The sequence below is a fragment of the Heterodontus francisci genome, chromosome 39 (genome assembly GCF_036365525.1).
Source record: "Heterodontus francisci isolate sHetFra1 chromosome 39, sHetFra1.hap1, whole genome shotgun sequence".
Lineage (NCBI taxonomy): Eukaryota > Metazoa > Chordata > Chondrichthyes > Heterodontiformes > Heterodontidae > Heterodontus > Heterodontus francisci.
In genome coordinates, this window is record NC_090409.1 from 16,089,804 (window position 1) to 16,161,892 (window position 72,089).

General features: G+C 42.9%; 1 protein-coding gene and 1 pseudogene across 1 annotated transcript; both read left to right on the forward strand.

Moving 5' to 3' along the window:
• Positions 1-12,031: 12,031 nt before the first annotated feature.
• LOC137352814 (probable G-protein coupled receptor 139) lies at positions 12,032-13,926 on the forward strand (annotated as a pseudogene).
• A 23,594-nt stretch (positions 13,927-37,520) lies between these two features.
• LOC137352815 (probable G-protein coupled receptor 139) lies at positions 37,521-40,325 on the forward strand. The gene is made up of 2 exons (XM_068018669.1): positions 37,521-37,587; positions 39,415-40,325. The coding sequence occupies exons 1-2, from the start codon at positions 37,521-37,523 to the stop codon at positions 40,323-40,325; spliced, it is 978 nt and encodes a 325-aa protein (XP_067874770.1).
• The last annotated feature ends 31,764 nt before the right edge of the window (positions 40,326-72,089 follow it).

Genomic DNA, 72,089 nt, shown 5'->3' on the forward strand with positions numbered 1-72,089 from the left:
CTGCTCCACACCCCACTTACTAACAGTAGCTCCTCTAGACCTCAACTAAAGTCTTCAGATCCTCTCCACTCAACCTAAAATCTTCAGGTATTCTTCAGCCCAACTGATATCTTTGGGTATTCAAGCTCAGTGCCCCCATTATCCGGAATCATGGTCTCATTATCCATCGTCACTTCCCCAGAATAAGTGTGTTCGGCCATATTATTAAGTTTAGGTTCCGATTGTCTGGTGTTAAGGTCACATTTCCTACATCAAGGCCACATTATAAAGGTTCATGGCCACATTATCAGAGTCCATTGACCCATTTTCTCTGGTCATGGCTCCATTCTCTCGAGTTAATGATCATGGTCAGATATGTAGGAGTCACTTTCCCATAAACAGGGCCATTGTTGCAGTTTCCCAGACAAGCTCTAGTACCTTGGGTAATGGCCCCATTATCGAGGGTCACAGTGCAATTACTCGCAGTCACAAAGCCATTATGTGCGTTCATGACCCCATTATTTGGGTTCAGCATCCCATTGCCCATTGTGATAACCCCATTTGCTGAGATCACAGTACACTGGTCACGAGTGCAGCAGCATTATACAGGGTCATCTCATTTTGAGGCTTTACAACTCCAATATCCAGGCTCATGATCCCATTCCAAATATCCCACTACCTTTATGTGTGGTAACCTCCCTATTATTCGCTGTTACTGTTCATTTAAAGCGATACATGTTCTCATTATCTGGTGCCATGTCCCTGTTTTCTGGGGTCATAGTTCAATTACACTGGCATGACCTCAGCCCCGACATTGGATGGCCATTGAAGGAAATAAACATGCAGAGTTAGGGTGACAGAGCGGGCAGTGGAACTGACTGGCGAGCTCCATGGAAACCCATGGACTCGATGGATTGAATGATCTCCTTTTGTGCTGTAAATAACTCTATCACTCTATGCAAATGAGGTACAAACCTTGACCAAGTTAATATGACACAGAGGGTGAGAGGCTTTAGTCATGCACGCAGACCAGAGAAAGTGTGAAATAGCTGGAGAAATGTTTCCCGACATCTTAGCGAATCGCTGATGATAATAGAAACCTTTAATGTCATCGTTGAAAGAATGAAGATGTGGAGAAAAGTAGTGTCCAAACATTCTGATGGGACATTTTCTCCTAAATATGATTTTATTTTACAGGAACATAACCATGTGCCTTTCAGGGGAAATTCCACAGCATTGATAGCTGAAGGCAAATTTCTCTTCGGAATTCCACTTGGGAACTTCTCGAACTTCATTTTTTTTTCTACCGCAGCCATACATGAAAGTTAAACTGGGCATTTGGCCTAAGTAATCGGTGCTGGCATTTATTGCAGCAAGAATATATAGTTCGAAACATATTTAGTGATTACTTTCACAGATCCTGCATTTTCTGTTCTCCACCAAGTGATCTGAGTTTGAGTTTCAATGTATTTTCTCTCTCAAACACTATCCCACAAGTAAACACCACAGCTGCACAACTATCTGTTCAATGAATTTTCTGCTGTTCTTGGCTCATGACCCGTAACCCTGGGTCCATGTTCCCTGATAATCAGAAAGTTGTCACTGAAAATGTAGCCATGATCACAGATAATGGAGCCGTCAACCTGGTGAATGCTTCCTTAATGATGCACAATGAGTCTATGACCTCGAATAATGATGCCATGACCCCTAGTAATGGGGCCGGTATCCAGATAATGGGGCTTTAACCCCGATAATGGGGTCGTTACATGGAAGAAGGAAACTTGATGCCAGAATGTTGACCAAGACAATGGAAATCTGACCCAATACAAAGGGGCAATGATTGCCGATGCTGGGCCTGTGAACCCTGTTACGAACGCTGGGCTTTGGAGTATGCTTATGATTAAAACACCACTGTACAAGAGTGACGAGTTGCATCTAAACTGGAGGGGCACAAATATCCTCGCTGTCAGGGTTGCAAGCATCACTCGGGAGGGTTTAACCTAGTATGGCCGGGGTGGGTGGAACCAGAGCAGTAGGTCAGTAGGTGAAATAACTGAGGGGGAACTAGTGAATAAAGCCAGTAAGACTGAGAGGAAGAGCAATCAGGGAGATGTTGCTGAGCACAGCGGGACTGGTGGTCTGAAGTGCATTTGTTTCAATGCGAGAAGTATAACAGGTAAGACAGATAAGCTTAGAGCTTTGATTAGTACTTGGAACTATGATGTTGTTGCTATTACAAAGACTTGGTTGAGGAAAGGACAGGATTGGCAGCTAAACGTTCCGGGATTTCGATGCTTCAGGCAAGATAGGGGGATGTAAAAGGTGTGGGGGTGTTGCATTACAGGTTAAAGAGAATATCGTAGCTGTACTGCGGGAGGACACCTCGGAGGTCTCATGCAGTGAGGCAATATAGATAAAGCTCAGGAATAGGAAAGTAACAGTCACAATGTTTGGGGTTTCCTAAAGGCCTCCGAAAAGCCAGCAGGAGATAGAGGAGCAAATATGTAGACAGATTTTGGAAAGATGCAAAAGCAACAGGTTGTTGTGGTGGGTGATTTTAACTTCCCCTGGGACTCATTTAGTGCCAGAGGTTTGGATGGGGCAGAATTTGTAAGAAGCATCCAGGAGGGCTTCTTGAAGTAATATGTCGATAATGCAACTAGGGATGGGGCCGTACTGGACTTGGTATTGGGTAATGAGTCCGGCCAGGTGGTCGATGTTTTAGTAGGAGAGCATTTCGAGAACAGTGACAATAATTCCAAAAGTTTTTTATGGTGCCTGTGGATAAGGATAAGAGCAGTCCTCGGGTGAAGGTGCTAACTTGGGGGAAGGTTAATTATAACAATATCAGGCAGGAACTGAAGAATTTAGATTGGGGGCGGCTGTTTGAGGGTAAATCAACATCTGACATGTGGAAGTCTTTCAAACGTCAGTTGATTAGAATCCAGAACAGGCATGATCCTGTGAGGATAAAGGATAAGTTTGGCAAGTTGTGAGAACATTGAGCCTGGTCATTAAGAAAAAATGAAGCATTAGTCAGGGCTAGAAGGCTAGGAAAAGACGAAGCCCTTGAGGAATATAAAGAAAGTTGGAAGGAACTTTAGCAAGGAGTCAGGAGGGCTAAAAGGGGTCATGAAAAGTCATTGGCAAACAGGATTAAGGAGAATTCCAAGACTTTTTATACATATATAAAGAGCCAGAGGGTTGCCGGGGAAAGGGTTGGCCCATTCAAGGACAGAGGAGGGAATCTATGCGTGGAGCCAGAGGAAATGGGCGAGGTACTAAATGAGTACTTTGCATCAGTATTCACCAAAGAGAAGGACTTGGTGGATGATGAGTCTAGGGGAGGGACTGTAGATAGTCTGGGTCATGTCGTTATCAAAAAGGAGGATGTGTTGCGTGTCTTGAAAATCATTAAAGTACATTAGTCCCCAGGCCCTGATGGGATCTACCCCAGAATACTGAGGGAGGCAAAGGAAGGAAATTGCTGCTGCCTTGACAGATATGTTTGTTTCCTCATCGGCTTCAGGTGAGGTCCCAGAGGACAGGAGAACAGCCAATGTTGTTCCTTTGTATAAGATGGGTTGCAAGGATAATCCAGGAAATTACAGGCCAGTGAACCTTACATCAGTGGGAGGGAAATTATTGGAGAGGGTTATTCGGGACAGGATTTACACCCATTTGGGAACAAATGTACTCATTAGCGAGAGGCAGCATGGTTTTGTGAAGGGAAGGTCGTGTCTCACTATCCTGATCGAGTTTTTTGAGGAAGTGACGAAGATAATTGATGAAGGAAGGGCAGTGGATGTTGTCTACATGGACCTCAGTAAAGCCTTTGACAAGGTCCCTCATGGCAGACTGGTAAAAAAAAGGTGAATTCACACGGGATCAAATGTGAGCTGGCAAGATGGATACAGAACTGGCTCGGTCACAGAAGACGGGAGGTATCAGTGGATGGGTGCTTTTCTGAATGGAGGGATGTGACTAGTGGTGTTCCACAGGGATCAGTGCTGGGCCCTTTGCTGTTTGTAGTATATATAAATGATTTGGAGGAAAATGTAGCTGGTCTGATTAGTAAGTTTGCGGACGACACAAAGGTTGGTGGAGTTGCGGATAGTGATGAGGATTGTCAGAGGATACAGCAGGATATAGATCGGTTGGAGTGGTCCTAAAGGAAGGGTGCTAAATTGGGGGAAGGTCAACTATACCAAAAATTCGGCAGGAGCTGGGGAATGCAGATTGGGAGCAGCTGTTGAAGGTAAATCCACTTTTGATATGTGGGAGGCTTTTAAAAAGAGGTTGATTAGCATGTAGGAGAGACATGTTCCTGTGAAACTGAGGGGGAAAAATGGCAAGATTAGGGAACCATGGATGACAGGTGAAATTGTGAGACTAGCTAAGAGGAAAAAGGAAGCACACATAAGGTCTAGGCGGCTGAAGAAAGACGAAGCTTTGAAAGAGTATCGGGATTGTAGGCGCAATCTGAAACAAGGAATTAAGAGGGCTAAAAGGGGTCATGAAATATCTTTAGCAAACAGGGTTAAAGAAAATCCCAAAGCCTTTTATTCATATATAAGGAGCAAGAGGGTAACTAGAGAAAGGATTGGCCCACTCAAGGACAAAGGAGGAAAGTTATGCGTGGAGTCAGAGAAAATGGGTGAGATTCTAAACGAGTACTTTGCATCGGTATTCACCGAGGAGAGGGACATGACGGATGTTGAGGTTAGGGACAGATGTTTGATTACTCTAGGTCAAGTCGGCATAAGGAGGGAGGAAGTGTTGGGTATTCTAAAAGGCATTAAGTGGACAAGTCCCCAGGTCCGGATGGGATCTATCCCAGGTTACTGTGGGAAGTGAGAGAGGAATATCTTTGCAACATCCTTAAACACGGGTGAGGTCCCGGAGGACTGGAGAATTGCTAATGTTGTCCCCTTGCATAAGAAGGGTAGCAGGGAAAATCCATGTAATTATAGACCGGTGAGCCTGACGTCAGTGGTAGGGAAGCTGCTGGAGAAAATACTGAGGGATAGGATCTATTCCCATCCGGAAGAAAATGGGCTTATCAGTGATAGGCAACATGGTTTTGTGCAGGGAAGGTCATGTCTTACCAACTTAATAGAATTCTTTGAGGAAGTGACAAAGTTGATTGATGAGGGAAGGGCTGTAGATGTCATATACATGGACTTCAGTAAGGCGTTTGATAAGATTCCCCATGTTAGGCTGATGGAGAAAGTGAAGGCGCATGGGGTCCAAGGTGTACTAGCTAGATGGATAAAGAACTGGCTGGGCAACAGGAGACAGAGAGTAGCAGTGGAAGGGAGTTTCTCAAAATGGAGACGTGTGACCAGTGGTGTTCCACAGGGATCCGTGCTGGGACCACTGTTGTTTGTGATATACATAAATGATTTGGAGGAAAGTATAGGTGGTCTGATTAGCAAGTTTGCAGACGGCACTAAGATTGGTGGAGTAGCAGATAGTGAAGGGGACTGTCAGAGAATACAGCAGAATATAGATAGACTGGAGAGTTGGGCAGAGAAATTGCAGATGGAGTTCAATCAGGGCAAATGCGAGGTGATGCATTTTGGAAGATCCAATTCAAGAGTGAACTATACAGTAAATGGAAAAGTCCTGGGGAAAATTGATGTCCAGAGAGATTTGGGTGTTCAGGTCCATTGTTCCCTGAAGGTGGCAACGCAGGTCAATAGAGTGGTCAAGAAGGCATACGGCATGCTTTCCTTCATCGGACGGGGTATTGAGTACAAGAGTTGGCAGGTCATGTTACAGTTGTATAGGACTTTGGTTCGGCCACATTTGGAATACTGCGTGCAGTTCTGGTCGCCACATTACCAAAAGGATGTGGATGCTTTGGAGAGGGTGCAGAGGAGGTTCACCAGGATGTTGCCTGGTATGGAGGGCGCTAGCTATGAAGAGAGGTTGAGTAGATTAGGATTATTTTCATTAGAAAGACGGAGATTGAGGGGGGACCTGATTGAGGTGCACAAAATCATGAGAGGTATAGACAGGGTGGATAGCAAGAAGCTTTTTCCCAGAGTGGGGGATTCAATTACAAGGGGACACGAGTTCAAAGTGAAAGGGGAAAAGTTTGGGGGGATATGCGTGGAAAGTTCTTTACGCAGAGGGTGGTGGGTGCATGGAACGCATTACCCACAGAGGTGGTAGACGCGGGCACGATAGCTTCTTTTAAGATGTATCTAGACAGATACATGAATGGGCAGGAAGTAAAGAGATACAGACCCTTAGAAAATAGGCGACAGGTTTAGATAGAGGATTTGGATCGGCGTTGGCTTGGAGGGCCGAAGGGCCTGTTCCTGTGCTGTAATTTTCTTTGTTCTTTGTTCTTTGTTTGGAGACTTGGGCAGAGAAATGGAAGATGGAGTTTAGTCCGTACAAATGTGAGGTAATGCATTTTGGAATGTCTAATACAGGTGGGAAGTATACAGTAAATGGCAGAACCCTTAGGAGTACAGAGAGGCAGAGAGATCTGTACGTCCAGATCCACAGGTCACTGAAAGTGGCAACGCAGGTGGCTAAGGTTGTCAAGAATGCATGCGTCATGCTTGCCTGCATTGGTCGGGACATAGCATATAAAACCTGGCAAGTCATGCTGCAGCAGTAAAGGACGTTAGTTAGGCCACACTTGGAATGTTGCGTACAATTCTGGTCGCCACACTACCAGTAGGATGTGGAGGCTTTGGAGAGGGTACAGAAGAGGTTTACCAGGATGTTGCCTTGTCTGGAGTGTATTAGCTATGAGGAGAGGTTGGATAAACTCGGATTGTTTTCACTGGAACGACGGAGGTGGAGGGTCGACCTGATAGAGGTTTACAAAGTTATGAGCAGCATGGACAGAGTGGATAGTCAGAAGCTTTTGTTGCCAGTGTGGAAGAGTCAGTTACTCGTGGACATAGGTTTAAGGTGCGAGAGGGGAAAGTTTAGAGGCGGTGTGCAGGGCAAGTTTTGTGCACAGATGGTGATAAGTGCCTGGAACTTGCTGCCGGGGGAGGTGGTGGAAGCAGGGACGATAGCAACGTTTAAGTGACATCTTGACAAATACATTAATAGGATGTGAATAGAGGGATAGAGACCCCGTATGTGTGAAGGTTTTAGTTTAGACAGGCAGCATAATCGGCACAGGCTTGGAGGGCTGGATGGCCTGTTCCTGTGCTGTATTGTTCTTTGTTCTTTGATATTTAATGAAATGCAAAATGAATATTCGGAGGAGACATGTGACCTCAAACCAATTCTGACTGGAGATAAATCAGGGATCTTGGTTACCATGAGAACAAGAAACCCAGATCAAAGACATTTTTGAATGTAGTGTGCAAGTTTGCAACACCTAAAGGACAATACAATTCGGACTCACAGAACGTAAACATGGAGCCAGAGGTTCCAAAATGCAGATTCGAGCTGCAATGTTTAACACCTGGAAACAGAGAGCGGTTTGTGTTATTTTGCTGTGCTGAGAATTTTGGATTCTGAGAATTGTAAAATACAAGTCACTGTTGACTTTTAATCTGAAGAAAATCGACTGGTTTTCCTGGGTCTGGGGACTGAGATAAAGAAACAAAGAGCAGCATCTGGTGAAGAACTGGAAGAGTGAGTGAGTGATAGCGACAGAGAGAGAGAGAGAGAGAGAGAAAGAGATAGAGAGAGAGGGAGGGAGAGATAAGCCAGTAAGCTGTCTTGAGGAAACAGCTTCTCTCAGATTACTGAGTAAAAGGATGCTAAGATTTGTGACCAGATCGACGGCTCGACTTCGCAAAGGAGAAAAGACCAACAGAGTCACCAGAGATTGTTTTAATACCGGAAGTCAAGTCCACTGTATCTCTTGGCCAAAAGCTTCTATCTGTTTCCCGAAGACCTTGTACCATTTGTTCATGAGAAGGATTGTTCCTTGTCTGAATTATCTAAGCCTGCCATAATTTTGTACATTTCATTAACTTTCCCCTCAATCTCCTTTGTTCTAAGGAGAATAACTCCTGCTTTTTAAATCTAACCTTCTAACTAAAACACTCCATCCCGAGAACTATTCTGTTAAATCTCCTCTGGACCCTACCCAGGACTCTCACATCCTTCCTAAAGTGTGGTGACCAGAACTGGACGCAATAAACCAGTTGGGGTCCAACCAGAGATTTATAAAAGGTTCAGCATATCCTCCATGATTTTGTAATCAATTCCTCGATTTATGAATGCCAAGATCCACTATGTTTTACCAACCACTCTCTCAGTATGTCCTGCCGTCTTCAAAGATCGATGCACTTGCATCTCCAGTCCCCTCTGTTCCTGCACACTCCATAGAACTGTGCCTTTAAGTATATATTATCTTTCCCTATTCCTTCTGCCAATGTTTATAACCTCACACTTGCCTGTATTCATTCCCACCTGGTAGCTCTCTGCCCACTCTGCTAGCCTATCTATGCCCTGCTGCAGGCTGTTCATATTATCTTCTCTGTTTGCCTCACCTCTAAATTTGGTGTCATCAGCAAATTTTTAGAATCTACTCTGTATTCCAAGATACACACACTTTATATTTATAATTCCATTTCTCCAGTCTGAAAAGCAAATATCTACCAAGACTCACCGCTTTCTGTCCTTAAGTCATTTTTGTTTCTCCAAATGGAATCTCACCTTTCTATTCCAAGAGCCTTAAAATTCTTAACGAGCCTTTTATGTGATACTTTATCAAATGCTTTTTTTGAAAACAGTTGAAACAACATCGACCACATTCCCATCATCAAACTTCTCGGTTACTTCTTCAAAAATTCCAATACATTAATCAAGCATGGTCTGCCCTTTCCAAATCTGTGCTGCGTGTCCTAAATTAACTCGAACCTCTCTGAGTGTCTGTTGATATTTTCCCAGATTACTGCTTCTGTAACCCTTCCTGCAACTCATGTTAAACTAACTGGCTTGTGGTTGCTTGGCCTGTCCATGCGCACTCTCCTGAATAAAAGTGCCACATTTACCACTCGCCAATCCTCCCCCATATCCAGGGAGGAATGAAATATTGATGAAAAGCCTTCCATTATCTCCATCCTTACTTCCTTTAGCAACCTGGATGCAGGCCATTCAGAAGAGGTACATTATCTACCCAAAGCATAGCCAGCTTTTTTAGAACCCCACACCTCAAATATTATTCTCTCCATTGCCTCTGCTCTTTCTGATTCTACTGATAGTTTGTCAACCTCCATTTCATTAGTGAACACTAGGCAGGGTGATCTCCAATTGTTTTCAAACATTGTCCACATCCCAAAGGAACCAAACCAATATCTCACAAGCAAAATCCAAAACAGCAAGTCAGAATCTCCTGATCCTCATAGACCTTGACATATCTCATCTCCATAAACCTCTTTCCCATGCCACCAAGCTTTATTTTATTATTGGGCTTAAGAAATCTGATTTCCTGTAAAGTTTGTTTTGAAACAAGACCTTAAGTGCCCTTCCGACGACCTCTTTTAAACATCAAAGTCCAACATCAATTTCAGTTCTCCAATGAATCCATCTCCTCAATTCTAACACCACAAATCCTCAAAATATATTAAACAATCAAATAGCAGCAGCATCATAACACAAGTCAGGAAGCGCATGGAATACTCTGCACTTGCCTGGATGAGTGCTGCTCCAACTACACTCAAGGAGCATGGTACAATTCACAACAAAGTACCCCATCCACCACCTTCAACATTCATTCGCACCACCACATATGCATAGTGACAGCAGTGTGCGCAATTCATAAAATGCCCTGCAGCAAATACTCCATTAAATGCACATTTAAAACCCTGACCTGTATTACCTAGAAGGTCCAGGGTAGCAGATGCATGGGAACACTCCAATCCACTAGCATCCTGACTTGGAAATTTATCATGGTTGCCTCATTGACTCTGGGTCAAAATCCTGGAACTAACGTCCGAACATTACTGTGATACAGCTACAGAACATAGGCTGCAACATTTTAAAAAGGCCCCTCACCAGAACCATCTCACGGGCAATTAGGTATAAGCAATGTTTGTTGTTCAAGCAGCAGTGCTCACAGCCCAAGAACGAATAAAACAACAACAGCGAAAAAAAAAGACATACTTCCAGTGGTTTGTGTGTCCAGGACGAGGGGATATAAACTACAAATTCGAGCCAGATATTTCAGGAGTGAAGTTAGGAAACACTTTTAAACGTAAAGGATGATAGAAGTTCAGAACTCTCCTCCTGAAATCACAGTTGATATTTGGTCACATTTTAAATGTGTTTTAAATCTTACATCAATGGACTTCTGTTAACCATCAGTGTTAGGGATATAAGGGAAAGGGTATAGAAGTGGTGTTCTGTCACAGATCAGCCATAACCACACTGAATGATGAAATAGGCTTGGGGAGCTGGTGGTGTGGTGGTGGTAAATGGTGTGCCTTTGATTTCATGTTTCTGGCACTGTTTCGTGCCAAATTAGTTTGTGAAACTTTATTTGACAGAGGAACTGTATTGGTTTTATTTTATTTATTTAGAGATACAGCACTGAAACGGACCCTTCAGCCCACCGAGTCTGTGCCGACCATCAACCACCCATTTATATTAATACTACACTAATCCTATATTCCTACCACATCCCCGCCTGCCCCTCTTCTCTTACCACCTACCTATGCAAGGGGCAATTTATAATGGCCAATTTATCTGTTAACCTGCAAGTATTTTGGTGGTGGGAGGAGACCGGTCTACCCAACGAAAACACACGCAGCCACAGGGAGAACTTGCAAACTTCACACAGGCAGTACCCAGATTTGAACCAATGTCGCTGGAGCTGTGAGGCTGCGGTGCTAACCACTGCGCCACTGTGCCGTCAGCACAGGCGGTGTAGGATTGTAGGGCGGTGTTCGTTTGAGGTACTTGATTTCATTGTGTGGCTGTGTTAGTTTGAGTTGCTTTGTTATATTGAAGTGCTGTATCAGATTGAGGTTGCGTAGATTTGAGGTGCTGAATCAATTTAAGATCACCTACTAGTTTGAGGTTCCAGAGTAGAGTCATTAGGCATAACTGCACAGAAGGAGGCCATTCGGCTCATTACGCCCATGCCAGCTAACTGTAGAGTAATCTAATCAAGTCTATTCCCCACTCTACCCCGGTCGGCCTGAAAGCTTTCTTTCTCATCCTTCTTCGTTTTGAAATCATTCATTGTTTCAGCTTCCATCACCCTCCGAGGCAGTGAGTTTCAGCACTCGCTGCAATTATTTTCCTCATATCCTCCTACATCTCTTGCCTAAAATCTTATATCTGTGCCCCCCAGTCCTTATACAATCAGATATTGGGAACAACATTTCTGTCTAACATATCAAAAACTGTCATCATCCTGTGCACCTCCATCAAATTTCCCCTCTATCTCCTTTGTTCTAAGGACAACAGGCCCAGCTTGTCCAACCTAACCTTGTAATAAAAATTCCTCAACCCTGAACCAATCTGGTAAATCTCCTCTGTACCCTCTCCAGGACCCTCATATCCGCCTCAAAGTGCGATGATTCGACCTGGATGCAATTCTTGAGTTGTGGCTTAACCAGCAACTTATAAATGTTCAGCTAAAGCTTTCTACTGTTGTACTCGAACTTCTATCGATGAAGCACAGAATTCCATCGTCTTTCGTAACTATTCCATCAATAATTCCTGTCACCTTCAGAGGTCTGTGCATATGAACTCCAAGATCTGATTTCATTAAAACGGATGTCTTTCCGTTATAACATAATTTGAGGAGCTACATTTATTTAATTTTGCTATCGAGAAGAATGTATGTCGCACTGTTTTGGGTAATGTTTGGTCTCAGGCTATTCTTTTGCGTTTACAAATTTAATCTGAGCATTAAATATCACCCATCATAACAGCGACATAACTTGCCTGTCCCAATTGGTTTGCTGATATTTAAAAAGATGTTGCAATTTCATTGTCCCTACGGAGACTTGACAGGGGATAAATTAAAGGTTCTGGGATTGTATTAACGTAAAATTTAATTCAAAGAGATTGCCTGCTGCACGAGAGGACAGATCGCTTCTGAGAAAAAATGCTCAGAATATTTGTCATTATCGATAAAATATATTACATGATGACTGCTGTCATTGGTGTTCCTGGTACGTACCAGTACATTTGAAGATGTGTTAATCCCTATGGTAGCTGGTCTCTGTTTTTTCTCTGTGACTGATAATGTGTAGTGTTCAGTGTTATATGGGAAGCCAATCAGTACTGGCCAATGGAATGGGTAGGCAAGTGGCAGATGACATTTGATGCAGAGAAGTGAGAAGTAATTCATTTTGGTAGAAAGGCCATGGAGTGTCAATATAAAATAAAGGGTGCACTTATAAAGAGGGTGCAGGAGCAGAGGAACTTGGGTTTATCTGCGCATAAGGCACTGAAGGTAGCAGGACAAGTTAAGAGAGTGCGTAATAAAGCTTCATAGGCTTTATTAATAGCGACATAGAGTCCAAGAGCAAGGAGGTTATATTAAATCTGTGTACAACATTGGTTTAGCTTCAACTGGAGTAATGTGTCCAGTTCTGGGGCCGCATTTTAGGAAGGTTGTGAAGGCATTGGAGAGAGTGCAGAGAATATTTACAATAACGGTTCCTGGACAGAGGAACTTCACTTAAGAAGATACATTGCACAGTTTGGGGCTATGTTCCTTGGAGAAGAGACGGCTGAGAGGAGATTTAATAGTGGGATTCAAAATGATGCAGGGTCTGGACGGAGCAGGTAGGGAAAAGTTGTTTACATTCGTGAATCCAGATGCCAGAATTCCTGAGAGCGGTGATATCGCCCTACCAATGTAAAAGCCGTTATCAGGTTAAATCAAACGCTGCAAGCTTCAACAAAATATTTAAATTTCCAGCTCGCCTCCCTGGAGGTGTTTGGCTGTCCACCCCTTGTCCCACCTCTGTTAAACATGGCAGTGGGTGGGTTGGGATCAGATTGAAATTTTTGAAATGTTAACTACTGACCTCACCTCAGCCCACTTGTTATTGTGTGCTAAAATACAGCCCTTTCTGTCTGGGCTCAGACACGCAGAATTTTTGATCAGTAATTTCCTTTCACTTTCAGTTAATGTAGTGGCGATTGCAATCCTGTCCCGGGGAAAGTGTGGACTCTCCACCTGCACTACTCGCTACCTGGTGGCCATTGCAACGGCAGATTTACTGTTCATTATCATTGATGTCATACTGTATCAGATGAAATTGTATTATTTCCAGGGATCTTTCCTTCATATCACCCCTGTGTGCATTGTTAACAGTTACCTGCTTTATGTAGCTTCAGACTGTTCTGTCTGGTTCACTGTCACTTTCTCCTTTGATTGATTTGTGGCCATTTGCTACCAGAAGCTGAAAACGATATATTGCACCAAGAACACGGCAGCTGTGATTCTAGCAACAACCTGCATTCTGTTCTGTTTGAAAAACATACATTACTCTTTACTTTACATTAGAAGGTGAAGTGGTAATCGACAATGTGCCTTGGTCCTGTAATATGAAGCCAAGCTATTATAGTGAGGTCGGATGGGTGGTCTTTGACTGGTTTGATAAGGCATTTACACCACTGCTCCCATTCGCTTTAATTCTGTTTCTAAACTCCCTGACAGTCAGATACATTTTAGTGGCCAATCAAATCCGTAAGGGACTGAGGGGTCAGAGCAAGGAACAGAAGCACAGTGACCCAGAGATGGAGAGCAGAAGGAGGTCTGTGATATTGCTCTTCACCATATCCGGAAGCTGCATACTTCTGTGGTCACCAGATGTTATAAATTACTTATATTATAACATTGCAGGAATAGATCCAAACTATTACAACAATTCTTGGCATATCTTTGAAAGAATCGGATATATGCTCCTGAGTTTAAGTTGCTGCACAAACACATTTATTTATGGGGTGACTCAGTCCAAATTCAGAGAACAATTCAAGAGTGCATAAAATATCCGGTAACATCAATTATTCAACTCATTAAAAAGCGGCACTATTGATAACCACCCAGAGGAAGCTCCCAGATCCTCCAGTTCATCAATGCAACATTTAGAACCAGACTTCCCGTACGTGAATTATACCAAGACTATCTGCTCCATCTTAAGAATCAAGCAGTAGGGAGGCAAAGCATTAATTTTGATTGACAGTTCGAAAAATTTCCTTTGACACAGGAACATTAGTTTTCCATCAACTCTTCTGTAAAGAATCGATTAAGCTATTTCTAGCAGTAGGTCGTTTGCCACTTTCACAGAAAGAGCCTCGTCAATAACTTGGCAGGCAGAGCTGAGTTGCCCTTTAGAGGATTGCATTATATAGAATATAAATCCCAGAGGCAGCTCGTTCGCCCCAACTCCTCTGTGCTGGTGTTTATACAACACAGGACATTCCTCCCATTTGATCTGCCTCAGCTCAGCATTCCAGAATATATTTCTATTCCCTTTTCTCTCATGTACTCGTTTAGTTTCCCTTCGAAAGCACCTAAACTATTTTTGTCATACACTTTAGTGACAAATCCCACATTCTAGCCACTCTGTGGGTAAAGAGGTTTCTCCATATTTTCCTGCTGAAATTATTGCTGGCTATCTTGTATTTATATTGCTTAGTTTTGATTTCTACAGCAAGTGAAATAATTCTCCACATATCTATCCTGTCAAATCCATCCACAATGTTAAAGACATCTATCCATCCTCCCTTAAGTCTTCTATCTTTTACAGAATCTCTCTGTTGTGGTACCATACAATAATCATTGTGAGCATGATGTCGTTTTCTGCAACCTCCTCCACACACTTGGTTCCCTAATTACACAATGCAACCCTCTCCCTGGCAACTGCCTGAGGCTAATGCAGACTGCTTACAGTATTGGTGCGGTATTTGAGTGTGACATGAGGTTCACACCACAAATCCATTTCATCACCAAGACTGTTCGCTTCCAATTCTGTATTATTGCCTGTGTTCACCTCATCCCAGCTCATTCGCTGCTGAAACTTGTATTCATGCATTTGTAACATCTAAACTTGACCATTCCAATGCACTTCTGGCCGCCTTCCCACGTCTTCCACCTCCATAAGTTTGAGCACATCCAAATCGCTGCCTTTTGTGTCCTACCTTGCAACAAACTCCATTCGCCATCTCTCCTATGATACAGTGTCTCTTGGAGCAGCAACATCTCAGTATTAAGAATCACATACTTGTCATCAAATTGCTTCTTGGCCTCGTCCAGATATCTGCTGTCCTGCAGCTCTGCACCCATGCACGTCCCCAAATTGGATCAGTCCACAATTTGTGGCTATGATCTTCCTATGGCCCGAAGTTCTGGAGTATTCCCACCTATTCATCCCACAAGAAAGCTGATTGCCGTTCTACCTCTCTTTCTGTCTTCCTTCAAGATACTTTACAAAAACGTGTTTTGATCATATTACCTGAAATCTCTCTGCATGGTTCAGAATAACATTTAAGTTGGTAACGCTCCTGTCATGTGCCTTGGGCCGTTCATTTAAGTTAACGGAGCTATATAAGTCGATGTTCATTTTCCTACTCTAAATATAATTTGCACTTTCCTCGTTGCTTTTCTGTCCATTTTATTATATGAAGAGCAAGACTATGCATCGTATTCTACGTTTGGCCTGAACGGGGACCTGTACAGGTTTAACTTAACTTCTACTGCTTATGAATGTTATACCCCTACAAATAAATCCCAATGCTTTGTTTACGTGTTTAGTTGCTTCACTGATCTGTGCATTTAATGATTTGATCACCTGCACCCTTGATCGCTTTGATCCTTTAGTCCATTCACTTCCCTCTTGACTGAGGAAAGGGTCATTTCGGATAAAACAGAAGAGAAGGAGACTATTCCGTCTATTGTGTCTGTGCCAGCACTTTGGTAGAGCTATCCAAATAGTCCCACTCCTCTGCTCGCTCCCTTCATTTCGTTTTCCTTTCACGTGTTTATCACATTGCCTTTAGACTATTCGTACTGAATCCGCATCCACTCGTGCTTCAAACAGCGTATTCCAGATCACAACAGATCTTTGTGTAAAAATATGTTTCTCAAATCGACTCTGCTTTTTTTGCCAATAAACTAAAATCTATTTGCTATGTTTGCTGAAACATAGTTTCCCTGATATACTCCATCAAAACATTCATGATTTTGGGCACCTCCATCAAATCTTCCCTTAACGCTTTCTAGTCTGAAAAGAGTGAATCCAGATGCTCCTGCATCCTGGACCCCATTTTAGCAAACCTGGGCAAACTCGACAAGACATTAGCATCCTTCCCAAAGTGTGGTACCAGTACTTGAGCACAGAACGCCATTTGAAGCCGAAGCAATGATTTAGAACATAGAACATCGAACATAGAACAGTACAGCACAGTACAGGCCCTTCGGCCCACGATGTTGAGCCGAACCTTTTACCTACTCTAAGATCACACTAACTACCTACCCTTCATTCTACTCTCATCCATGTACCTATCCAAGAGTCGCTTAAATGCACCTAATGTATCTGCTTCAACTACCACCGCTGGCAGCGCATTCCACGCACAAACCACTCTCTGTGTAAAGAACCTTCCTCTGTCATCTTCCCGAAACCTTCCTCCAATCACCTTAAAATTGTGCCCCCTGGTGATAGCCCTTTCCTCCCTGGGAAAAGGTCTCTGGCTATCCACTCCATCTATGCCTCTCTTCATCTTGTACCTCTCTATCAAGTCACCTCTCATCCTTCTTTGCTCCAATGAGAAAAGCCCTAACTCCCTCAATCTTTCTTCGGCGTACATGCCCTCCAAACCAGGCAGCATCCTGGCAAATCTCCTCTTCACCCTCTCTAAATCTTCCACATCCTTCCTGTAATGAGGCGACCAGAACTGAACACAATATTCCAAGTGTGGTCGAACCAGAGCATAACCTTGCAGCTCTTTAACTCAATCCCCCTGTTAATGAAAGCCAACACACCACACGCCTTCTTAACAACCCTATCAACTTGGATGGCAACTTTGAGCGATCTATGGACATGGACCCCACGATCCCTCTGTTCCTCCACATTACCAAGAATCCTGTTTTTAAGCCTGTATTCCGCATTCAAATTCGACCTTCCAAAATGAATCACTTCACACTTTTCCACATTGAACTCCATCTGCCACTTCTCAGCCCAGCTCTGCATCCTTTCAATGTCCTGTTGCAACCTCCAACAGCCTTCCACACTATGCACAACTCCAGCAACCTTCGTGTCATCGGCAAACTTGCTAACCCAGCCTTCCACTTCCTCATCCAAGTCATTTATAAAAATCACAAAGAGCAGAGGTCTCAGAACAGATCCTTGTGGAACACCACTGGTCACCGAGCTCCATGTTGAATACATTCCATCTGCTACCACCCTCTGACTTCTATGGGCCAGCCAATTTTGTATCCAGACAGCCGACTTTCCCTGAATCCCATGCCTCCTTACTTTCTGAATGAGCCTACCTTGGGGAACCTTATCAAACGCCTTGCTAAAATCCACATACAGCACATCCACTGCTCTTCCTTCATCAATGTGTTTTGTCACATCTTCAAAGAATTCAATAAGGCTTGTGAGGCATGACCTGCCCCTTACAAAGCCATGCTGACTGTCTCTAATCAAACCATGCTTTTGCAAATAATCATAAATCCTGTCTCTCAGAATCCACTCCAATAATTTGCCCACTAATAACATAAGACTGACTGGTCTATAATTCCCAGGGTTATCCCTATTCCCTTTGTTGAACAAGGGAACAACATTTGCCACCCTCCAATCATCCGGCCCTACTCCAGTGGACAGTGAAGACGCAAAGATCATCGCCAAAGGCGCAGCAATCTCTTCCCTCGCTTCCCGTAATATTCTTGGGTATATCCCGTCTGGCCCCGGGGACTAATCTGTCCTCATATCATTCAAAATTTCCGGCACATCCTCCCTCTTCACCTCAACCTGTTCGAGCATATCAGCCTGTTCCACGCTGTCCTCACAAACGACCAGGTCCCTCTCACTAGTGAATACTGAAGCAAAGTATTCATTTAGGACCTCCCCTACCTCCTCCGACTCCAGGCACAAGTTCCCTCCACTATCCCTGATCGGCCCTACCCTCACTCTGGCCATCCTCTTGTTCCTCACATAAGTGTAGAACGCCTTTGGAGTTTCCTTAATCCTACCCGCCAAGACATTTTGATGTCCCATTCTAGCTCTCCTAAGTCAACTCTTCAGTTCCTTCCTGGCTACCTTGTAACCCTCTAGAGCCCTGTCTGATCCTTGCTTCCTCAACCTTAAGTAAGCTTCCTTCTTCCTCTTGACAAGCTGTTCCACATCTCTTGTCATCCAAGGTTCCTTCATCCTCCCATCCCTTCCCTGCCTTATCGGGACAAACCTATCCAGCAGTCGCAGCAAGTGCTCCCTAAACAACCTCCACATTTCTGTCGTGCATTTCCCTGAGAACATCTGTTAACAATTTATGCTCCCCAGTTCCTGACTAATAGCATTGTAATTCCCCCTCCCCCAATTAAATATTTTCCAATCCCGTCTGCTCCTGTCCCTCTCCATGATTATAGTAAAGGTCAGGGAGTTGTGATCACTATCACCGATATGCTCTCCCACCGATAGATCTGCCACCTGGCCTGGTTCGTTGCCAAGCACCAAGTCCAACATAGTCTCCCCTCTAGTCGGCCTATCTACATATTGAGTCAGGAAACCTTCCTGGACACACCTGACAAAAACTGCTCCATCCAAACTATTTGCACTAAGGAGGTTCCAATCAATATTAGCGAAGTTGAAATCACCCGTGACAACAACCCTGTTACTTCTGCACCTTTCCAAAATCTGCCTCCCAATCTGTTGCTATTGGGGGGCTCTATAGAAAACTCCCAACAAAGTGACTGCTCCTTTCCACCCATAATGAGTCAGTAGACAAACCCTCCTCGTCGACCTCCCTTTCTGCAGCTGTGATACTATCCCTGATTAGCAATGCCACTCCCCGATCTCTTTTACCTCCCTCCCTATTCTATTTGAAACATCTAAACCCCGGAACATCCAACATCCATTCCTGCTCCTGTGGCATCCAGGTCTCCATAATGGCCACAACATCGCAGCTCCAAGTACTGATCCATGCTTTAAGTTCATTACCCTTATTCCTGACACGTCTTGCGTTAAAATAGACACACTTCAACCCATCATACTGGCTGAAACTTTGCCTTGTCAACTGTCTCACCTTCCTCACAGACTCTCTGCACCCGGTATCTGCCTGTTCAACAGCTCCCCCATCCACTGATCCGTCGCTCCGGTTCCCATCCCCCTGCCAAACTAGTTTAAGCCCTCCCGAAGAGCTCTAACAAACCTCCCGCCCAGGATATTGGTGCCCGTCCAGTTCAGATGCAACCCGTCCTTCTTGTGCAGGTCCCACCTTCCCCAGAATGTATCCCAATGATCTACATATCTGAATCCCTCCCTCCTGCACCATTTATGTAGCTACGTGTTCAGCTGCACTCGCTCCCTGTTTCTAGACTCACTAGCACGTGGCACCGGTAACAATCCTGAGAATACTACTTGCTCGTCCTGCCTCTTAGCTTCCACCCTAACTCCCTATATTCGCTTTTCAGGTCCTCATCCCTTTTCCTAGCTATGTCATTGGTACCGATAGGGACCACGACCTCTGGCTGCTCCCCCTCCCCCTTAAGAATCCTGTAGACTCGATCTGAGACTTCCCTGACCCTGACACCCGGGAGGCAACATCCCATCCGGGAGTCTCGTTCGATACCACAGAATCTCCTGTCTGTTCCTCTAACCACTGAATCTCCTATCACTGTCGCTCTCCTATTCTCCCCCCTTCCCTTCTGAGCTACTGGTGCATAACGGCACAGGAGGAGGCGGTTCCGACCGCGGTGTGCATGCTGGCTCTCTGTAGAGTAAGCCGATCAGTCCCATTTCCTGATTCTAACCCTGTAGCCTTGCAACTTTATTTCCCTCAAGTGTTCATCCAATTTCCTTTTGGAATCATTCATCGTTTATGTTTCCACAGCACTCGCAAGCAGCAAGCTCCAGGTCATTGCTCATGCGGCATAAAACAAATCTTCCTCACAAGCCCCTGAACCTCTTGCCCAAAACCTTAAATCTGTGTCCCCCCAGTCCTTGCACCATCAACTGATAGGAACAACTTTCTGTTGTGTACCCTATTTAAACCTATCATACTCTTGGACAGCTCTATCAAATCTCACCTCAATTTCCATTGCTCCAAGGAGAGAGAGAGAGAGAAAAAAAAACAGCTCCTCTAGACTAACTTCGTAGCTAAAATTTCTCATCCCTGGAAACATTCTGGGAAATCACCTCTGCACCCTCTCAAGGGCCCACACACCCTTCCTAAATTGTGGAGACAAGTCATAGAGTCATCGCGTTATACAGCACAGAAACAGGCCCTTTGGCCCATCGTGCCTGTGCCGGCCATCAAGCACCTAACTATTCTAGTCCCATTTTGCAGCATTTGGCCCGTAGCCTTGGATGCTATGGCGTTTCAAGTACTCATCTAAATACTTTTTAAATGTTGTGAGCGTTCGTCCCTCTACGATCCCTTCAGTTAGTGTTTTCCAGATTCCAACCACCCTCTGGGTGAAGATTTTTTTTCCCTCAAATCCCCTCTAAACATCCTACCCCGACTTAAAATCTGTGCCCCTGGTTATTGACCCCGCCGCTAAGGGAAAATTAATCTTCTTATCTCACCTCTCAATGCCCCTCATAATTTTGTTCCCCTCCGCCCGCCCCCCACACTCTTATCCGTCTCTGTTCTCAGGAAAACAACCATAGCCTTTTCAACCTTTCTTCATAGCTGTAATGTTCCAGCCCAGGCATCATCCTGGTGAAGATTCTTTGCACTCTCTCCATTGCAATCACATCCTTCCTATAATGTGGTGCCCAGACCTGCACGGTACTCCAGCTGTGGCCTAACTAGCGTTTTATACAGCTCCATCATAAGCTCCCTCCTCTTATATTCTATGCCTCGTCTAATAAAGGCTTCTACATGCTTTTTTGATCAAGGTCCATTGCTGAATGGGCTTTCAGCTGTGGTTCTGGTCATTTTGTTTCATTTGTTTTCACTCATGTCTGCAATAATCACCAGAAAACCCCTTAGTTATCAGTCAGGAACTTCTCCCTGTTTCAAGTCCAGTCCCTATCTATTTACCTATGATTCCTCCTATAATAACCATTTTTGTTTCACTATGTTTTGTTTAACTGCAACAGTAGTAGACTCGCCAACTTTAAGGGCCTTTAAGTGGTCATTGGATAGACATGGCTTGGCCATGTGAGCTGCATGGAAGATGGCAGGATCCCCAAAGACACATTGTACAGCGAGCTCGCCACTGGTATCAGACCCACCGGCCGTCCATGTCTCCGTTATAAAGACGTCTGCAAACGTGACATGAAATCGTGTGACATTGATCACAAGTCGTGGGAGTCAGTTGCCAGCATTCGCCAGAGCTGGCGGGCAGCCATAAAGACAGGGCTAAATTGTGGCGAGTCGGAGAGACTTAGTAGTTGGCAGGAAAAAAGACAGAGGCGCAAGGGGAGAGCCAACTGTGCAACAGCCCCAACAAACAAATTTCTCTGCAGCACCTGTGGAAGAGCCTGTCACTCCAGAATTGGCCTTTATAGCCACTCCAGGCGCTGCTTCACAAACCACTGACCACCTCCAGGCGCGTATCCATTGTCTCTCGAGATAAGGAGGCCCAAAGAAAGAAAAGAACGAACGGATAGACATATAGATGAAAATGGAATTGTGTAGGTCAGATGGTTTCACAGATCGGCGCAACATCGATGGCAGAAGGGCCTGTACTGCGCTGTAATGTTTTATGTTCTATGTTCTATATATCATTTAGGAAAGATTGAATCTAGTGGCCAGGTCTATAAATTGTAGATGAAAATATTTCTATCTTTGTCCCATGACTTTAAATCCATGGCAGCTATCGAGTTAACATTATGTCCCAATCAAAGGCTGATAATAGGACATGGCAGTGTTCTTCAATATTTTTCACAGATTTCACACTTATCAATAATCTCTTCAATTAGCCTCATATACACTTTATAAATACATTTGTATCTGTTATCAGAATTAATACATTTTGAAATGTTGAATGAACAAATTAGCTCACTTTGTTTTTTGTGCTTGTTTCTTCTGAGCTGATGTCATTAATAAATGTCTAACAATGCGATAATTTGATTAAGGGGATATAATAATGTCTGACTAGGTAACCTGCAGACCAACTGCATTTCCAATAAATAATTGTCCTTTTAATGTTCCATGTCATGTTTCATCTGCCTTTTGAGAGAAGGTTTATTCATGAGAATAATTATCCAAATATAGACTGCATTTCTATATATAGACCAGCTATTTTACATTGGATTGCTAATCTCCATATTGTCCTCAATGTACTGTCAACGCCACCCATAAAACATGGTGAAATTTTGTATTCCTTAACCTTGCAACAATGCTCACTGCTTAGTGAATCAGGATAACATGTTAAACGAATGGCCCCACATTACATTCGAATTATAAACAGTAATAAATAATTAAAGGCTCTGTCAAAATTAGATTCATCCCAGACTCAAATCCTTCGTGTTCAGTATAATTTTTTGAATTCATTATTATCTTCACCCCGTTCCACTGAATTCTCTTTTCAAATGTCATTTAACTTCGCACAGTAGGACACTTGATACTTCAAATTGCACGCAGAAAACCTAATATGGGCATTCCTATGATACTTATTTATATTCTGTGTCTTCCAACTCTGTTCTCTGCTCTGATAGCCGAATCTGCAAGAGGTGCTGACATCCTCATTCTTCCTGTGTGCAATATTTCTGGTGTATTGGTGCCTGTGCCCGTTGTCTGGAATCTTTTGAAATCTGGAGTCTTCTATTCTTTCTGTCACCACTTGTTCTGTGAAAGAAGTGAATGATTCACCTGGATTTTTTAAGGTTGCCGCCATTTTATCCGAAATATCTTCTTCTCTGAAAACATATAACCACTTCTTATAGGAAGGAACAACGCCAAGGCCATATCATTTTCTCTTTGTTAGGGTGTTACCTGTGTCCGCAGGTTCATTTCATTCCCACACTTATAATTTTTGATCACGTCGCGTATTACCCAAAAGGATCCAGGAGTGACAAAACAGTTGTATTTAGGAGTGACAGTTAAAATACAAACCATAATTCGGATGGACATAGTGTCATTCATTTAGATATCTCTTGTATTTATGTTATGTTGTAAGGTATTTTTTAACATCTCTTGTTTATTAGTAAAATACAACCAGTTGTGGTGCGGACCAGGATGTGGAGCTCACCGCATGGTAGGAACAGACAGTGCAGAGGACATTGGGATGACAGGAGATTAATTCTTACCAAAGACATCACCGCGAGGCTCAAATGGGACTTTAAACTAAATGAAAAAAAACAAAGCACGTTTAGTTGAATATGCACACGCACACACAGAGCCGTGTCAGAACGTGTCTTTAAAACAATAGCCAGATTGTTACAACATCAGAAACTCTGCCAACAATTACTCTTGTAGACAATAGCCTCTTTGAATTTGTATGAATGGTTTTCCTCCAGCGTTAACCAGATACAGATATCACCTCCATGGGGGGCATCCACCTAATAACCCCCACATCGCTGACTGCAGGAAATAACCATCTGCCCGTAGTCTTGTCGGGACTGATAAGGCACTGACTCCCAATTGGATGATCCAATTAGAGACCTTACCTGATATTTGAAGGGACAAGGATATCAAATGGTTCAAAGCCACAGCCAACCGTGTGACTTGGTCATTTGAAAAGGTCATGTGGAAGAATTCATTCAGCGGACCGATTACCCAGGAACGAGCTCCTGTACGTGGGTTTAACTAAGAAAATGGTGCTGTAAGAATTGCTGAGTCAGTTTGTAAAGGTTTTCTTTCGAAAGTATGAATTGCATCCAGAGTTTGCTTCAAGTCAGAGATACTTTATCCAGGGTGCTGACCTGAGATGGAAGTCAAACTCCCTGTTTAGTTTAGAGATACAGCACTGAAACAGGCCCTTCGGCCCACCGAGTCTGTGCCGACCATCAACCACCCATTTATACTAATCCTACATTAAACCCATATTCCTACCACATACCCAGAATTGAACCCGGGTCGCTGGAGCTGTGAGGTTGCGCCACTGTGCCGCCCCTCATGATTCTTACAGATTCTGGCAACCATAAGCTGTGGCTCAGTGGGTAGCAATCTTGCCTGACTTATGAAATTGTGGGGTCAGGACAGAACTCGAAATCTAGGTGGATGCCACCCATCAGAAAATCAGAACAGGCCAGCGTGACTCAGAAAAGAAAACCTGTGTTAAATTTGTGAGCCTCGCTTTCTGGAATGTTTGATGCAGTGAAATTTTGCCCTTGTGGATGACTGTTATTTGAATAGAGACTTTAACAACTTATTGCAACATGAAGGTAACATGCATACTGAGTGTAGTAACATTTGCAGCGTCGCATCACATAATATACTTTGCTGGGTGTGGAATCAGGGTTTTATATTTTCAAAACAGTGAGGTAAACTCGAACTCCTTTCGACACTAACATCAGTGTTTTTAATCAGCCCTGGCGGAAAGTAAACCGAAGACCTTCAAGCAGCAATCACTGTCTGATTTGATCAGTTGTTATGGATTAACTGATTACAGTGTTTAAAGTGTACAGAATATGCCATTAAATAGCGGAATACGGGTTTGTTACAAGCCTACATAAGGAAGTGCATCCACTGCAGTTGTGATGTCACCAAAAGCAGCAAACAGAAAATGGCTAACTGATGTATGTGGAGTTTTACTGAGGTTCCGAGGGAGGAGGGACAGAAGGTGAACGCACGCACACTTACACACACACGCACACACACTTAACGGGCGGCACAGTGGCGCAGTGGTTGGCACCGCACAGCTCCAGCGACCCGGGTTCAATTCTGGGTACTGCCTGTGTGGGGTTTGCAAGTTCTCCGTGTGTCTGCGTGGGTTTTCTCCGGGTGCTCCGGTTTCTTCCCACAAGCCAATTGCAGTTTGGTAGGTAAATTGGCCAATTGAAATTGCCCCTAGTATAGGTAGGTGGTAGGGAAATATAGGGCCAGGTGGGGATGTGGCAGGAATATGGGATTAGTGTGGGATTAGTATAAATGGGTGGCTGATGGTCGGCACAGACTCGGTGGGCCAAAGGGCCTGTTTCAGTGCTGTATCTCGAAACTGAACCAAACACACACATACAGACACACGCACATACAGACACACACACACAGAAACAGAGGGACCAAGGGATAGTCAGAGACAGAGGCCATGAAAAAATTGCACCGATGTGCTCCAAGTCCCAATGGGGGCTCTAAATCTCGAACTTCTTCTTCCCTACTCGTCGAGAAATTTCAAACAAACGGCTGGGAACTTGAAAAAAATCCAGTAGGGTAAGAGTCGTACGGCCATGTCCTGGAATTTGACCAGATAGCCGGGCTTCTCTGTTTGGACGATGGGGAAAGTCTGAATGTTCCTTTTTGCCATGGCATCCTTTAGTTTTACAGCCCTGCTAAATGATTCAAAGACAGAGCAAGGGACATGAGATCAGATAAAAACCTGAGCGACAGCAACCAAAGGTCTGACTAGAGTGGACCCATTTAAGTTGTTAGACCATACACACCAGAAACCCGTAGAGACACCAGCGATGTTTACCTGCAGGCTTTAGGCAGTGTATGATCAGACCCACGGCAGCGCCGCTCTCGGTTGACCACACTTAGGCTGACGCCTTGAGTCACTGGTTGCCGACCCTTACAGTCAACACTGTATCCGATCTGTAGGTAGCGTTTGGGGACTATGACCCAGATGCAGATAAGATGGATGGAGGAATCCTGAGGAAAATTAACTTTAGATTTGAAAGGAGATAGCTAGAAAAGGTGAGTAAATGGGAAACCCCTAAGTAAAAGCATAAACTACATGAGATAAAAGGGAACACCCAAAAACATTCTCATCAAGATGGAAGCGAGTAAATTTCAGCCCCTGGGTGTTATCAGTATGGGAGGAGCAAAACCCAATGGATAAAGTGCCCAGAATAGGATTCTGTGATGACATGGAAAAGTGACCAGCAGCTCGAGAAAGGAGGCAACAAGAGAGAAATATGAGCTCAGTGAGCAATGATATTGGCACCCTTAGGGAACGGGAAATGAAGTTGCTGGGGCTGTGCGCAGCTCGAGAAGTTGTGTCCACTCAAGTACGATGAATACAGGAGACCCTGTGTGGACTTGTGGGTGGAGGAGAAGGAGCGTTGTTATCTTGTAGTTAGGGGAGATTCCCACACAGTTATCCACGCTTCTTTCCAACTCAATGGAGAATTCAGTGGAGATCCCTACACATTAGAGAGTTACAAGAGTGAATCAGAGACTGGGGCAGTACCAGACCATTAGAGGTCAAGCTCGGACCTCTGATCACCAAACGGACCTGCATTCTGACCAAGTGGGCAAAGACAAGATTAGAAGTTTTGGGAGCAGACTGGGTGCTCTGCCACCAGGAGGCTGTAAATATGGGAATATTTGCTTGGGGAAAGGGTAGGAGGAGAAGTCAGAGTTGTGGTTTTCCTAGGGTGAACGCAGAAATGGCGACCCATTGCCTCATTGAGATCATAAGACCCCGACGCCCAGACACAGCATGCCCCTGCTGACGATTAAGATTTAATTCGGGAACAGAGTTTTCCTTTGCTACCCATAAGCTTGACTGTGAGAGGGTGTCCAGGTTGGAGGTACAGGTAGATGGGGAAGAGATGGTGCGACCCCAGAAACATTACACCCTTCTGGACGAGGCTTAGGACGACCTAGAGAAAGCAGAGAGGTCCCGAGTGGGACAGGGAGATTTCTGGCCCATAGATCCCCATGTCAATTCCTCCAGATGACCCGTGAGGAAAGCAGAAGGGTCTTGCAGGATGAGAGAGGCCAATGGGTCTTGAATAAAAAAATATCCTGGCTTATGCCTCCATGGTTGCCACAGTGGTAGACTGGATAGCTGCTGTCCCAACCCTAAACATTCAGTATTAGTTAACCGGATAGGAGGAGATTATATTTGAGAATTCTTGAGGTCCTCTTCTGCCTCATCTTCTGTATCACTTTGATCCTTCCCTGATCTTGAGATTTGACACACCAGGGTTTGCCCTCCTCTTCTCAGTGATGAAACTGTTGCAACATATTGATGTGACACAGCCGATTATTTTTCCACTGATCTGGGTCTCAATAAAATAATTTACTTTGCCAATTATTTTGACCACGTTATACCCTCTCAAGGCAGTAATACCAAGACCACATCCCCTGGTTTAAATGTTCTGGTCTTGGAATGCGTTTCCACCCATTACTTTTTTTTTGCGGGGGAGGGAAGTTTTATGGTGCTCCTGAGCTCCCTTTCAGGTTCTCGTGAGCCGTTCTCACAACATAATCTAGCACAAGATTCATACCTCCGTTCCAGAAACTTTCTTTAATTCGTTTTTGAGGACCTCTTATCTCATGTCTGTAAACTAATTCAAAATGGCAAAGACCAGTAGACTCATTCGGCAAATCCCTCGTGGAAAACAAAATAAATTGTAGCCATTTATCCCAATCACAGGGATATTCATTGCAGTATGCCCGGCTTACCGTTTTGACGGTCTGATGGTACCTTTGTAAATCCCCTTGTGTCTGTGGATGGTACGCTTAAGTTTAGAAAACTTTAACTGTGTTGTACGCTGATTATTGATACCCTCCTGGAAAGCTTTAGACATACAATTGATATTTTGAACTGACTGGATGTCAATCATTAATCCATATCTTGTGAAGAAATGGCTTAACTTCTCCTCAACTTCCTTAGTGGAAGTTTTTCCCAAGGGAATGGCCTCTGGAAACTGAGTAGTAATACCCATGCAAATGAGTATATATTGGTGTCCCACTTTTGTTTTCGGTAAAGGTCCAACGCAGTCTACCAACACCCCCTAACTGGCTCGCCAAAAACTGGTGTGGGAATTAAAGCTGCCTGTTTTATGGCAGGTTGCAGTTTTTCAACAATCTGGCACATATGGCAAGTTTTTGAAATAATGCACCACGTCTTTGGAAAGGCCTGGCTCGCAAAACTGTCGACCTATACGTTATGGAGTCTTAGAGATCCCCACATATCCCATTATAGTAATTTCATGGGCTATCCTTAATATTCCCCAGCGATACATTGGCAGTACTGGTATCTGGTGAAGCACCATCCATTGTTCATCCACAGGTCTGTGGGGAGGTTCTCCACTTCCTCATCAGAATCCCATTTTTAATACAGCAGGCTTCTGCAACTCCCTGTGCAACAGCTTCTGTTGGAGCCGATTGTGTCACGTTATTTAACTCTGGATCTGCATGCTAAGCAGAGATCAAAGGTAATATTTACTGAACGTTTCCTTCAGATTATCTAAGTTGACATAGAAAGTTTCAGATATTGAGCAATCTGACTGCGCTACTAAATGTTCCTCTGACAATAGAAGTTTGTCCAGCCATTGCTCGGGTCACTACGCATGTAAGAAAAATTCCTGGATTTTGTTTTTCCTGCAACGGTTCTGTCTCTTTGCCTTCACTTGGTCTTACCTTGACTACTGGAGAAGCCACTACCTTTGCTCCAGCCAAATCTTTCCCCAGGAGTAGGTCAACTCCGTCTACAAACGCAACATGGACAACTCCTCCAATTATTGTTAGACATTAGGTCACGCTCCAGGTGCACCTCATACAAAGGTACTGGTATGCATTCCTGGCCTCTGCCATTCACTAAAACCTTGGAATTCAATGCGCCCTCTGCTGGAAAAAATTGCCATTCACCAGAAAAATAGTTTGGGTGGCTTCGAGATCCACAAGTATAACTATAGGTTTACCCACCTCATTTGAGTGATCAGGAGTTACTTTTCCTGTTGACAAGAGTTCCCAATAACTCTCAGACATGTTGGTCACCCACCCCACACTCACAGCGGCCATTTCATCTGTCTGGCTATCTTTTCAAAAGAAATGAAAAATGCCTTTAAGTCTGTTTGCACAAACGTCGGCGGAGTTTGCACAAAGTTAAACCGTTCTCCAATGCGTCCTGACTGGATTCAGATCTTTCCTCACCAGGGATTTCCCTGACATCAAGGCTACCTTTCTGTCTCAGTTCTATCTTTTGTTTCGTTAATTCGAATTCCCTTCCTTCTCTATCTCTGTTTTTTTCTTTTCTCTTACTCTTTCTGCCACTCTGCCTGCTCCCTTTGAAATTGCAGCACAGGTTTTTCCATTGTCACTTATTTTTCCTGTTCAAGCTCCACCTGCTTCATCGCCAACTAAATCCGAGCTAATTCAACTGAATTATCTTCTGTCTTGCCTTTCCCTGAGCTATTACCTCAATCGTGTCTGTTTTCTTAGCACCTGGTTTTAAATCTTGCGCCAACATTTCTGCCAATCCCTATAGATAGCCCTGGTTAAGTTTGTCAAATCACTCAAGCATAAATCCACCTTCCCCGGCAACTGACAATGACATTCCAGTTGTGTAAACTTTACTGTTATGAACAAGAAGCCTAGCATTAACTTTTCATCATCTCACTTATTAATCCCCACTTACAATTGTACATCGGTGGCATTGGGTTATCAAGCATCGAGCCCCCAATTAAATGTTTCGACCGAGGCAGATGCAGTATAATGTGGATAAATGTGAGGTTATCCACTTTGGTAGAAAAACAGGAAGGCAGATTATTATATGAATGGCTATAAACTGAGAGAGGGGAATATACAGTGAGACCTGAGTGTTCTCGTACACCAGTCGCTGAAGGTAAGCATGTTGGTGCAACAGGCAGTACAAAAGGCAAATGGTACGTTGGCCTTCATAGCGAGAGGATTCGAGTACAGGAGCATGGATGTCTTGCTGCAATTATACAGTGCCTTGGTGAGGCAACACCTGGAATATTGTGTGCAATTTTGGTCTCCTTATCTGAGGAAGGATGTTCTTGCAATAGAGGGAGTGCAACGAAGGTTTACCAGACTGATTCCTCGGATGGTGGGACTGACATATGAGGAGATATAGTGTCGGTTAGGTTTATATCCGCTGAAGTTCAGAAGAGTGAGGGGAGAATCTCATAGAAACCTATAAAATTCGAAAAGGACCTGACAGGGTAGATTCAGGAAGGATGTTCCCGGTGGTGGGGGAGTCCAGAACCAGGGGCCGTGGTCTCTGGATTCGGGGTAAACCTTTCAGGACTGAGATAAGGAGTAATGTCTTCACCCAGAGAGTGGTGAGCCTGTGAAATTCGCTACCACAGGAAGCAGTTGAGGCCAAAACATTGTATGTTTTCAAGGTGTTAGAAATAGCACTTGGGTCTAAAGTGATCAAAGGGTATGTGGCGAAAGCGGGAACAGGTTACTGAGTTGGATGATCAGCAATGATCATAATGAATGGCGAAGAAGTCTCGAAGGGCCGAATGGCCTACTCCAGCTCCTATTTTCTATGTTTCTATGTTACTACGAGGCAGGAGGAGTGCACTGTCTTTCCCAGTTCCACATTTCCAGTAACAAAGAAAATCATTAACACGTGTATTGAAATATTAAATCTGCCTTTTTAGATACCCCACATGCAACCTCTGTCACACACACTGAAAAAATAAGGCAATGCTCCCTGCAGATTATTTCTGGAAAAAAGACAAAATTATGCAAGTTTTGAAGTGATAGAGGTGTTTTATACCCCCTTCTAAGGTCGAAAGAGACCTGGCAAAACAACAGCATGTTGTGGATAGACTTAATTGAGATAAAGGCAAGGACACGTTTTTTTATGTTCTCAGGTAAACCATTTTCTGAAACTCTGGCAACAATTAACAGTCTAAAATATTTACTACCCATATTAGAGACTGGATGGCAGATTGCTGACTAATTTCTTTTGCAGCTTTAGGTCTTCAAGTTTCCCTTGTTGGTCTCTGTCTGTCTCTCTCGACACTCTGCAATACAGTCGCAAATATGAGACTCTTTTTATTCTGGCAGATCCGCATTTAACCCTCCCCTGTCCCAATCAGTGATTCGTCTTGCATTAAAGGATGCCTTTCTTAACCAACAAAGGATCGTTTTGTGATGGTTGCTAACCTTTCGGATTTGTGAAAGTAGTTTTCCTTTGTGTTAATGACTTTATCTTAATGCGTTTACATTTTGAGGATGCCTTTCTCACAACGAAACAAATCTATGCAGAAGCTGTTTTCACTGCCTGCTCTCAAGGTCTCACCCTTTTGCTGCAATTAAGCATTTCAAAACTTGACATAATCACCCAGAAATCCTCTGCACTGACTTCTTGTTCATATTGTGACATATTTCCCAGGTTTTTCCACTTTACCACACGACAAGGAAGGTTTCTAATTGAGCTAAATTTTGGTTTATGATGATAAGTCATTTGGTAGTTTATAAAATAGCTGGATTTTAATAATTATTACCCTGATTAGTAACTTTCAGTAACCTAATAAACTTTCAAATACTTTGGCCAAATATTTGCTCGTTCTTCAGGACAATAAGAGAAGATATGGAAGGATGCCAGCTTCCCCTTTTCATCTGGCATCCGGGTATGTGAAGACGGGTCACTAGAATCTGTTCATTCTGAAGATGTCAAGAAATAGTCTGGTTGGCTTTTCAGGAGAAATTTAGCATCGGGATTTCAGTTATCACACTCGGGATTTGCATGTTCTTTTCAAAGAGGTAGGGAAAGCGATGAGCTGGGAGTTTCTCGATTGGCAGAGAATCTTTAACTGCTTTCCATAACCTTATGTGTCCTTCCGACGACCTCTTTTAAAAAACAAAGTCCAACATCGATGGAATTACTTCAGTTCTCCAATGAATCCATCTCCACAATTTAAACACCACGAATCCTCAAAAAATATTTAAAAATAAACAAATAGACTCACCTTCAGAACACAAGTCAGGAGTCTCATGGAACACTCTGCAATTGGCTTGATGAGTGCAGCTCCAACTACCGTCAAGGAGCATGATACTTTCCATGAAAAAGAATCCCATCCACCACCGCCAACATTCACTCACTGCACCACTTACTCATCATGACAGCAACGTGTACCATTTACAAAATGCCCTGTAGCCAATGCTCCTTTAACAGCACATTCCAATCCGTGAGCTGTACCACCTGGAAGGTCAAAGGCAGCAGATGCAAAGGGAACACCGCCTCCTGAAAGTTTCCCTCTAAGCCACACAGTATCCTGACTTGGAAAGATATCATGGTTACCGCATTGACTCTGGGTAAAAATCCTGGAACTCCGCCCCTAACATCACTGTGGGTATAGCTACACAGCATGAGCTGCAGCATTTTAAAAAGGCCCCTCACCGGAATCTGCTCACAGTCGATTAGGGATAAGCAATATGTGCTGTTCTTGCCAGCGGTGCTCACATCCTAGGAACGAATAAAACAACAAAAAGAAAAAAAAGAAAAAAAAACTTCCGGTGGTTTGTGTATCCAGGATGGGGCGATACAAATTATAAATTAGAGCCAGACCTTTCAGGAGTGAAGTTAGGAAATACTCAAAATGTAAAGGATGATGAAAGTTTAGAACACTCTTCCTGAAATGACTGTTGGTACTTGGTCACTCTTTAAATGTGTTTTTAAATATTAAATCGATGGACTTCTGTTAACCATCAGTGTTACAGATATTGCGCAAAGGTGGAAAGATGGAGTTCTGTCACAGATCAGACATGACCACATTGAATATTCGAACAGGGTTTGGGGGATAGTGGATTGGTGGTGGTCAATGGTGTGCCTTTGATTCCATGCTGTGACACTCTTCCGTGCCACATTTGTCAGTGTTGCTTTGTTTGAGTGAGGAACTGCATTGGTTTGGAATGGAGAAGAGGTTTGTGGGGCGGTGTTAGTTTAAAGTACTTTTATTACGTTGTGTGGCTGCATTGAAATAAAAACAAGAAATGCTGGAAATACGCAGCATGTCTGCAGCATCTGTGGAGAGAGAAGCAGAGTTAACGTTTCAGGTCAATGACCCTTCTTCAGCACTGGAAAATATTAGAAATGTAAAAGGTTATAAGCAAGTAAAGTGGGGGTGGGGCAAGAGATAAAAAAAGAGAAAGTGTAGATAGGACAAGGTCACAGGATAGCTGACCAGAAGGTCATGGAGCAAAGATATGTTATTGGTGAGTTGAAAGACAAAACATTAGTATAGATAGGGAATTCACGGACTGAAAATTGAGCAGCCGTAAGTACAAACATGAAAAAAAAACAGTGGGTAAGCAAACTGAACAAACTAAGAGGAAATAAAATAAACGCAAAAGAATATCTATTAAAAAAGAAAAAGTGAAAAATAACTAAAAAATAAAAGTAAATTGGGGGGCCCATCATGCTTTGAAATTATTGAACTCAATATTCAGTCCGGCAGGTCGGAATGTCCCTAATCGGTAAATGAGATGCTGTTCCTCGGGCTTGTGTTAATGTTCACTGGAACACTGCATTAATCCCAGGACAGAGATGTGAGAATGACAGCAGAGGGGAGTGTTGAAATGGCAAGCAACCAGAAGCTCGGGGTCCTGCTTGCGGGCTGAGTGGAGGTGTTCCACAAAGTGGTAACCCAATCTGCGTTTGGACTCTCCAATGTAGAGGAGACCACATTGTGATCAGCTAATACAGTATACTACATTGAAAGAAGTACAAGTAAATCGCTGCTTCACTTGAAAGGACTGTTTGGGGCCAGGGATAGTGAAAAGAGAAGAGGTAAATGGGCAGGTATTACACCTCCTGCGATTGCAGGGGAAGGTTCCGTGGGAAGGGTATAAGGTGGTGGGTGCAATGGAGGAGTAGACCAGGGTGTCACGGAGGGAAAGATCCCTTGGGAATGCTGACATGGGAAGGGAGGGGAAGATGCGTTTGGTAGTGGCATCACGCTGGACGTTGCAGAACTGGCGGAGAATAATCCTTTGGATATGGAAGCTGATGGGGTGCAAAGTGAGGACAAGGGCATCCCTGTCACTGTTCTGGTGGGAGGGGCAGGGGTGAGGGTAGAGGTGCGGCAATTGGGCCGGACACGGTTGAGGGCCATGCCAACCACAGTTTGGGGGGTGGGGTGTGGGGTGAGGGTGGGATGGGGAGTGGAAATCTCGGTTGAGAAAAAAGGAAGACATATCAGAAGCACTGTCATGGAAGGTAGCAGCATCAGTGGAGATGCGTCGGCGATGGAAAAACTGGGAGAATGTAATGGAGTCCATACAGGAGGCAGGGTGTGAAGAAGTGTAGTCGAGGTAGCTGTGGGAGTCGGTGGGTTTATAGATATTAGTAGACAGCTTATGCCCAAAGATGGAGACAGAGAAGTCGAGGGAGGGAAGAGAAGTGTCGGAGATGAATCATGTAAAGGTGAGAGAAGGGTGGAAATTGGAAGCACAGTTGGTAAAGTTTTCCAGTTCGGGGCAGGAGCAAGAAACGGCACCGATACAGTCATCAATGTACCAGAAAAAAGAGTTGGGGGAGGGGGCCTATGTATGACTGGAACAAAGAATGTTCGACACACCCCACAAAAAGACAGGCTTAACTAGGAGCCATTTGGGTACCCATAGCAACATATTTTACTTGAAGGAAGTGAGTGGAGTTGAAGGGGAAGTTGTTCAATGTGAGAACAAGTTCAACCAGTCGGAGGAGGGTGGTGGTGGATGGGGACAGGTTGGGCCTTTGTTCAAGGAAGAAGCGGAGAGCCCTCAAACCGTCCTGGTGAGGCATGGAGGTGCACAGAGATTGGACGTCCATGGTGAAGAGGAGATGGTTGGGGCCAGGAAATTGGAAATTGTCAAAATGATGTAGGGTGTCAGAGGAGTCGTGGATGAAGGTGGGAAGAGACTTGACCAGCGGAAAAAAGATAGCGTCCAGATAGGAAGTGTTAGCGGGAACGAATCGAGAAGAATCACTCGACGCTCAGGTCTGCTCCAATGTCGAACAGTTTATTGAGTTACACCAGTGGGGAGCAGGTCACTGGGCTGTCCAGATGCCTCTCCACCGAACAAAGGAAAATCATCAATACTTATAAATTTAAACAGTTACTCAGCCCATCCTGGCTGGACTTGGTCCAATCACAACGATTATAGATCACATACATTGATTATTAGAGACAATAGAAGGGGTTACTAAGCATGGAGGGACTGCACAACCGGCCCATAGACAGACAGGGGATTACTCATGATGTTTTCCATTCCCTCTAATCCATTGTCCTTGGTTCACATGTACGCATACCTTCTAATCTTGACCTCATTACAGGCTGGTACCTTTGTCAGCATTCCACAAGGACATCTGCTTTTAATTTAACGAGTTTTTGTTTGAATTTATGTTACTCAGCTCCTGTGTGGTATCTGGTCAAGTTGGCTAAGCCCCATGATGCCTTGCAACCTCTTCATTGTTCAATAAGATTATATGTTACTGGTTACTCAAATGAAATTTAAACAGTATGACATTTACTGCAGGGGCCTCTGCGCTTGGGAATACCCTACAACAGAAGAAATAAGTTCAGTGGGGCAGGAGAACGCTGAAGCAATGAGTCTGCTGGGAAAGACCTATTTGTGGATTTTGGGAAGGGGGTAGAAGCGAGCTGTCTAGGGATGCGGGATTATCAGATTGGAAGCTGGAAGGGAAGATCTCCAGAGGAGATGAGGTCAGTGAGAGTCCTGTGGACAGTAGCTTGATGTTCGGTGGTGGGGTCATGGTCCAGATGGAGGTAGGAAGAAGTGTCTGAGAGTTGGCGCATCAACCTCTGCAAGGTAGAGTTCAGTACACTATACAACAACAGCACCACCTTTGTCTGCAGGTTTAATGATAATGTCGGGGTTAGACCTGTGAGAACACAGTGCCTCAAGTTCAGAGAGGGACAGGTTAGATTGAATGAGGGCGGCAAAGAAATTGAGATGACCAATGTCTTTCTGACAGTTTCCAATGAAAAGATCAAGAGGGGGTAAGAGGTCAGGGGGAGGGTTCCAGGTAGAGGGAGAATGCTGGAAGTGAATGAATGAATCTACTGATTGGGGGAATGACTCCTGGTCAAAGAAGTGAGCCCAGAGGCGGAAACGATGGAAGCAGAACTCAACGTCATGCCGAACGCGAAATTCATTGAGGTGGGGGCGTAAAGGGATAAAACTGAGACCTTTGCTGAGTACAGAACGTCCAGCTTCAGAGAGGGGGAGGTCAGAGTGTATCGCGAATACACGGCAAGGGGTCAGATCTGAAGGGGTGTGGTCGGAGGGAAGTGAAGGGGAAGAAGGATCTGGAGGGTCATTAGTCCCCATCGGCTGCTGGAGCTTGCGTTCATTGACACCTGAAAGGAAGAAAACAAAGTTTTTTGTTAATGCGTCAGATGAGACAAAGGATCAAATGAAATTGTGTCTGTACTTGCTTGATTTGCCTTGTTAGATTCAAGTGCTGTATCAGATTGAGGTTGTATAGGTTTACGGTGCTGAATTAAATCAAGGCCATGCACTAGCGTAAGGTTCTATAGTAGTTAGCGAGGCATAGCTGCACAGAAGAAGGCCATTCGGCCCCTTAATCTATACCATCTCTCTGTACAGTAATCTAATCAATCCTATTACCACGCTATATCCCCGTAGCGCTGCAAGTTTTACGTTGCCTCAATTGCTCATCCAATTTCCTTTCAAATCATTCACTGCTTCTGCTTCCATCACTCTCAGAGGTTGTGAGTTCCAGGTCATCAGACCTCTCTGCAAATTTCTTTCCTCACATCCTCCTACATGTCTTTCCCAAAACCTTAAATCTGTGCCCCCTTGTCTGCATACCATCAGATATTGGGAACAACTTTTCTGTCTAACACATCAGAAACTATCATCACCTTGTGCACCTCGATCAAATCTCCCCTCGATCTCCTTTGTTCTAAGGAGAACGGCCCCAGCTTGTCCAACCTAACCTTGCAATTAAAATCCTTTGTCACTGGAACTATTCTAATACATCTCTTCTGCATCCTCTCATGGACCCTCACATCCTCCGCAAAGTGTGGTGATCAGACCTGGACACGATTCTCTAGTTTTGGCGGAACCACAGCATTATAAATGTTCAACAAAACTTCCCTTCTGTTGTGCTCAATCTCTATTTATGAAGCCCAAGATTCCATATACATTGTTAATTACTCCATCAATAAGCCTTGCCGCCTTCGAAGGTCTGTGCTCGATGATCTGATTTCATTGAAGAGAATGTCTCAATATTCACATTTCTGTGATAACATAATTTGAGATGCTGTATTTATTTAATTCGACAATCGAGAGGTACACATGTTGCACTGTTTTGGACAATGGTTTGGCCTCAGTCAGCGTTGTTGTGTTTTCAAATGTAATCTCAGCATTACACATCATCGATCACAACAAGGACATAACGTGGCTGTCGTAATTTGTTTCCTGAAATTTAAAACGATGTTGCAATTTCACTGTCCCTACGGAGATCTGACAGGGCATAAATTAAAGGTGCTGTTGATCCATTGTCGCAGAGTTTAATTCAAAGAGATTGCCTGCTGCATGAGGAGACAGATCGCTCCTTACAAAAAAAAATGCTTGAAATATTCATCACTATCGATAAAATATATTATATGGCTATTGCAGTCATTGGTGTTCCTGGTAAGTAACAATAGTATCTGAGGTTGTGTTGGACTCAATGGTAGATGATCCCTGGGTTTTTCTTGGGACTGACAATGTGTAGTCCTCACTGGGACGATCTGGACAGCCAATCAGTGATGTTACTGGAATCTGCAGACAAGTGGCAGATGAATTTTAATGCAAGTAAGAGTGAAGTAATTCATTTTGGTCGGAAGAACATGGAGAGACTGTATAAAATAAAGAGTCCAATTCTAAAGGGGGTGCAGGAGCAGAGGGAACTGGGCATATCTGCACATAAGGCAGTGAAGGTGGCAGGGCAAGTTGAGAGACTGGTTAATAAAGCATAAAGCGTCCAAGGTTTTATTAATTGTGACACAAATTGCAAGAGCAAGGAGCTTATGTTAAACTTGTGGACAATATTGGTTCAGCTTCAAGTGGGGCAATGTGTCCATTTCTGGGTGCTGCATTTTAGAAAGGTTGTGAAGGCATTGGCGAGAGTGAAGAAAAGATTCACGAGAATGGTTTCAGGGATGAGGAACCTCTCTGAATATTACATATTGGACTAGTTGGAGCTATTTGTCTTGGAGAAGAGAAGGTTGGGAGGAGAGTTAATAGAGGTACACAAAATAAGCAGGTTCTAGACAGAGAAGATAGGGGAAAAAGCTGCTCTCATTCGTGAAAGGATAAGGAACAAGGCAACAGAGTTAAGGTCATTGGAAAAAGAAGCAGGCATGAAGAAAAACATTTTAACACAATGAATCATTAGGGTCCGGAATACACCGCCTGAATGTTTGGTGGACGCAGGTCGAATCGACACATTCTAAAGGGATTTAGCTATTATCTTAAAATGAAAAATATGCATTGTTACGGGACGAAGGCTGTGAATAGCACTTAGCGAAATTTTCATTCGGAGAGCTGGTGCAGACATGGTGGGCCTAATGGCCTCCTTCTGTGTTGTGACAATTCCATGATGCTGTGAGCTTGCACCATCCACCTTATTTGACAGTTTCATTCCTGCCTTCACAGCGTTCACAGGTGGCCAGTTTCCCTTCACAGTTACAGGATCGTAAGTACTGAGGACACCCATTTGTACTTTATTAACTCCGTTTTTTTCACCCAGTTTTCCCGCTGGAACACGTCTCTCCTTCACCAGTTTTGAACTGGAAACCGCATCCGTGCAGTTCCCTGCTCCTGCTGTGCAATTTCCCTGTTGGAATTTACAGGTTTGTGAATCTCGTGTTTCAACATTGGGATATCCCTATACTCAGGTGCTGCCACTCGGGCAGTCTGCATGGGTCCGAGCTATGATGAATTTTCATGCAATAGAATCACAGAATGGGGATAGTGGGGGAAATGGTCCAGAGGTAGAGAACCAGCCATGATCTGTTTAAATGGCAGAGCAGGCTCGACGGGCTTACTCCTGCTCCTATATACTTTTTCTCTGCGTTCCTCCCAACCTACCTTCTGCCAGGATTTTGTTATCTTCACCCAGCATCTCGCTTGATTGTCTTTCATTTTCGTGCACCACACCCGTGCAAGCGCTTCCAAAATGCCATAGTTATTTTCAGCTCAGAATTCCCCTCAATGATGTTTGTTCTGGCCTCCCGACAGCTGCCAGCATTCCGATGAGAGCAGTGATAACCATCCTGCCACAGCTGTTCGCTCCTTGTCCCACCTCTGTTAATCTTGGCAATGCCTGTGTTGGGAGCCGATACAAAATTTGAAAATGTCAACTACTGATCTTATCTCAATCCAACTATTATTATGTGTTAATATATAGCCCTTACTGTCTGGGCTCAGACATGGAGTATTTTCCATCAGTAATTTTCAACTTCTTTCCACTTACAGTTAATGTAGTGGCGATTGCAATCCTGTCCCGGGGAAAATGCGGACTCTCCACCTGCACCACTCGCTACCTGGTGGCCATGGCAACGGCAGATCTACTCTTCATTATCACTGATGTCATACTCTTTCAGATGAAATTGTATTATTTCCAGGGATCTTTCCTGCATATCACCCCTGTGTGCATTATTAACAGTTACCTGCTTTATGTAGCTTCAGACTGTTCTGTCTGGTTCACTGTCACTTTCTCCGCTGATCGATTTGTGGCCATTTGTCACCAGAAGCTGAAACTGAAATATTGCACCGAGAAAACTGCAGCTGTGATTCTAGCAACAACCTGCATTCTGTTCTGTTTGAAAAACATACCTCTTTATTTTAGGTATGAACCTGGAGTGGTAATCGACAATGTGCCTTGGTTCTGTAATATGAAGCCAAGCTATTATACTGAGCCCGGATGGGTGGGATTTGACTGGCTTGATCGGGCGTTAACACCTTTGCTCCCATTCGCTTTAATTCTGTTGCTCAATGCTCTGACAGTCAGATACATTTTAGTGGCCAGTCAAATCCGTAAGGGACTGAGGGGTCAGAGCAAGGAACAGAAGCACAGTGACCCAGAGATGGAGAGCAGAAGGCGGTCTGTGATTTTACTCTTCACCATATCCGGAAGCTTCATACTTCTGTGGTCACCATATGTTATTAATTTCTTATATTATCGCATTGCAGGAATAGATCCGAAATATTACAAGAATTCTTTGCAGATCTTTGAAAGAATCGGATATATGCTTCTGAGTGTAAGTTGCTGCACAAACACATTTATTTATGGGGTGACTCAGTCCAAATTCAGAGAACAATTCAAGAGTGCAGTAAAATATCCAGTGAAAGCAATTATTCAATTAATTAATAAACACAGCTATTGATAACAGCCAAGAGGCGGGACCCAGATCCTTTAGTTAATCAATGTAATCTTTAGACCGAGACTTCCTGTAAGGGAATTATACCAGGAATATCTGGTCCATCTGAAGACTCAAGCACTGTTGAGGCAAAGCATTATTTTTGACTGACAGTTGCAACATTAGTTTTCATCTCAACTCTTCTATAAAGACTCGATGATGCTATTTCTTGCAACAATTAATTTGCAGCTTTCACAGAAAGAGCCTCGTCAATAGCTTGGCGAGCAGAACTGATTATATAGAATATACATCTCAGAGACAGATCGTTCGACCCAACTCGTCTGTGCTGGTGTTTATATTGCATACAGCTCAGAATTTCAGGATATCTTTCTGTTCCCATTTTACATGACGCAGGTGGCACAGTGGCGCAGTGGTTAGCACTGCAGCTTCACATCTCCAGCAACCTGGGTTCAGTTGCGGGTACTGCCTGAGTGGAGTTAACAGGTTTTCCCTGTGTCTGCGTGGGTTTGCTCCGATTTCCTCCCGGATAGGTAAATTGGCCATTATAAATTGCCTCTGGTATAGTTTAGTTTAGAGATACAGCACTGAAACAGGCCCTTCGGCCCACCGAGTCTGTGCCGACCATCAACCACCCATTTATACTAATCCTGCACTAATCCCATATTCCTACCACATCCCCACCTGTCCCTATATATTTCCCTGCCACCTACCTATACTAGGGGCAATTGCTAATGGCCAATTTACCTATCAACCTGCAAGTCTTTGGCATGTGGGAGGAAACCGGAGCACCCGGAGAAAACCCACGCAGAGGCAGTACCCAGAATCGAACCTGGGTTGCTGGAGCTGTGAGGCTGCGGTGCTAACCACTGCGCCACTGTGCCGCCCCAACGTCTCAGTTAAAAAAAATACATACATACTCTCAAATCCCTCCTTGGCCTGTTCCAGATATCTTCTGTCCTACAATTCTGCACTCATGCATGACCTCAAATGTAATCAGTCCACCATTTGTAGCGGTCATCTTCTGAAGGCCCTAAATTCTGAAATATTCCACCCCCCTCAACTCACAAGAAAGCTCATTGCCTTTCTACCTCACTTTCTGGCCACCTTCAAGACACTATAAAAATAGTGTTTTCATCATCTTGCCTGATATATCTCCACATGGTTCAGAATCACATTTAAGTTGGTAACGCACCTGTCAAGTGCCTTGTGGCATTCTATTAAGTTAGGGGAACGATATAAGAGATTGCTCTTGTTCCTGCTGTAAATATATTTTGCACTTTCTTCATTGAACATTAGTCCATTTTATCATATGAAGACGAAGACTAAACACAGTAATCCAAGTTGGTTCGCCCCATACAATTTTAACTTAACTTAGAACATCGAACATAGAACATAGAACAGTACAGCACAGAACAGGCCCTTCGGCCCACGCTCTTGTGCCGAGCCTTTAACCTACTCTAAGATCAAACTAACTAAATACCCTTCATTCTACTATCATCCATGTACCTATCCAACAGTCGCTGAAATGTCCCTAATGTATCTGCTTCAACTATCACTGCTGGCAGCGCATTCCACGCAACCCCCACTCTCTGTGTAAAGAACCTACCTCTGGCATCTCCCCGAAACCTTCCTCCAATCACCTTACAATTATGCCCCCTGGTGATAGTCCTTTCCACCCTGGGAAAAAGTCTCTGTCTACCCACTCTATCTATGCCTCTCATCATATTGTACCCCTCTATCAAGTCACCTCTCATCCTTCTTCGCTCCAATGAGAAAAACCTTGGCTTCCGCAATCTTTCTTCGTAGGACATGCTCTCCAGTCCAGGCAGCACCCTGGTAAATCTCCTGTGCACCCTCTCTGAAGCTTCAACATCCTTCCTATAATGAGGCGACCAGAACTGAACACAATATTCCAAGTGTGGTCTGACCAGGGCCTTATAGAGCTGCAGCATAACCTTGCAGCTCTTAAACTCAATCCCCCGTTAAAGAAAGCCAACACACCACCAACCTTCTTAACAACCCTATCAACTTGGGTGGCAACTTTGAGCGATCTATGGACATGGACCCCACGATCACTCTGTTCCTCCACACTACCAGGAATCCTGTATTTAAGCCTGTATTCCGCATTCAAATTCGACCTTCCAAAATGAATCACTTCACACTTTTCCAGGTTGAACTCCATCTGCCACTTCTCAGCCCAGCTCTGCATCCTGTCAATGTCCTGTTGCAACCTACAACCACCTTCTACACTATCCACAACTCCAGCAACCTTCGTGTCATCGGCAAACTTGCTAACCAAGCCTTCCACTTCCTCATCCAAGTCATTTATAAAAATCACAAAGAGCAGAGGTCCCAGAACAGATCCTTGTGGAACACGACTGGTCACCGAGCTCCATGCTGAATACTTTCCATCTACTACCACCCTCTGACTTCTATGAACCAGACAATTTTGTATCCACACAGCCAACTTTCCCTGTATAACATGCCTTCTTACTTTCTGAATGACCCTACCATGGGGAACCTTATCAAACGCCTTGCTAAAAAGCATATACACCACATCCACTGCCCTTGCTTCATCAATGTGTTTTGTCACATCTTCAAAGAACTCAATAAGGCTTGTGAGGCATGACCTGCCCTCACAAAGCCATGCTGACTGTCTCTAATCAAACTATGCTTTTCCAAATAATCATAAATCCTGTATCTCAAAATCCTCTCCAATAATTTGCCCACTACCGACATAAGACTGACTGGTCTATAATTCCCAGGGTTATCCCTATTCCCTTTCTTGAACAAGGGAACAGCATTTTCCACCCTCCAAACATCTGGTACTACTCCAGTGGACGGTGAAGACACAAAGATCACCGCCAACGGCCCTGCAATCTCTTCCCTCGCTTCCTGTAATATCCTTGGGTGTATCCCTTCTGGCTCCGGGGACTTATATGTCCTCATATCATTCAAAATTTCAAGCACATCCTCCCTCTTAACCTCAGCCTGTTCGAGCATATCAGCCTGTTCCACGCTCTCCTCAAAAACGACCAGGTCCCTCTCACTAGTGAGTACTGAAGCAAAGTATTCATTTAGGACATCCCCTACCTCCTCCAACTCCAAGCACAAGTTTCCTCCACTGTCCCTGATCGGCCATCTGCTCTTCCTCTTCTATTTTTTTCCATTCAAGTAATAACTCATTCCCTTCTGAATGTTACTATTTAATCAGCTTCTACAAGTGTTTCACATAGCATAATGCAGATCACAACAGCTCTTTGTGTAGAGACATGTCTCTCATATCGCCTATGGCTCTTTTGCTAATCACCTTAAATCTCTTTGCTATGGTTACTGAAGCTTCTGACTCTGGAAACAGTTTCCCCTCATATACTCTCTCAAAACCGTCACGGTGATGGGAAGTTCCATTAAATCATCCCTTAACCCTCTCTTGTCAGATTCTCCTGTCTCTCTGCGGAAAAGTAACCCTGCATCCTTGACACCAAATTTGGGAAATCTGGGCAACCTCTGCAAGACCTTAGTATCCATTTCAAAATGTGGTGCCATTGATTGAGCAAAGAATGTAATTTGAAGCTAATCAATGATTGTAAAATGTTGAGAGTCATAACGGCAGAGAAACAGGACATACTGCCCATCGTGGCCATGCTGGCTCTCTGTAGAGAAACCCAATTAGCCCCATTTCCTGATTGTATCCCTGTCGCCCTGCAATCTTACTGCAAGTGCACATCCAATATCCTTTTTAAATCTTTCATTGTTTATTCTTCCACAAGACTCGCAGGCAGAAAGTTCCAGGTCATTACCACACACTGCATAAAACAGATGTTCCTCACTGCACCCGCTGCATCTCTTGTTCGAAGCTTTAAATCCTGTGTCCCGTAGTCCTCGCACTACCAGCTAATAGGAACATTTTTCTTTGTCTCGCCTATCAAAACCCATCATAATCGTACACCTCTCTGTCGAATCTCCCCTCAATTCCCTTGGCTCCAAGGAGAGAAAATCCAGCTTCTCGAACCTAACTTCGTTTCTAAAATCTCTCATCCCTGGAAACATTCGGGTAAATCACCTCTGCACTTGCTCAAGTACCCACAAAACCTTCCTAAATTATGGAGAGTAGAACTAAAAGGAGTAATCTATTGTGGCCTTAACAAGATCTTTATAAAGATACAGGATATCCTCTCTGGTGTTGTACTCAATACGTCTATTTATGAAGCCCAAGATCCCATATGTTTTGCTACTTACTCTTTGAATCTGTCCTGCCACCTTCAATATATATGCACACGCCCCCCGAGGTTACATTATCCCTGCATACTCTTTGTAACTGTGCCATTTATTCTGAACTGTCACTCCTTCTCCCTTATAACAAAATGCATCTCTTCTCTATAAAATTCCATCTGCTACGTGTCTGCCCATTTCACAGAATCACAGAATGTTTACAGCACAGAAGGATGCTATTCGGCCCATTGTGTCCGCACTAGCTCTCTGAAATAACAATTCACTCATTCCCATTCCCCTACATTCTCCCCATAACCCTGCACATTCTTCCTTTTCATATAACTATCTGATCCCCTTCTGAATTCTTCAACTGAATCTGCCTTCACCACATTCTCAGGCAGGGGATACCAGACCTTAAACACCCGCTCCAGCAAAGTTTTTCATCGTGTCACTTTTTCTTCTCTGACCAAATACTTTAAATCTCTGCTCTCTCATTCATGAACCTTTCACGAATAGGAACAGTTTCTCTGTATCTACTCTGTCCAGACCCCTCATGATTTTGAATACATCTATCAAATCACCTCACAGCCTTATCTTCTCCATGGAAAACTTTCCTACCTTCTCCAATCTATCTTCATAACTGAAATTCCTGATCTTTGGAACCATTCTCCTGAATCTCTTCTGCACTCTTTCCAATGCCCTCACGTCTTTCCTCAAGTGCAGCGCCCAGAATTGGACGCTCTATTCCAGCTGACACCAACATAGTATCGTATACAAGTTCAACATAACTTCCTTGCTCTTGTACTCTATGCCTCTATTAATAAAGCCCAGGATACTGTATGCTTTATTAACTACCCACTCACCTACTTCTGCCACCTTTAATGACGTATGCACATATGCACCAAGGTCCCTCTGCTCCCGCACCCCCTTTTGAATTGTGCCCTTTATTCTATGTTGCCTCTCCATGTTCTTCTTACCAGAATGAATCACTTCACATTTATTTGAATTGAACTTCATCTGCCACCTGTCTACCCATCCCACCAACTTATCTATGTCCTTTTGAAGTTGTACGCTGTCCTGCTCACAGTTCACAACGCTTCCAAGTTTCGTATCAACTGCAAACTTAGAGATTGTGCCCTGTGCACCCAGGTCTAGATCATTAATAAATATCAGGAAAGGCAAGGGTCCCAACACTGATCCTTGGGGAACTCCACTGCAAACCTTCCTGCATATCGGAAAACATCCATTAACCACTACGCTTTCTTTCCTGTCACTTAGCCAATTTCGTATCTATGATGCTCCGTCCCTCTTATTCCATGAGTTACAGGTTTGCTCACAAGTCTCTTGTTTGGCACTTTTTCAAATACCTTTTGAAAGTCCATGTGCATCAGATCAATAATATTGCCCTCGTCAAGCCTCTCTGTTATCTAATTAAAAAATGTAGCAAGTTAGTTAAACATGATTTTCCCTTCGAGAAATTGACAGTGTCAGACTGGATAACCCACAGATATTAACATTGTCAGACGGGAAAGCCCAGAGATATTAACAGTGTCAGACTGGAAAATGCAAAGTTATTACCAGTTTCAGACTGGGCAACCCAAAAATATTAACAGCATCAGACTGGAAAACCCGCACAAATTAACATTGTGAGACTAGATAACCCACAGATATTAACAGTGTCAGACTAGAAATTCACAGATATTACCTTTGTCAGACTAGACAACCTACAGATATTAACATTGTCAGACTGGACAACCCACAGGTATTTACAGTACCAGACAGGATAAACCACAGATATTAACAGTGTCAGACTGGTTAACCCACAGATATTAACATCGTCAGACTGGAAAAAACACGCACATTTATGTTGTCAGACTGCACAATCCACAGATATAAACATTGTCAGACTGGAAAATCCACAGATATTAACAGCCTCAGACTGGAAAGTCGACAGATATTACCATTGTCAGACTCGACAAACCACAGATATTAAGAGTGTCAGACTGGCCAACGCACTGATATTAACAGAGTCAGACTGGACAACTCTACAGATATTAACATTGTCAGACTGGAAAACCCACATATGTTAACGTTGTCAGACTGGACAATACACAGATATTAACATTGTCAGACTGGATAACCCACAGATATTATCATAGTTGGACTGGATAACCCACAGCTATTAACAGTGTCAACCCGGATAACGCAGAGATATTAACAATGTCAGACTGGATAACCACAGATATAACTGTGTCAGACTGGATAACCCACAGATATTAACAGCCTCAGACTGGAGAGCCCACAGATATTGAAAAGGTCAGACTGGATAAACCACAGATATGAACAGTATCAGACAGAATAACGCACATATATTAACGTTGTCAGACGGGATAACCCACACTTACTAACCGTGTCAGACTGGAAATTCCACAGATATTACCTTTGCCAGAATGGACAACCCACAGATATGAACATTGTCAAACTGGACAGCCCACAGATATTTACAGTGTCAGAATGGATAACCCACACATATGTTAACGTTGTCAGACTGGATAACCCACAGATATTAACATTGTCAGACTGGAAAATCCAGTGGTATTAACAGTGTCAGACTGGAAAGCCCAGAGATATTAATTGTGTCAGACTGGATAATCCACAGATATTAACATTGTCAGACTGGATAACCCACAGATATTAACATTGCCAGAGTGGAAATTTCTGTGATATTAACAGTGTCAGACTGGACAGCCCAGAGATATTAACAGTGTCTGACTGGATAACCCACAGATATTCACAGTGTCTGACTGGATAACCCATAGATATTAACAGTGTTTGACTGGAAAGTTCACAGATATTGCCATTGTCAGACTCGACAACCCACATATGTTAACATTGTCCGACTAGAAAGCCAGAGATATTAACAATCTCAAGCTGGACAACCCACAGATATTAACAGGGTCGACTGGATAACCCACAGACTTTAACAGTATCAGACTGGATAATGCACATATATTAACGTTGTCAGACTGTATAAACCACACATATTAACATAGTCAGACTGGATAACCCACAGATATTAACCGTGTCAAACCGGATATCGCAGATATATTAACAGTGTCAGATTGGATAACCACAGATATAACTGTCAGACTGGCTAACCCAGAGTTATTAACAGTCTCAAGCTGGACAATCCACAGATTTTAACAGTATCAGACTGGATAACGCACATGTATTAACGTTGTCAGACTGGAGAACTCACAGATATTAACATTGCCAGAGTGGAAATTTCTGTGATATTAACAGTGTCAGACTGGACACCCCAGAGATATTAACAGTGTCTGACTGGATAACCCACAGATATTCACAGTGTCTGACTGGATAACCCATAGATATTAACAGTGTTTGACTGGAAAGTCCACAGATATTGCCATTGTCAGACTCGACAACCCACATATGTTAACATTGTCCGACTAGAAAGCCAGAGATATTAACAATCTCAAGCTGGACAACCCACAGATATTAACAGGGTCGACTGGATAACCCACAGACTTTAACAGTATCAGACTGGATAATGCACATATATTAACGTTGTCAGACTGTATAAACCACACATATTAACATAGTCAGACTGGATAACCCACAGATATTAACCGTGTCAAACCGGATATCGCAGATATATTAACAGTGTCAGACTGGATAACCACAGATATAACTGTCAGACTGGCTAACCCAGAGTTATTAACAGTCTCAAGCTGGACAATCCACAGATTTTAACAGTATCAGACTGGATAACGCACATGTATTAACGTTGTCAGACTGGAGAACTCACAGATATTACCATTGTCAAACTGGACAGCCCATAGATATTTACAGTGTCAGACTGAATAACCGACAGATATTAACATTGTCAGACTGCAAAAACCACATATGTTAACGTTTACAGACTGGAAAACCCACATATATTCAAGTTGTCAGACTGGACAATCCACAGATATTAACATTGTCAGAATGGTCAACCCACAGATATTACCATTGTCAGAATGGACAACCCACAGATATTAACATTTCAGACAGGAAAACCCACATATGTTAGCGTTGTCAGACTGGATAATCCACAGATATTACCATTGTCAGACTGGACAACCCACAGATATTAACATTGTCATACTGGACAACCCACATATATTAACATTGTCAGACTAGAAAGCTCACATATATTAAAGTTGTCAGACTGGATAACCAACAGATATTAACAGTGTCAGACTGGATAATCCACCGATATTACCTTTGTCAGATCGGACAACCCATAGGTATTAACATTGTCAGATTGGATAACCCACAGATATTAACATAGTCAGACTGGGTAACCCACAGTTATTATTATTGTCAGACTGGACAAAACGCATATATTAACGTTGTCAGACTGCACAATCCGCAGAGATTATTTAAACAGTGCCCGAAAGCAAATATCGTGTCTTTCAAAAGTGCCCTACCAGAAACAATCCATGTAAGCAGTGCCCAACAGTAAACAGGGTCTGTTTAAACCGAACCTTGCAACAAGCATGTTCTATTTCAATGGTGCCAACAGCAAACAGTCTATCCAAACAGTGCCCCACAGTAACAGAGTCCATTTCATCAGTACTTTGCAGCAAACATGGTCTATTTAAACAGTGCCATTCAGTAAATATGTGCAATTTAGCCAGTGTCCTAAAGCAAATGGTCTACTTAAACAAAGCCCCACAGAGTTAACATAACAGTAACCTCCAGTAAACAGGGGCTTTGAAACAGAGCACAACAGCAGACAGAGGCTCCTTAAAGAATACCCAAAAGAAAACAGCCTATTTTAGCAGAGCCTTACTGTAAGCAGTCAATGTAACAGTGCACTACAGTAAACAGGGGCCATTTAAACATGCCCTACAGCAGTCTATTTAAACAGTGCCTGCAGTCAAGGGTCTGTTTAGACAGGCTCCACAGTAAACAGTGAATATCACAGTGCCCTACAGTTAACATAGTCCATTACAACACGTCCCATCGCAGTATAATTAGCAAGTGCCCTTCAGGCATCTATTTAAACAGTTCCCAACAGTAAACAAAGCCTCCCAGATCAGTGACCTACTGCAGAGTCAATTAAAACCGTCCCCTATAGCAAACAGTCTGTCTAATTAGTGCCTGACAGTAGTCACCAGTAACCTGTCTCTCGATGCAGAAATCAACAAGTGCATGGAAAAGGCATCTGCTGCTAAGTCCAGACTGGCCAAGAGGGAGTGGGAAAATGGCACACTGACACGGAACACAAAAGTCTGAGTGTTTCAAACCTGTGTCCTCAGTACCTTGCTCTACGGCAGCGAGGCATGGACAATGTATGTCAGCCAAGAGTGACATCTCACCTCATTCCATCTTCGCAGCCTCTGGAGGATCCTTGGCATCAGGTGGCAGGACCGTGTCTCAGACACATAAGTCTTCAAGGCGGCCAACATCCCCAGCATATACGCCCTACTGAGCCAGCAGCACTTGAGATGGCTTGGCCATGTGAGCCCCATGGAAGATGGCAGGATCCCCAAGCACGTTTTTTACAGCGAGCTCGTCACTGGCATCAGACCCACCAGCAATCCATGTCGTTGCTTTGAAGGCGTCTGCAAATGGGACATGAAGTCCTTTTCCAATGGCCACAAGTCGTGGAAGTCAGTTGTCAGTGATCGCTAGAGCTGGTGGAGAGGATAAAGGCGAGACTAAAGAGTGGCGAGTCGAAGAAACTTAGCAGTTGGCAGGAAAAAAGAGAGAAGTGCAAGGAGAGAACGAACTGTGCAGCAGCCCCGACAACCAATTTTATCTGCAGCGCCTGTGAAAGAGTCTGTCACTCTGGAATTGCCCTTTATAGCCACTCCAGGCGCTGCTCCACAAACCACTGACCACCTCTAGGCGCTTACCCATTGTCTCTCAAGACAAGAAGGCCAAAGAAGAAGAAGATACTAGTCAATATAACAGTGTCCTACAGTAAACAGAGTTATTTAAACAGAGTCTACTGTAAACAGAGGCTCCAGAAACAGCACCCAACAGCAAACAGAGTCTAGTTAATCAGAGCCCTAGAGTAAACTGTCAATATAAAGCGAGTCCGACAGTAAACAGGGACTACTTAACCATGTCCTAAAGAAAACAGAGGCTCTTTAAACAGTGCCCTAGTGCAAAGAGAGTCTATTTAAACAGCACCCTAGCACAAACAGTCTATCGAAACACCCCTATTTAAAGTCAATATATCAGTACCCGACTTTAGTCTATTTTAATAATGCCCTGCAGCAAACAGTCTGTTTAAACAGCGTCCTTTCGCAAACTGCTCGTTTAAACAGAAACTTGCTGCAGTCTATTTAACCAGTGCCCTACAGTAGACAGTCTATTTAAACATAGGAACATCGGAACACAGGAGCAGTCGTAGGCCATTCAGCCCATCAATCCTGGTCCGCCTTCCAATACAATCATTGGTGATCATTCACTTCAATGCCCTTTTTACACATTATCCCCATATCCATTTTTGTCATTGTTATTTAGTAATATGTCAATCTCTACTTTAAACATACTCAATGACCGAGATTACAAAGCCCACTGGGGTAGAGAATTCCAAAGATTCTTCCTTCAGTGCTTTAAGATTCTATGATTTTTCCCTCCAGAACAGTAAACATTTTCATTCCTGCAGACAGAGTCATAGCGTCATAGAGTTATAAAGCACAGAAACAGGCCCTTCTGACCATCGTGTCTGTGTCACCCATAAAGCACCCTTCCATTCTAATCCCATTTTCCAGGACTTAACCCGTGTCTTGCATGCTGTGGCGTTTCAAGTGCTCATTTAAATACTTCTTAACTGTTGTGAGGGTTCCTGCCTCTACCAGGCAGCATGTTTGAGGGGATTTGAGGGGGAAAAACATCACTCAGAGGGTGGTTGAAATCTGCAACTCGCTGCCTGAAGAGGTGGTAGAGGCAGGAACCCTCACAATATCTAAGAATTATTTAGATGAGCACTTCAAACGCCATAGCACTGGAGAAGTACCACCAGAGGTGCTTCCGCAAGAGCCTCCAAATCCAGTGGCAAGAAAGGTGATCCAACAGCAGCGACCTCACCCAGGTCAACCTGCCCAGCATTGTGGTGCTCATCCTAAAACCAGCTTGTCTGGGCAGATATGTTATTCACATGTCTGACACCAGACTCCAAAAGCAGCTGTTTTACTCAGAACATGGCCGCGGCTGGAGACTACCAGGAAGACAGCGGGAATACTTTAGATATGTCCTCAAAGTATCCCTGAAGAGATAAAGTATCCCCAACCACTCATGGGAGGCCCTGGCTCATGACCATCTTAGCTGAGAAAGCTCATTCGGGAAGGCATCGTACACCTCAAGGGACTTCGTCAGGAACATGTGGAGGTGAAGTTCAGGCAACAGAAGGAGCGCACAAACCTCCAACCTACCCGTCTACCTGTCACTTCAATCACAACCTGCCACTCGTGGCAGAGTCTGCAGATCAAACATTGGACTTATCAGCCATCATCAAATCCATTGAACTATCCATGGAAGCAAATCATCCTCAATCCCAAGGGACTGCCGAAGAAGACGAAGTAGGGATGAGTAGCATAGAATAATAGAATGTTTACCACATGGAAAGATAGCACCTGGCCGATCACATCTGTGCCAGACAAAAAAAAAGATCCGCCTATTCTAATTTCATTTTACAGCATTTGGAACGTAACCCTGCAGATTATGGCACTTGAGGTCCACATCCATTTTCCTTTTGTATGAGTTGATGGTGTCTGCCTCAACTAACGTTTCAGGCAGTGAGTTCCAGACCCCACCACCCTATGGGTGAAAAAAAGTTTCCTCATCTCGCCTCTAATCTTTCCACTAATCACTTTATATATATGCCCTCATATCTCCCCTCAGCCTTCTCTGTTACAAGGAGAACAACTCCAGCATATCAAATCAAGTTAGTAAAACATGATTTTCCCTTAGGAAATCGATGCTGAAGTCAGCATTTGTCCATGTGACTATTGATTTTGTCCCGAATTACTTTTGCTGGAACTTTCCCACCACCAAAGTTTAAACTGACTGTTCTGTAGTTTCTGGGCTTGTCTTCACAGGCCAGTATTTATTGTACATCCTTAATTGCCTTTGAAAAGCTCGTGATGATTTGCCTTCTTATACCTGTGTAGTCTGTGTGATGAAAACGCTCCCAAAGTGGTGGTAGTTTGGGAGAACCTGGATTTTGACCCAGCGCTAATGAAGGAACCAAAATATATTGCCCAGTCAGGAGGGTGTGAGATTTGGAATGGAACTTGGAGATGGTGATGTACCCATGCACCTATTGCCTTGCCCTTCTAACTGGTATTACACCAATGTGCTTTGTTGTATGATGATTTTACTTCAGCCCCTGACTGGAAATATGAATTCACCTATCTTAACAGAAATTTTAAAAAAGACAACTTTGCTAACAGTTTAAGATGGCTGCCTAGTTTGCTTTTCCGTATCCTACCTTGCAAAGAACAGTGAGGAGGGAGACGGAATGGCTGCATATCCCAGCAAGAACTGAGGCCCAGATATTTCAAAGGAACTGCTTGTTCTTTGTATTTTTGAGAAGTGGGAAATACCACTAACTGCTACGTTTGAATGCTGGAATGACTGTCATGTGACACGCCCCTCCCCATTTGTAGTTTTAAGCTTGTGTCTGTTCTGAAGCAGAGAGAGGAGAACAACTGAACTCTGACACGTGCAGCACCAATTGGTCTCTCTCTCTCTCCAATTTATGTGGGCGGCACAGTGGTGCAGTGGTCAGCACCGCAGCCTCACAGCTCCAGCGACCTGGGTTCAATTCCGTGTACTGAATGTGTGGAGTTTGCAAGTTCTCCCTGTGACCACGTGGCTTTTCGCCGGATGCTCCGGTTTCCTCCCACTGCCAAAGACTTGCAGGTGATAAGTAAATTGGCCGTTGTAAATAGCCCCGAGTGTTGGTGGGGACTCTCGGATAACTGTCGGGTTAGTATAACAGGGTGGTTCTTGGTCGGCACAGACTCGGTGTGTTGAATGGCCTGTTTCAGTGCTGCATATCTAAATAAAAAATAAATAAATAAAATGTGTGAAACGCGTACTGCCATTTCATGCAAACGGCTCCAACTTATTATAATTTTTCCCCTCATTATTGTCTCCTAAATCTTACCCAAAACTAACGTTAAACTTACCGGTCCTTCTTGCTGGGAATGTCTTAAAACCTTTTTCTGAATATGGGAGTCAGTTTTTTTTTAAATTTCCAATCATCGTGCACCCATATTTAGGCAAGTTTGGAACATTTTGACATGACATTCCATTACCACCACCCCTACTTCCTTGAGCAACCTGGGATGAACGCTATCAGAACAGGCGATATATCAACTCTACGCATAGCTAGAATTCGAACTGTGCATGTTAGCAAATTCTCCACCAGCACAGAAAGCCTTTAGAAGATTCGCATCACCCACAAATGATGCCCTTATTCCTCCTTACATCCAAATACTAGCCTCTGCTGCTCCCCATGACAAAATAATCTGCCGTCTGCCATCTCGGATTTTCAGCTCTTTCCCACGCACCCAATATCCTCAGTGCCTCCACAGCCCAGTGGATATCCTCAGCCGTTCTCCGGAAGATCCTCAGCATCACCCCAACTCAACTAATATTTCAACTCCTCCCAACACCGGCTAACATCCCCGCTTCTTCCCAAACCATCTAACATCCACAGTTCCACACCATCTCAATTGATAGACACAGCTACATTCCACCCCACCTAAGCATCACAGCTCCTCCCCTTCCTCACAAATGTCCTCAGCTCCTCCACTGTAAACCTAATATCTTCAGCCTGTCCCCACTCTCATCTGTTGCCTTGGCCTCCTCCCAAAACTCACTAAAGTTGTCAGTTCCTTGCCACCCCACCTGTTATCCTCAGATCTGCAATTATACAGGGCCTTGGGGTGGCCACACCTGGAATGATGTGTACAGTTTTGGTCTCTTTACCTGAGGAAGGATGTTCTTGCTGTAGAGGGAGTGCAGTGAATGTTTACCAGACTGATTCCTCGGATGGTGGAACTGATGTATAAGGAGAGATTGAGTCGGTTAGGATTATATTTGCTGGGGTTCAGAAGAGTGAGAGGAGAATCTCATAGAAACCTATAAAATTCTAACAGGAATTGCCAGGGTAGATGCAGGAACGATGTTCCCGATGGTGGGGGAGCCCAGAACCAGGGGTCATAGTCTAAGGATACGGGGTAAACCTCTCAAGACTGAGATAAGGAGAAACCTCTTCACCCAGAGAGTGGTGAGCCTGTGGAAGTCGCTACCACAGAAAGCAGGTGAGGCTAAAATATACGGATCAAAGAGTATTAGGCGAAAGTGGGAACAGGTTACTGAGTTGGATGATCAGCCATGAGCATAACAAAAGGCGGAGCAGCCTCGAAGGGCTGAATAGCCTACTCCTGTTCCTATTTTCTATGTTTATCTTCCCTCATTCCCACTACATTCCGAGCTCCTCCCCATCCCACCTGCCATTCTCAACTCCTTCCCAGAATCACAGATTATACTGACTCCCTTTTGCAAGGGATTATCTCCACCACAATTACTAACCTCTGGTCTTCCCTACACATTACAAATGCTCAGTTCTTCCCCAGCCACCAAATATACTCAGCACCTACCCTGACCACCACGTAATATCCTCAGCTCCGCCCCACCCCATTTAACAACCTAAGCTCCTACCACTCGCCAAATTTCTTCAGTTCCTTGGCAACCTAACAATTAACCCCAGCTGCTCCACACCCCACTTACTAACTTCAGCTCCTCTACACCCCAACTAAAGTCTTCAGATCCTCTCACTTAACCGGACATCCTCTGGTATTCCCCACCCCAAGAAATATCTTAAGCACATTCTCCTCCCAAAGATATCCGCACAATCCATCCTACCTGAATTTCCCAACTCCTACCCACCCGCATAATAGCCTCTGTTCCTTCAGACTGCAGCTATTATCATTTGCTGCTCCCGAAGCAACTGGAGGTTCTCAGCTTCTCCCCACCGTAAAAAAATGTCTTTGGCTGCTTCCCTCCTATATAATAACTTCCTCATCTCCCTATCCTATTAAAATCCTCAGCTCCTCCTCAGAACACCCACTATGTTCATTTCATTCCCAACTCACCGAACATGCCCAGCTAGCCCACATCCCCAACTACTATCATCAGCTCCATCTCATAATCCCGCTGTCCAGTGTCACAGGTACGATCTGGCATCATGGTCCTATTATCCAGGGACATGAACCGGTTATTCATTGCTGCACCCCATTGTCCGTGCATAGGTTCCAGTCCCCACTGTGAGAAACGTGGTTCCACAGTTGGGTATTCATAGCAATTCAGGGTCAATGCCACATTATCATGGTCTCATTATCCATCATAATTTCCACAGAATATGTGTGCGCAGCCACATTATTGAGTTTAGGTTCTGATTACCTGGTTTCAAGGTCACATTATCTGCCTCAGGGCCACATTATAAAGGATCATGGCCACATTAGTTTAGTTTAGTGTTTAGTTTAGTTTGGACATAACACAGAAACAGGCCCTTCGGCCCACCGAGTCTGTGCTGACAATCAACCACCCATTTATACTAATCCTCCACTAATTCCATATTGCTACAACATCCCCACTTGTCCCTATACCCTACCACCTACATATACTGGGCGCAATTTATAATGGCCAATTCACCTACCAAACTGCAAATCTTTTGCTTTGTGGGAGGAAACCGGGAGGAAACCGGAGCACCCGGAGAAAACACACGAAGACACAGGGAGAACTTGTAAACTGCACACAGGCAGTACCCAGAAGTGAACCCATTCGCTGGAGCTGTGAGGCTGCGGTGCTAACCACTGCACCGCTGTGGTTGGTCCATAGATCTGTTTTCCGCGATGACAGCTCCAATGTCTCAGGTTATGGTCCAACTGTTAATTATTACGACCTGATTTTTAGAGATCACTTTCCCAACCACCAGGAATGTTATTCCATTTTCCTGGTCAAGCCCTATTCTTGGCTGTCAAGGATCATAGACAAGTTACTACAGGGTCACAAAACCATTATGTGCGTCCATGGCTCCATTATCTGGGGTCAGCTTCCATTTTCCCATTGCCCCAACTCCATGATCTGAGGTCACTGTAGACTTGTCATGAGTGCAGCACCATTATACGAGGTCACATTCACATTGTGCGGCTTTCAACGCCAAGATCCAGGACCGTGATCCCATTCCAGGAGTCACACTCACTTTACGTGTGGGAACGGCCATATTATTCGGTGTTACTGTTCATTTAAATCGATTCTTGGTGTCATGATCTACTGCCATGACCCTGATGTCTGGAGTCATGGACCCATGACCCCGGCATGAGCTGCATTGAGACATTGGATGGCCACTTGAAGGAAATAAACTTGCAGAGGTAGTGGGATAGAGCGGGGGAGCGGGATTGACTGGACAGCTCTGCGGAAAGACCATGTTACAGGCAATTCATATTGACTATGATAAATCGTTCCCAGGGGAATTATGTTTCTTGTAATATAAAATGATGCTGATAACCTGGACAGAGAGAAATGATGTTGCAGGTAATTTATATTGACAATGATAAATCAGTACACAGGGGAATGATGTTACAGGCAATTTACATTGACTATGATCAACCAGTACACAGGGGAATGATGATATAAGTAATTAATATTGACTATGATCAACCAGTACACAGGGAAATTATGTTACAGGCAATTTATATTTACTAGATAAACCATTACAGAGGGGTATGATGATGCAGGCAATTTATATTGACTAAATAAACCAGTAAACAGGGAAATGATGCTGCAGGCAATTTATATTGACTAGATAAACCAGTACACAGGGAAATGATGTTACAGGCAATTTATATTGACGACGATGAGACAGTGCACAGGGAAATGGTGCTACAGGCAATTTATATTGACTATGATAAAACAGGACACAGGGAAATGATGCTACAGGCAAATTATATTTTCCATGAAAAAGCAGTACACAGGGGAATGATATTACAGACAATTTGTGTTGACTATGATAAACCAGGACACAGGGGAATGATGTTACAGGTAATTTATATTGACTATGAAACACCAGTCGCAGGGGAATGATGTTACAGGTAAATTATATTGACTATGATAAACAAGTACACAGGGAATGATGTTACAGACAATTTATATTGACTATGATAAACCAGTACATAGGGGAATGATGTTGCAGGCAATTTGCATTGACTATGATAAACCAGTACAAAGGGGAATGGTGATGTAAGTAATTAATATTGACTGTGATCAACCAGTACACAGGGAAAGTATGTTACAGGTAATTTATATTCACGGTGATAAACCAGTAAACAGGGAAATGATGCTGCAGACAATTTATATTTACAAGCTAAACCATTACAGAGGGGTATGATGTTGCAGGCAATTTATATTGACTAGATACACCAATAAACAGGGAAATGATGCTGCAGGCTATTTATATTGACTAGATAAACCAGTACACAGGGAAATGATGTTAAAGGCAATTTATATTGACGACGATGAAACAGTGCACAGGGAAATGGTGCTGAAGGCAATTTATATTGACTATGATAAAACAGGACACAGGAGAATGATGCTGCAGGCAAATTATATTTTCCATGAAAAAGCAGTACACAGGGGAATGATATTACAGACAATTTGTATTGACTATGATAAACCAGTACACAGGGGAATGATGTTACAAGTAATTTATATTGACTATGACAAACCAGTCGCAGGGGAATGATGTTACTGGTAATTTATATTGACTATGATAAACCAGTCGTAGGGGATTGATGTTACAGGTAATTTATATTGACTATGATAAACCAGTACACAGGGAATGATGTTACAGGCAATTTATATTGACTATGATAAACCAGTAAACAGAGGAATGATGTTACTTGTAATGTATTTTGACTATGATAAACCGGTGCACAATGGAATGATGTTACCGGTAATATATATTGACTATGATCACCAGTTAAAAGGGAACAATGATGTTACAGGTAGTTTATATTGTCTATGATAAATAGTACACAGCGGAATGATGTTAGAGGCAAATTATATCGACTGTGATAAAACAGTAGACAGGGGAATGATGTTACAGGCAATTTTATTGAACATGGAAAACCAGTACATAGGGAATGATGTTACAGGTAATTTATATTGACAATGATAATCCAGTACACAGGGAAATGATGCTGCCGGAAATTGATATTGACTAGATAAACCAGTACACAGGTAAATGATGCTGCAGGCAATGTATATTGACTAGATAAACCAGTACACTGGGAAATGATGTTACAGGCAATTTATATTGACGACAATGAAACAGTGCACAGGGAAATGGTGCTGCAGGCAAATTATATTGACTATGATAAAACAGGACACAGGGGAATGATGCTGCAGGCAAATTTTATTTTCCATGAAAAAGCAGTACACAGGGGAATGATATTGCAGACAATTGGTATTTACTATGATAAACCAGTACACAGGGGAATGATGTTACCGGTAATTTATATAGACTATGATAAACCAGTCGCAGGGGAATGATGTTAAAGATAATTTATATTGACTATGATAAACCAGTACACGGGGAATGATGTCACAGACAATTTATATTGACTATGATAAACCAGTACACAGGGGAATGATGTTACAGGCAACTTATATTGACTATGATAAACCAGTAAACAGGGAAATGATGCTGCAGGCAATTTATATTGACTAGATAAACCAGTACACAGGGAAATGATGTTACAGGCAATTTATATTGACGACGATGAGACAGTGCACAGGGAAATGGTGCTGCAGGCAATTTATATTGACTATGATAAAACAGGACACAGGGGAATGATGCTACAGGCAAATTATATTTTCCATGAAAAAGCAGTACACAGGGGAATGATATTACAGACAATTTGTGTTGACTATGATAAACCAGGACACAGGGGAATGATGTTACAGGTAATTTATATTGACTATGAAACACCAGTCGCAGGGGAATGATGTTACAGGTAAATTATATTGACTATGATAAACAAGTCCACAGGGAATGATGTTACAGACAATTTATATTGACTATGATAAACCAGTACATAGGGGAATGATGTTGCAGGCAATTTGCATTGGCTATGATAAACCAGTACAAAGGGGAATGGTGATGTAAGTAATTAATATTGACTGTGATCAACCAGTACACAGGGAAAGTTTTCTTTTTTTTTTTCTTTTGGGCCTCCTTATCTCGAGAGACAATGGATACGCGCCTGGAGGTGGTCAGTGGTTTGTGAAGCAGCGCCTGGAGTGGCTATAAAGGCCAATTCTGGAGTGACAGGCTCTTCCACAGGTGCTGCAGAGAAATTTGTTTGTTGGGGCTGTTGCACAGTGGGCTCTCCCCTTGCGCCTCTGTCTTTTTTCCTGCCAACTACTAAGTCTCTCCGACTCGCCACAATTTAGCCCTGTCTTTATGGCTGCCCGCCAGCTCTGGCGAATGCTGGCAACTGACTCCCACGACTTGTGATCAATGTCACACGATTTCATGTCACGTTTGCAGACGTCTTTATAACGGAGACATGGACGGCCGGTGGGTCTGATACCAGTGGCGAGCTCGCTGTACAATGTGTCTTTGGGGATCCTGCCATCTTCCATGCGGCTCACATGGCCAAGCCATCTCAAGCGCCGCTGACTCAGTAGTGTGTATAAGCTGGGGGTGTTGGCCGCTTCAAGGACTTCTGTGTTGGAGATATAGTCCTGCCACCTGATGCCAAGTATTCTCCGAAGGCAGCGAAGATGGAATGAATTGAGACGTCGCTCTTGGCTGGCATACGTTGTCCAGGCCTCGCTGCCGTAGAGCAAGGTACTGAGGACACAGGCCTGATACACTCGGACTTTTGTGTTCCGTGTCAGTGCGCCATTTTCCCACACTCTCTTGGCCAGTCTGGACATAGCAGTGGAAGCCTTACCCATGCGCTTGTTGATTTCTGCATCTAGAGACAGGTTACTGGTGATAGTTGAGCCTAGGTAGGTGAACTCTTGAACCACTTCCAGAGCGTGGTCGCCAATATTGATGGATGGAGCATTTCTGACATCCTGCCCCATGATGTTCGTATTCTTGAGGCTGATGGTTAGGCCAAATTCATTGCAGGCAGACGCAAACCTGTCGATGAGACTCTGCAGGCATTCTTCAGTGTGAGATGTTAAAGCAGCATCGTCAGCAAAGAGGAGTTCTCTGATGAGGACTTTCCGTACTTTGGACTTCGCTCTTAGACGGGCAAGGTTGAACAACCTGCCCCCTGATCTTGTGTGGAGGAAAATTCCTTCTTCAGAGGATTTGAACGCATGTGAAAGCAGCAGGGAGAAGAAAATCCCAAAAAGTGTGGGTGCGAGAACACAGCCCTGTTTCACACCACTCAGGATAGGAAAGGGCTCTGATGAGGAGCCACCATGTTGAATTGTGCCTTTCATATTGTCATGGAATGAGGTGATGATACTTAGTAGCTTTGGTGGACATCCGATCTTTTCTAGTAGTCTGAAGAGACCACGTCTGCTGACGAGGTCAAAGGCTTTGGTGAGATCAATGAAAGCAATGTAGAGGGGCATCTGTTGTTCACGGCATTTCTCCTGTATCTGACGAAGGGAGAACAGCATGTCAATAGTCGATCTCTCTGCACGAAAGCCACACTGTGCCTCAGGGTAGACGCGCTCGGCCAGCTTCTGGAGCCTGTTCAGAGCGACTCGAGCAAAGACTTTCCCCACTACGCTGAGCAGGGAGATTCCACGGTAGTTGTTGCAGTCACCGCGGTCACCTTTGTTTTTATAGAGGGTGATGATGTTGGCATCGCGCATGTCCTGGGGTACTGCTCCCTCGTCCCAGCACAGGCATAGCAGTTCATGTAGTGCTGAGAGTATAGCAGGCTTGGCACTCTTGATTATTTCAGGGGTAATGCTGTCCTTCCCAGGGGCTTTTCCGCTGGCTAGGGAATCAATGGCATCACTGAGTTCCGATTTGGTTGGCTGTATGTCCAGCTCATCCATGACTGGTAGAGGCTGGGCTGCATTGAGGGCAGTCTCAGTGACAGCATTCTCCCTGGAGTACAGTTCTAGGTAGTGCTCAACCCAGCGGTCCATCTGTTTGCGTTGGTCAGTGATTATGTCCCCCGATTTAGATTTGAGGGGGGTGATCTTCTTGATGGTTGGCCCAAGAGCTCTCTTCATGCCATCATACATTCCTCTGATGTTTCCAGTGTCTGAGGCCAGCTGAATATGACTGCATAGGTGTTGCCAGTAGTCGTTTGCGCAACGCCTAGCTGTTCTTTGTGCAGTACTTCTGGCTGCTTTAAGTGCTGCGGATGTTAAATCGCTGGGGGCTTTCTTGTAGTTCAAAAGTGCAATGCGCTTAGCGGCTATGACAGGTTCCAGCTCTTCATTATGAGATTGAAACCAGTCTGCATTTCTCTTCGCACTTTTGCCGTAGGTGGTCAAAGCTGACTCATAGATGGCGTCTCTGATGTGGGCCCACTTGGTCTCAGCATCCCCTGTGGGAGTGTTTTGAAGGGCTGTTACAAGTGAATTTAGAAATTTTTGTAACAGCTGTGGGTGAGAAATTCTGCTCGTGTTGATGCGTGGGTGGCCCTTCTGCTTGGAATGATGCAACTTCTTTGGTCTGAGTCTAACCTTGCTGCACACCAGGGAGTGGTCGGTGTCGCAGTCCGCACTGTGGAAGCTGCGTGTGATTTGAACACTGTTTAAGGCGGCTCGCCTTGTGACAATGAGGTCTAGCTGGTGCCAACGACGTGATCTTGGGTGCCTCCATGAAACCTGGTGACAGGGTTTAGTGTGAAAGAACGAGTTGGTGATGCAGAGGTTATGATAGGTACACAACTCAAGCAGTCTCTGCCCGTTCTCATTCATCCTTCCAACGCCATAGCGCCCAAGGCAGGAGGGCCATGAGTCATGGTCGGCCCCAACCCTGGCATTAAAGTCCCCCAGCAGGAATAGGTGTTCGGTGTTGGGGATGCTGCTAATGATGTTATGGAGTTGTTCATAGAACTGGTCTTATTCACGGTGATAAACCAGTAAACAGGGAAATGATGCTGCAGACAATTTATATTTACAAGCTAAACCATTACAGAGGGGTATGATGTTGCAGGCAATTTATATTGACTAGATACACCAATAAACAGGGAAATGATGCTGCAGGCTATTTATATTGACTAGATAAACCAGTACACAGGGAAATGATGTTAAAGGCAATTAATATTGACGACGATGAAACAGTGCACAGAGAAATGGTGCTGAAGGCAATTTATATTGACTATGATAAAACAGGACACAGGAGAATGATGCTGCAGGCAAATTATATTTTCCATGAAAAAGCAGTGCACAGGGGAATGATATGACAGACAATTTGTATTGACTATGATAAACCAGTACGCAGGGGAATGATGTTACAAGTAATTTATATTGACTATGACAAACCAGTCGCAGGGGAATGATGTTACTGGTAATTTATATTGACTATGATAAACCAGTCGTAGGGGATTGATGTTACAGGTAATTTATATTGGCTATGATAAACCAGTACACAGGGAATGATGTTACAGGCAATTTATATTGACTATGATAAACCAGTAAACAGAGGAATGATGTTACTTGTAATGTATTTTGACTATGATCACCAGTTAAAAGGGAACAATGATGTTACAGGTAGTTTATATTGTCTATGATAAATAGTACACAGCGGAATGATGTTAAAGGCAAATTATATCGACTGTGATAAAACAGTAGACAGGGGAATGATGTTACAGGCAATTTTATTGAACATGGAAAACCAGTACATAGGGAATGATGTTACAGGTAATTTATATTGACAATGATAATCCAGTACACAGGGAAATGATGCTGCCGGAAATTGATATTGACTAGATAAACCAGTACACAGGTAAATGATGCTGCAGGCAATGTATATTGACTAGATAAACCAGTACACAGGGAAATGATGTTACAGGCAATTTATATTGACGACAATGAAACAGTGCACAGGGAAATGGTGCTGCAGGCAAATTATATTGACTATGATAAAACAGGACACAGGGGAATGATGCTGCAGGCAAATTTTATTTTCCATGAAAAAGCAGTACACAGGGGAATGATATTGCAGACAATTGGTATTTACTATGATAAACCAGTACACAGGGGAATGATGTTACCGGTAATTTATATAGACTATGATAAACCAGTACACGGGGAATGATGTCACAGACAATTTATATTGACTATGATAAACCAGTACACAGGGGAATGATGTTACAGGCAACTTATATTGACTATGATAAACCAGTACACAGGGGAATGATGATATAAGTAATTAATATTGACTATGATCAACCAGTACACAGGGAAATTATGTTACAGGTAATTTATGTTTACTAGTAAAACCATTACAGAGGGGTATAATGTTGCAGGCAATTGATATTGACTATATAAACCAGTACACAGGTAAATGATGCTGCAGGCAATTTATATTGAGTAGATAAACCAGTACACAGGGGAATGATGTTACAGGCAATTTATATTGACTATGATAAACCAGTACACAGGGGAATGATGATATAAGTAATTAATATTGACTGTGATCAACCAGTACACAGGGAAATTATGTTACAGGTAATTTATATTCACGGTGATAAACCAGTAAACAGAGAAATGATGCTGCAGACAATTTATATTGACTAGATAAACCATTACAGAGGGGTATGATGTTGCAGGCAAGTTATATTGACTAGATAAACCAGTAAACCGGGTAAAGATGCTGCAGGCAATTTATATTGACTGGATAAACCAGTACACAGGGAAATGATGTTACAGGCAATTTATATAGACGACGATGAAACAGTGCACAGGAGAAATGGCACTGCAGGCAAAATATATTTTCCATGAAAAAGCAGTGCACTGGGGAATGATATTACAGACAATTTGTATTGACTATGATAAGCCAGGTCACAGGGGAATGATGTTACAGGTAATTTATATTGACTATGATAAACCAGTCGCAGGGGAATGATGTTACAGGTAATTTATATTGACAATGATAAACCAGTCGCAGGGGAATGATGTTACAGGTAATTTATATTGACTATGATAAACCAGTACACAGGGAATGATGTTACTGGCAATTTATATTGACTATGATAAACCAGTAAACAGAGGAACGATCTTACTTGTAATGCATTTTGACTATGATAAACCGGTGCACAATGGAATGATGTTACCGGTAATATTTATTGACTATGATTACCAGTTAAAAGGGATAAATGATGGTACAGGTAGTTTATATTTTCTGTGATAACTAGTACACAGCGTAGTGATGTTAAAGGCACTTTATATTGACTGTGATAAATCAGTACACAAAAGAAGGATGTGACAGGCAATTTCTATTGACTGTGGTAAAACAGTAGACAGGGGAATGATGTTACAGGCAACTTTATTGAACATGGAAAACCAGTACATAGGAAATGATGCTACAGGCAATTCATATTGACTATGATAAACCAGTACGCAGGGGAATGATGTTACAGGCAATTTATATTGACAATGATAATCCAGTACAAAGGGGAATGATGCTGCAGGCAATTTATATTGACTAGATAAACCAGTACACAGGGAAATGATGTTAAAGGCAATTTATATTGACGACGCTGAAATAGTGCACAGGGAAATGGTGTGGCAGGCAATTTATATTGACTATGATAAAAAAGGACACAGGGGAATGATGCTACAGGCAAATTATATTTTCCATGAAAAAGCAGAACACAGGGGAATGATATTACAGACAATTTGTATTGACTATGATAAACCAGTACACAGGGGAATTATGTTACCGGTACTTTATATTGACTATGATAAACCAGTGGCAGGGGAATGATGTTAAAGATAATTTATATTGACTATGATAAACCAGTACACAGGGAATGACGTTACAGGCAATTTATATTGACTATGATATCACAGTACACAGGGGAATGATGATAAAAGTAATTAATATTGACTATGATCAACCAGTACACAGGGAAATTATGTTACAGGTAATTCATATTCACGGTGATAAACCAGTAAACAGGGAAATGATGCTGCAGACAATTTATATTTACTAGATAAACCATTACAGAGGGGTATGATGTTACAGGCAATTTATATTGACTATGATAAACCAGTACACAGGGGAATGATGATATAAGTAATTAATATTGACTATGATCAACCAGTACACAGGGAAATTATGTTACAGGTAATTTATATTCACGGTGATAAGCCAGTAAACAGGGAAATGATGCTGCAGACAATTTATATTTACTAGATAAACCATTACAGAGGGGTATGATGTTGCAGGCAATTTATATTGACTAGATAAACCAGTAAACAGGGAAATGATGCTGCAGGCAATTTATATTGACGACGATGAAACAGTGCACAGGGAAATGATGCTGCAGACAATTTATATTTACTAGATAACCCATTACAGAGGGGTATGATGTTGCAGGCAATTTATATTGACTAGATAAACCAGTAAACAGGGAAATGATGCTTCAGGCAATTTATATTGACTAGATAAACCAGTACACAGGGTAATGATGTTGCAGGCAATTTATATTGACGACGCTGAAACAGTGCACAGGAGAAATGGTGCTGCAGGCAAATTATATTTTCCATGAAAAAGCAGTGCACAGGGGAATGATATTACAGACAATTTGTATTGACTATGATAAACCAGTACACAGGGGAATGATGTTACAGGTAATTTATATTGACTATGATAAACCAGTCGCAGGGGAATGATGTTACAGGTAATTCATATTGACTATGATAAACCAGTACACAGGGAATGATGTTACAGGCAATTTATATTGACTATGATAAACCAGTGAACAGAGGAACGATCTTACTTGTAATGTATTTTGACTATGATAAACCGGTGCACAATGGAATGATGTTACCGGTAATATTTATTGACTATGATTACCAGTTAAAAGGGAAAAATGATGGCACAGGTAGTTTATATTGTCCATGATAACTAGTACACAGCGTAGTGATGTTAAAGGCAATTTATATTGACTGTGAGAAACCAGTACACAGGGGAATGATGTGACAGGCAATTTCTATTGACTGTGATAAAACAGTAGACAGGGGAATGATGTTACAGGCAATTTTATTGAACATGGAAAACCAGTACATAGGGAATGATGCTACAGGCAATTCACATTGACTATGATAAACCAGTACGCAGGGGAATGATGTGACAGGCAATTTCTATTGACTGTGATAAAACAGTAGACAGGGGAATGATGTTCCAGGCAATTTATATTGACAATGATAATCCAGTACACAGGGAAATGATGTAACAGGTAATTTATATTGACCGTGACAAACCAGTACAAAGGAAAATAACGTCACATGCAATTTATATCTACTGTTATAACCAGTACACAGGGGAATGATGTTGCTGGTAATACAGATTGTCTATTACAACCAGCACACTGGGAAATGTTGCTATAGGTAATTTATATTGACGATGATAAACCAGGACACATGGGAATGATTTTATTGGTAATTTGTATTGACTATGATAAACCAGTGCACGGGGGAATGATATTACTTGGAAGATATATTGACAACGATCACCAGGTAAAAGGGAAAGGATGTTACAGTTACGTTATATTGACTATGATAACAAGTGCAAAGGGGAATGATGTTACAGGCAATATATATTGATGATGATAACCTGTACAGAGGGAAATGATGTTACAGGTAATTTATATTGACTATGATAAATCAGTACACAGGGGAATGATGTGACAGGCAATTTATATTGACTTTGAGAAACCAGTACACAGGGGAATGATGATATAACTAATTAATATTGACTATGATCAACCAGTACACAGGGAAATTATGTTACAGGTAATTTATATTTACTAGATAAACCATTACAGAGGGGTATGATGTTGCAGGCAATTTATATTGACTAGATAAACCAGTAAACAGGGGAATGATGCTGCAGGCAATTTATATTGACTAGATAAACCAGTACACAGGGAAATTATGTTACAGGTAATTTATATTGACTACGATGAAACAGTGCACAGGGAAATGGTGCTGCAGGCAATTTATGTTGACTGTGATAAAACTGGACACAGGTGAATGATGCTACAGGCAAATTATATTTTCCATGAAAAAGCAGTGCACAGGGGAATGATATTACAGACAATTTGTATTGACTATGAAACACCAGTCGCAGGGGAATGATGTTACAGGTAATTTATATTGACTATGATAAACCAGTCGCAGGGGATTGATGTGAAAGATAATTTATATTGACTACGATAAACAAGTCCACAGGGAATGATGTTACAGGCAATTTATATTGCTGATGATAAACCAGTACACAGGGGAATGATGATATAAGTAACTAATATTGACTATGATCAACCAGTACACAGGGAAATTATGTTACAGGTAATTTATATTCACGGTGATAAACCAGTAAACAGGGAAATGATGCTGCAGACAATTTATATTTACTAGATAAACCATTACAGAGGGGTATGATGTTGCAGGCAATTTATATTGACGAGATAAACCAGTAAACAGGGAAATTATGCTGCAGGCAATTTATATTGACTAGATAAACCAGTACACAGGGAAATGATGTTACAGGCAATTTATATTGATGACGATGAAACAGTACACAGGAAAATGGTGCTGCAGGCAAATTATATTTTCCATGAAAAAGCAGTACACAGGGGAATGATATTGCAGACAATTTGTATTGACTATGATAAACCAGTCGCAGGGGAATGATGTTACAGGTAATTTATATTGACTGTGATAAACCAGTACACGGGGAATGATATTACAGGCAATGTATTTTGACTATGATAAACCAGTACACAGATGAATGATGTTACTTATAATGTATTTTGACTATGATAAACCGGTGCACAATGGAATGATGTTACCGGTGATATATATTGACTATTATCGCCAGTTAAAAGGTAAAAATGATGTTACAGGTAGTTTATATTGTCCATGATAACTAGTACACAGCGGAATGTTGTTAAGGCAATTTATACTGACTGTGATAAATCAGTACACAGGGGAATGATGTGACAGGCAATTTCTACTTACTGTGATAAAACAGTAGACAAGGGAATGATGTTACAGGCAATTTTATTGAACATGGAAAACCAGTACATAGGGAATGATGCTGCAGGCAATTCATATTGACTATGATAAACCAGTAGGCAGGTGAATGATGTTCCAGGCAATTTATATTGACAATGATAATCCAGTACACAGGGAAATGATGTAACAGGTAATTTATATTGACCGTGACAAACCAGTACAAAGGGAAATGACGTCACATGCAATTTATATCTACTGTTATAACCAGTGCACAGGGGAATGATGTTGCTGGTGATACAGATTGTCTATTGCAACCAGCACACTGGGAAATGTTGCGACAGGTAATTTATATTGACTATGATAAACCAATACACAGCGGAAAGATGTTACACTCAATTTCTCTTGACTATGATAAAGCAGAACACAGGGAAATGATGTTACAGGCAAGTTAATTGGACTGAGAAAATCCAGTACACAGGGGAATGATCTTACTGGTAATTTGTATTGACTATGATAAGCTCGTACACAGGGAAATGACATTACTGGTAACTTATATTGACGATGATAAACCAGGACACATGGGAATGATTTTATTGGTAATTTTTATTGACTATGATAAACCAGTACACGGGGGAATGATGTTACTTGGAAAATATATTGACAACGATCACCAGGTAAAAGGGAAAGGATGTTACAGTTACGTTATATTGACTATGATAACAAGTGCAAAGGGGAATGATGTTACAGGCAATTTATATTGGCTGTGAGAAACCATTCCACAGGGGAATGATGTTACAGGAAATTTATATATATTTAGAGATGCTGCACTGGAACAGGCCCTTCGGCCCACCGACTCTGTGCCGACCATCAAACACCCATTTATACTAATCCTACACTAATCTCATATACCTACCACATCCCCACCTGTCCCTATATTTCCCTACCACCTACCTATACTAGGGGCAATTTATAACAGCCAATTTACCTACCAACCTACCAATATTGGTTGTCATAAACCCGTACAAAGGGGAATAATGTTACAGGTAATTTATTTTGACTATGATAAACCAGTACACAGGGGAATGATGTCACAGCCAATTAATATTGACTGTGATGAACCAGTATTCAGGGTTATGATGTTACAGTCAATTTATATTGACTATGATAAACCAGGCCACAGGGGAATGATGTTTCTTGTAATATATATTGACTACTAAAACCAGTCCAACGGGGAATAATGTGACAAGAAAGATATATTGACTATGAAAAACCAGTACACAGCGGAATGTTACAGGCAATTTATTTGGACTACGATAAACCAGTACACAGGGGAATGATGTTACAGGTAATTTATATTGACTATGCTAAACCAGTACAGAGAATGATGTTACAGGTATTTTATATAGACTATGATAAACCATTACACAGGGGAATGTTGTTATCCGTAATTTATATTGACTAGGATAAACCAGTGCAAAGGGGAATGATGTTACCGGCAATTTATATTGACTATGATAAACCAGTACAAAGGGGAATGATGTTACAGGCAATTTCTATTGACTATGATCAACCAGTACACAGGGAAATTATGTTACTGGTAATGTATTTTAACTATTATTAACTGGTGCATAAGGGAATGATGTTGCTGGTAATATATATTGACTATGATCACCAGTTAACGGGGAAAAATGATCTTACTGGTAGTTTATATTATGTATGATAACTAGTACACAGGGGAATGATGTTACGGTTAACATATATTGAACATGATCAACAGTTCGCATAAAATGATCTCACAGGGATTTTATATTGACTATGATAACCAGTACCCAGGGAATTATGTTACAGACAATTTATATTGACGATGATACGCCAGTCCACAGGGGAATGATGTTACTGCATAAATATATTGACTATTATAACCAGTATACAGGGAAATGATGTTGCAGGTAATTTATCTAGGAAATGATCAACCAGTACACAGCTGAATGATGTTACAGGCAATTTATATTGACTATGATAAACCAGTCCACTGGGGAATGATGATACTGCTAAAATATATTGATTATTATAATTGGGCGGCACAGTGGCGCAGTGGTTAGCACCGCAGCCTCACAGCTCCAGTGACCTGGGTTCAATTCCCGGTACTGCCTGTGTGGAGTTTGCAAGTTCTCCCTGTGTCTGCGTGGGTTTCCTCCGGGTGCTCCGGTTTCCTCCCACACCCCAAAGACTTGCAGGTTGATAGGTAAATTGGCCATTATAAATTGCCCCCAGTATAGGTAGGTGGTAGGGAAATATAGACACGGGTGTGGATGTGGTAGGAACATGGAATTAGTGCAGGATTAGTATAAATGGGTGGTTGATGGTCGGCACAGACTCGGTGGGCCGAAGGGCCTGTTTCAGTGCTGTATCTCTAAACTAAACTAAAAGTAACCAGTACACAGGGAAATGATGTTACAGGTAATTTATGTTCGTTGTGACCAACCAGTACACAGGGGAATGATGTTGCAGGTAATTTATATTGACTATGTGAAACCAGTACACAGGGGAATGATGTTACAGGCAGGTTATATTGACAATGAAAAACCAGTACACAGCTGAATGATGTTACAGGCAATTTATATTGACTATGTTAAACTAGTCCACAGGGGAATGATGATACTGCTAAAATATATTGATTATTATAACCAATGCACAGGGAAATGATGTTACAGGTAATTTATTTTGGATGTGATCAACCAGTACACAGGGGAATGATGTTATAGGCAAGTTATATTGACAATGAAAAACCAGTACACAGGGGAATTATGTTACTGGTAATTTGTATTGACTATGATAAACCAGGAATTATGTTACTGGTAATTTATATTGACTATGACAAGACAGTACAAAATGGAATTATGTTTCTGGTAACATATCGTGACTATGATCGCCAGTTAAAAGGAAAATGATACTCCAGGCCATTTATATTGAACATGAAAGCCAGTAGACTGGGGAATGATGTTACAGGCAATTTATATTGGCTGTGGTAAACCATTCCACTTGGGAATGATGTTACAGGTAATTTATATTTACTATGATAAACCACTACACAGGGGAATGATGTTTCAGGCAACTCATATTGACTATGATTAACCAGTATATAGGGGAATGATGTTACAGGCAATTTATATTGACTATGATAAGCCGGTCTCAGGGGAATGATGTTTCTTGTAATATATATTGTCTATTAAAACCATTGCACAGGGGAATGATGCTACAGACAATTTATATTGAACGTGTAAA

Coding starts and splice junctions, on each gene's coding strand:
- LOC137352815 (XM_068018669.1), top strand. CDS start 37,521: ATGCTTGAAATATTCATCACTATCGATAAAATATATTATATGGCTATT. Junction 37,588..39,414: donor TGCAGTCATTGGTGTTCCTG/GTAAGTAACAAT, acceptor TTCCACTTACAG/TTAATGTAGTGGCGATTGCA.